The sequence below is a fragment of the Silene latifolia genome, chromosome Y (genome assembly GCF_048544455.1).
Source record: "Silene latifolia isolate original U9 population chromosome Y, ASM4854445v1, whole genome shotgun sequence".
Taxonomy (NCBI): domain Eukaryota; kingdom Viridiplantae; phylum Streptophyta; class Magnoliopsida; order Caryophyllales; family Caryophyllaceae; genus Silene; species Silene latifolia.
Window position 1 is genome coordinate 117,394,870 of NC_133538.1, and position 63,785 is coordinate 117,458,654.

Consider the following 63,785-nt stretch of genomic DNA (forward strand, 5'->3'; position numbering starts at 1 on the left):
GAAACCGTTCGAATATCTCGTGTCATGTCAAGACACAAAGTAGAGACATGAACACTAAGCAATCGTTACCCTTAGCATTATATGTCTAGAATGACTCTCGTGGATGCCAATGAACACGGATGTTCACAGAGATCTGGAGTAAGGGGTGAGGGTACGTATTAGGAAGCTCTTTTGATCGAACACCTAATCCCGCCCGCCTCGATAGCGGCCTCTACTAATGATTAGGTAAAATCGTCTATACTTGATATATTGTCGATTTATATGCATGCAATGCAACATCCAATAGATTAATCCTAGCATGTGAAGATTAGACTAAGTCAGTTAACAATTAATTTAGCATACAATAAATGTCAAAGTTGGGATTTAGGGTCAATTACGTGTGAAGGCATACAAACAATGTGATAAAAGAAATACAATGATACAATAATGAAGATTTATGTCGAAAATACTTTTAAAACGGATAATTTGAGAAAGAATAAATAAACATATTAACGAACAGGAATTAAGGTGATAATACGGATAATAGTTAATATTAATACGTAATTAATAAACTAGGTCAAAGCAACAACGGAGTTCAGAGGCAGAAATCAACCAGGAACAGACGCAGCAGAGCTGCGTCCCTTGGAAGAGGCGCAGCAGTTGATGCGTTTGTTCGTTGGCTCAGTTCTGGCTGTGAAGCCGGAATTGCAAGTTGTTAATATTCGTTGGCTCAGTTCTGGCTGTGAAGCCGGAATTAACCTTTTTAGAGCGTTGGAGTAAGTGTCCCCAAGATTTGTGAATTTCCTTGGTGGGGTACTTTTCTTGGATGGCTCGAGAAGGTTAACTTCATCGGTCTTGCTAGTAGAGCCGTATGAACGACTTGTGGACCCTTGATATCCTCGACCTACCGTTTTGGACAAGAGTCCTTTACGGATGTCATCTTCAATCCTTGTCCCTAGTACGGTTAAGTCCTTGAAAGTTTTGATGTTTTGGTATCTCAAATGATTGGCATAGATGGGTTTGAGATTGTCCACAAACTTTTCCACAAGGGTAGCCTCATCCGGGCGTTCAACTAGTTGGGTGCTAGTCTTCCTCCACCTACTTAGGAAGTCGGTGAATCCTTCTTTGTCATTTTGGGTAAGAACCTCTAGAGTACGCATGTTGACTTGGATCTCGGCATTATCCGCATATTGTTTAGAGAACTCGATTGCGACGTCTTCCCAAGTAGCGACCTTCTTGTGATCTAAGGAGTAAAACCATTGCTTTGGGATAGTGTCAAGAGATGAAGGAAAGATCCTTAAGAACATCTCGGGTTTGATGCCTTTGATAGACATGTAATCCTTGAAGGCACGGATGTGGTTCAAAGGGTTCTCGTGTCCCTTGAACTTAGGGATATCCGTCATATTGAAGTTAGTTGGCAATTTGGAATTGACGGCCTCATACTTGCGATTGTTCTCCCTATAAATGTCATCCCCCTTAAGGTACATCAATTGCTCCTCTAAGTATTGGAGTCTTTTCTCAGCTACAGTCATCCCCATGAGAGGATTTTCATCCTTGGATTCATTGTCAGTGATGCGTGTCATTTATATGATGTTTTACATCCCATTTTACACGCATTTCAGAGCTCATTCTTGTAGTTTATGCTACATTTCTCCCTATTTCCGTCTACTTCCGTATTTTGTACTTTATTGCGGAAATGTGAAGAATTCAACGGGAAATCAAGCCAAATCCGCCCCCGAGTAATCTGCATTTCAAATGACGTAAAGGAATCGCTTAAGAAACGAGCTTGGTGCGCAATCCAAGGCCCAAAAGACAAGTCCACGAGTTAAAAGAAGTCAAGTAGCAGCTCAAGTAGTCGATCGACCATCACCCTCAGTCGATCGACCAACTATCGGGATCCAGAAGCTATTGTTTGCTGAGGAGAAGTCGATCGACCAGCCTTATCAGTCGATCGACCAGATTTCTATTCCAGACGTGAATTGAAAGACCGTGAATCTTGAAGCCCGTGAAGTTTAGGTTTAGGAAATAAGGTGTTACGTTGATTGCTATATAACGTAACATAACCATCAAGTTAGATATCGTCAGTTTTCTATCTAAGTTCCTATCACAATTTCATATAGTTACTTTCAGTTTTATTCATTCGAGTAGTTAGGGTTTGGAACATCGTTTAGCATTGGAATTCGGTGCTTATTCTTAATCTTCCTCTGAAATCTCGGTATTCCTTCCGCCCTAATTCCTGTTTATTGTTTTGCTTTCTTTGTTAGTATAGAATTGCTACTTAACATCCCTTAAGCCAATTATCGTTTTATTGTTATTCGTTATCTATTTTAATCATGAATTCAGTACCCTATTGTCTTAGTTTTATTGTTGTTTTTACCTTTAGCATGAGTAGCTAATTCTTTAGTGCTAGGATGTAGGCGATTTATGGCATAGGCGGCATTAGATTAGGAAGGGTCATTTCGCGTGTTGGTCGATCGATTGATATTGCCGATCGATCGACCTCGTAGGTTTTCCTCGTTTTAATTGAATTTAATCTTATATTTAACGAATCGAATGCATGCGACCGATTAGATACCTATTTCGTGGTGACCCATTAGATCGAAAGGTAGGGGAGGTTATTAGACCATCAATTAAATCGACTAGACCGTGCTAAGATCGAAAGATAGGTATAGTTTAGACCGTTAGTCACTTTTCAGGACGAGAGTCAGTATTAGTGACATTAGGGACCTATAGCGAGATCGAGAGATGCTATTTGTTAAGAGTGGACCGAGAGGACCTCTTTATTTCCCGCCTTACCTGTGTTTGATTGGACCGACTTAGTTTCTTTGCCGCCAAAAAGCTATAATGAACCGACCATCCTAGTACCCTTCTTTTATCTGTTTAAATCATTTATTTAGTTTACTGTCTTTATTTACTATTAGCTGTAGACCAATTCAAACCAACCCCCACATTTGTTACCTTAGACTAAATATAGAACAACTAGAATTTACAACTGCCTCCTTGTGGTTCGACCCTGTTACCACTAGCCTAGGTTAGTCTTAATAGGAGATTATAAATATTATTTGTGGTACTCACAACGACGGGTATCAAATTTTGGCGCCGTTGCCGGGGAGGCAATAGTCCTAATTTTAGTTGTTTTTATTTTTAGTCTTTCTTAGTTTAAGGGACATCCGTTCCTTAAACTTTCTTATATTCTTTTTGTAGTTTCTTCTTATGCGCAGGTCACAGGGTGGAGAATTAGTACCGTTGAACCCTGAGCTTGAAAGATCCTTGCGCGAGTTGAGACGAACACAAAGGGTATTACCGAAGAGGAAGAGCCGAGTACTCTGTCAAGCTATTACGAAACGATCTGTTCAAGAAGACCCACAGCCTTCACCCGTTTCCACTTCTTCACCGAGACGATTACTTCTAAATTCCGGTCATGGCCGAGGAAGCAAGTATAGCTAGTTATTCCGAGCCGACAAACCGATAATAACTTATACAAGGGGTTCGAATTAGGAGATGCCGGAAGTTCGAACCAAAGCCTTTCCTACATTACTATGGTCGAGAGAAATCGGTTTGGGAACTCGCAAATGAAGATGCAAAGCAAGGCACATGGAGACCTTTATTGACTCTCGCTGCTCCATTCCCCCACCACCGGGCGTGACCCGGGATCAAATCAAGGAGACCATGTTCATCTTCTCCCTCCGTGATGCTGCAAGGGAGTGGTATAGAGATTTGGACCGGACCGCTCAGGGGATCACTGATTGGAATACATTGGCATTAGCGTTCTACAAGAAGTACTTCTCTGCTTCAAGGACGATCGCTATTAGAGCTCAAATCACGGGCTTTAAACAAGGGCCAGATGAGAATTTCCATGAAGCATGGGTCCGATTCAAAAAGTTGGTGCGAACCATACCGCACCATGGGTTCGAAAAGTGGAGTTTGTGCAATCATTTCTACAATGGGTTGTACGACGATCAGAGGGCCATTTTGGATGCTGCAGCCAATGGAAGATTCGCTGAAAATTTGGGAGCAACCAAGGGGTGGAAGATCATTGACGATCTAGCTACCCACAAGGCCGAGTATGGGAATTCGAGAGGGAACCGGAGGAGAGTGCACGAATCTTCCTCTGTTGTTGCACTTGAGGCTCTCACCGCGAGATTTGACAAGTATGAGCTAGGAGGAGATTCTAAAGGTGGGATATACCAAGTCAATGCTTTGTGTCGGACGGTCCCTTCGTCTCGTGAAAGGTGTGGAGTTGAGGGCCATGTCTCGAAAAACGCCTAGTCCCTTTGAATCTTGTCTTTGCCTTTCAACACTATAGGCAGACAAACACCTACTACGAGCCACCGCATCCAAACTTGAGTTGGAGAAGCCGAATGTTTTGAATCCAACCCAACCTCCGCCACAAAGAATGACCATATGTGCCTCCTCATCAAAAGCAACAAGATATCAAAAGCCTCCTTATGTGCCGCAAGAAGAACAATCACAAAATTCTGAATTTTCCGAGCTAAAGAATTTATTCTTTGAAGGAGTCCCAAGCAAGAGAGGCCGGGATGAAGTTACTAGAGAGTCAAATTGCTCAATCGGCTAGTAAAAGTAACACTCGAGCTCCCGGACACTTACCCACTCAACCCGAACAAAAGGAGACCCTAAATGCCATCACTTTGAGGAGCGGGTCCACCCTTGATGGTCCTGCCATGGTTGAGGATGCTGTTGGAAAAGATGAGCCAGAAACAAGTCCAGAGAAAGCTTCAACGAACAAATCAAAGAAAAAGACGCATGCCAGGTATTCCAGTTCGATCGATCGATATACCCGATCGATCGACCAAGCACGGGTTCTGAGGAGCTTCGAATCGTACATCTCGGTCGATCGACGAGGAGAGTGGTCGATCGATGAGATCGCCGTTGATGTTGAAGAATTTCGTCCTTTAATGCCAAATAACCTACGAGACCACTTGTTTCGGGGAACCACCGTCCCGAAAATTTTGGGGGCAGACCCGAGTGCTGATGGGTCAGTCCCGGCTCCGAAGTTCGATCCAATGACGGTCAATGGTTCTCATTTGAGACGGTCTGAGGAAGGGTCCAGCTTCAACAAAGAGAAGGTGATGGACATTCAGCCTAAGTCCAAGGATGCCGGTGCGCGTGAATTGGAGGAGAGAGTCAAGGTACTCCTTACAGCCCCATATCCGGAGAGACTCGTGCCGACGAAGGAACAGGTATCTTTTAGTAAATTTGAGAAAGTTATTCGTAGCTTAAATGTTCAGGTACCCTTCCTTGAGTTAGTTAACCAAGTGCTAGCATACACTAAATTTATGAAACAGTTGTTGTCAAAGAAAAAATCGCTTGAACATGTTCACACTGTTGCGTTAACTAAAGAGTCTTGCTCCTACTTGTCTCACACTGCGCCCCATAAGTTAGAAGGCCCGGCGGTTTTTCAGTTCCTTGCGAAGATAGGTACCTTTTCTATCGAAAAGGCATTATGTGACTTAGGAGCTAGCATAAGTGTCATGCCCTTGAGTCTAGCTAGGAAGCTTAAGTTGACCAGGTTTGCAATAACTGAGATGACAGTTCAGATGGCCGACCGATCTGCGGTCGAGCCTATAGGAGTCCTAGAGGACATACCCGTCCAGATAGGGAAGTTTTTCTTCCCTGTTGACTTTGTTGTCCTTGACATGCCTGAGGATGACCATATTCCCATTATTTTGGGTAGGCCATTTCGCACACTGCCCGGTGCGATTATAGATGTCGGTCTAGGAACCTTGACTTTCAAAGTGGGAAAGCACTCTATTGTCTTTGCCCAAATAAGCTACGAAAAAGGATCCCATGTGGCCCGTAACTTGTAATACGGTTTCTGAAAAGAAATCGTACTTTGTACTTCCCGATATGCCTATTTCTATTCCTGTTGTAACCCCTCCGCCCCAGACCGGGAGCAAACTGGAGGAAGATTTGTCTGTTTCTAATAATGCAGGAGCTGGTTTGGGGAAGAGCAAGCTGCAAGTTATTCCAGCCGCGAGAGAGCAAATCATTTCAAGAGGCGGCCTTGGATGCCTAAGCTATGGGACTGATGAGGAAGTGGAAGATGGGCCAGTCAAGGTGAGATGGTCTAATTTGGAGTCTGACGATCCCAAGGAAGTCCTTGATTGGGGAGGTGACGGAGTTGATCAGCTGAGCTCTCCGACCGTCGAAGCTAAGAAGGGTGCAACTGATGGCATGAGCACCATTGAGGCTACCTCTAGTAGCCAGAAGCCGACGAAGTGGGCCATACCGTGGTCCTTCTTGATCAACTATTAGTTGATCGAGCTCGTTATAAACTTCATTTTATTTGTTTTGTTAAGACAATTTTATTGCTTTTTGTGTGCGCGAAAACTTCGCTTTTATTTTATTTGCTTAGGATTTTTAAGTACTTTAGGCTTTATTCTGGGTTTTGCGCAATTTTGGGCGCGTATTATTGTGCATTTGCAGGTATTTGGAGTTTGTTAGCTCAAATCATTGAGCAATTACGAAGAAATAAGACGCCGCAAAGAAGTGTTTTTTTGATCGATCGACCGGCACCATTGGTCGATCGATCGAATTGCGGGTTTACTGAGCTACTTATCGTTCACGCCCACCTGGTCGATCGATCGATCTTCTTGGTCGATCGACCACTCGCCTTCGCTATATTCGTTCACGACCTCTCCCCTGCTGTGTTTGGTCGATATGCGGACCTAAGGGAGTCTTCTACTCCACTTTATTTTCCGTTGAATTATCTATTTCTTCTATTGTCTCATTTATGCACACTTTTTACGCTTCAAATTTGTTTTCTCAGTCTTATGCGTGGTATTTTAAATCTGTCTTTCGTGCACTCTTAATGGTAGCATTTGCTAGCTCTGAAACCTCCTAGCTCACGCCGGTTTGGGGAGGTTTCCTTTTACGCTTAGAATCTTGTGAGTTCCATATCTTTCCTTTGTGTCTTGCTTATTTATTTTCACGCAAAGTCCCATTTCTCTTTTCTTCACTATATGATTTTGCACAATGGGGACATTGTGCGATTTGGTTTGGGGAAGGGTTTCGCGTCGCATTTCATTTGCTTGCATTCACGTTTAATTTTGTTTTGCATTGTTTATTTCATTTCGTTTATATATACAGAAAAATTCAAAAAATTGAAAATTTTCAAAAAAATTCCATAAAATGCACGTTTAATTTTAGCATATAGGTCGAGTCGGAACGGTAGTATTTCTATGATGACATTGCATTTGCACCTATTTCGCCTGAGCCTTGCTAGATTGACATGTTATTAGTAGAATCGTAAATGCATATCTACGAGTTTTCGTTAATTATTTGCTGAACTTGAGACTTGACTTTAATAATTGGCAACCTACATCATATTTCTGAGATTTAGAGCCTATAACTGGTGACATTCATGACCAGTTTACCTAGGAATGTGAGTAGTACTCCTTATGAGACATGTTTCCTTAATTTGCATGAATATGAATTTGATCTACTTAATACCTGTATGCATTCGGTTTGTGGTTCGTTGACACATGTGGTAGAGGTTTCCTTTTCTCATTATACCCATAAGCTTCACACTGCCAAAAATAGCCTTTTTGTCTCATTACTACATCCTACATTTAGCCTGTCCCTTGTCAAGCTAGTAGTCTGTGTTTCTGGGGTTGTTCTTCGTTTTTGGTGGCATATGCTCTGTTGAGATGTTGTTGGGAAAATGAAAAGGAGGAAAGAAAGAAATAGAAACAAAAGGAAAAAGAAAAAAAATTCGAAAAAATGATTCGAAAAAGAAAAAAAAAGAGAGGTTCTGTACTGTTCAAAGCAGTCGATCGACTGATCCTTATGGTCGATCGACTGAGATTCGAAAAAAAAAAGTCAATTCGCATAATTTAATCCTTATCTTTTGGCGATTTTTGCTCCCATGTTTCATTTATATCCTATGGGGAGTTTATTAATTTGATAGTTTGGAGATTGTGAGTTTTGTGCTTGCTTTAGCACTGCTTCGTTTGATTATGAGCAAGAAGTTGGATGTTGCCACTTGGTTCCATTTTGGTACTAGCTTGATCACCTGTACCTCCACTTTACCATAAAATGTTTTGCCTCTTCTTACCCATACCTCACATATCCCATATATACCTCGGCATGTGTCATTGGTCATCTGTTCGGTTGGAATGCGTATGTACGGTCGTAGAGGTCATTTTCATATTTTATTGCTGGCATGTCGTCATAGGTCGTAGTTAGGTGAGAGTCACTACAGAATTAATTCTTTCTATCTTACAAATATATCACCTGTGCTTAATTGAGTGATTTGAGCGACCCGCGAGAGTCCAATTTGATAAGTCTCTATAGTCAATCGGTTCAAATGATTTTTAACGACTTTATAATTCGTTTGCATGATTCACATTACTAATTGATTGTTGGTTGTGCATTAAATTGGTTTAAGCCTTACAAGTTTGCATTTCGCTCTGAGATTGAACTCGTTCCATTAGGTCGTTAGATCGAGTCTAGTTCTTGCTTGGGGACAAGCAAGGGTTTGGTTTGGGGAAGTTTGATGCGTGTCATTTATATGATGTTTTACATCCCATTTTACACGCATTTCAGAGCTCATTCTTGTAGTTTATGCTACATTTCTCCCTATTTCCGTCTACTTCCGTATTTTGTACTTTATTGCAGAAATGTGAAGAATTCAACGGGAAATCAAGCCAAATCCGCCCCCGAGTAATCTGCATTGCAAATGACGTAAAGGAATCGCTTAAGGAACGAGCTTGGTGCGCAATCCAAGGCCCAAAAGACAAGTCCACGAGTTAAAAGAAGTCAAGTAGCAACTCAAGTAGTCGATCGACCATCACCCTCAGTCGATCGACCAACTATCGGGATCCAGAAGCTACTGTTTGCTGAGGAGAAGTCGATCGACCAGCCTTATCAGTCGATCGACCAGATTTCTATTCCAGACGTGAATTGAAAGACCGTGAATCTTGAAGCCCGTGAAGTTTAGGTTTAGGAAATAAGGTGTTACGTTGATTGCTATATAACGTAACATAACCAGTCAAGTTAGATATCAGTTTTCTATCTAAGTTCCTATCACAATTTCATATAGTTACTTTCAGTTTTATTCATTCGAGTAGTTAGGGTTTGGAACATCGTTTAGCATTGGAATTCGGTGCTTATTCTTAATCTTCCTCTGAAATCTCGGTATTCCTTCCGCCCTAATTCCTGTTTATTGTTTTGCTTTCTTTGTTAGTATAGAATTGCTAGTTAACATCCCTTAAGCCAATTATCGTTTTATTGTTATTCGTTATCTATTTTAATCATGAATTCAGTACCCTATTGTCTTAGTTTTATTGTTGTTTTTACCTTTAGCATGAGTAGCTAATTCTTTAGTGCTAGGATGTAGGCGATTTATGGCATAGGCGGCATTAGATTAGGAAGGGCTGTTTCGCGTGTTGGTCGATCGACTGATATTGCCAGTCGATCGACTGTCCTCGTAGGGTTTTCCCTCGTTTTAATTGAATTTAATCTTATATTTAACGAATCGAATGCATGCGACCAGTTAGATACCTATTTCGTGACTGACCCATTAGATCGAAAGGTAGGGGAGGTTATTAGACCATCAATTAAATCGACTAGACTGTGCTAAGATCGAAAGATAGGTATAGTTTAGACCGTTAGTCACTTTTCAGGACGAGAGTCAGTATTAGTGACATTAGGGACCTATAGCGAGATCGAGAGATGCTATTTGTTAAGAGTGGACCGAGAGGACCTCTTTATTTCCCGCCTTACCTGTGTTTGATTCAGACCGACTTAGTTTGCTGCCGCCAAAGCTATAATGAACCGACCATCCTAGTACCCTTCTTTTATCTGTTTAAATCATTTATTTAGTTTACTGTCTTTATTTACTATTAGCTGTAGACCAATTCAAACCAACCCCCACATTTGTTACCTTAGACTAAATATAGAACAACTAGAATTTACAACTGCCTCCTTGTGGTTCGACCCTGTTACCACTAGCCTAGGTTAGTCTTAATAGGAGATTATAAATATTATTTTTGGTACTCACAACGACGGGTATCAGTCAGAGTCACGTAGTACTTCAATTTCATGAGGAGGCAACCTTCCCTCTACGGCATAGATACGGCACTCAATGAGTTCAAGGCGGTCATAGACTTGGTCTTGGGTGACTTGCATTTGGGCTAGCGCGGCTAGGATTCGATCATTACCATCTTGAAGTTGGTGGAGGTTTGTTTCATCACTTGATCCGGGCATCTTGAAAACTGGATAAGAGATCGGCGACGAATCAAAACACGATCGACCATTCTAACACACTTGCTAAAAGAAGAAATGTTTTGACTCGTGAAGTGGGTGTATGCCACTTGTGTTGAATGATCTTTAAAGAAAGACAAAGGTTTTTTGAAAATGTGTGTCCTAGCCAATTGTAGTGTAGTTGTAGGAGTGGACTCGAAGTGAGGTTTTGAAATGGGCTTGTGGCCCGATTTTTGACACGACAAACGGACAGAGTTTTGACCGGATTTTGCGCTAATTGAAAGCCTATTTCGAAATTTTTGTTTGAAAACGGGTTTTGATTTTTGAAAAATCGTCATGGTTTTGTTTAGAAGTGGTGATCACGTAAGGTACAAACATTTATACAAGCATTATAACGGGATGCTGAGTGCATTTAAAAGGGTTTTGGTTTAAAGGGTGGGTTGCCATACCGAACCATCAAACCCGAAGTCTGTGGAGAGGCTCGTACCAAACAAGAGTAAGGCCGATTCCTAGTCCATTTCCTCAAGTAGTGAAGGCCCTTGATACAAACAAGAGTAAGCATCATGGTATGGATGACGTCAATCGCTATCCATCCTTAGGCCCAAATAAGAATTAGGACCGTTTAGACGGGACGATTGGTCGAATGGGTTGGGTTGGGCCTAGGAAGGCCGAATAAAAAGGTCTAGGAAGACCGAGTTATGAAAACCGACAATTGTCTTGTACAAACTATTCCCTAACCTTGTTCAAGTTTCACCTTTGCTACACGTAAGTGTATTATCCCCAGCGGAGTCGCCAAACTGTGGACAATGGGCCACGGGGGCGCTTGGGAAACAAGCGTTTGCATTTTGTGGAGTCGCCACCAATTTATTGTGGAAAATTGGAAACCGTTCGAATACCTCGTGTCATGTCAAGACACAAAGTAGAGACATGAACACTAAGCAATCGTTACCCTTAGCATTCTATGTCTAGAATGACTCTCGTGGATGCCAATGAACACGGATGTTCACAGAGATCTGGAGTAAGGGGTGAGGGTACGTATTAGGAAGCTCTTTTGATCGAACACCTAATCCCGCCCGCCTCGATAGCGGCCTCTACTAATGATTAGGGAAAATCGTCTATACTTGATATATTGTCGATTTATATGCATGCAATGCAACATCCAATAGATTAATCCTAGCATGTGAAGATTAGACTAAGTCAGTTAACAATTAATTTAGCATACAATAAATGTCAAAGTTGGGATTTAGGGTCAATTACGTGTGAAGGCATACAAACAATGTGATAAAAGAAATACAATGATACAATAATGAAGATTTATGTCGAAAATACTTTTAAAACGGATAATTTGAGAAAGAATAAATAAACATATTAACGAACAGGAATTAGGGTGATAATACGGATAATAGTTAATATTAATACGTAATTAATAAACTAGGTCAAAGCAACAACGGAGTTCAGAGGCAGAAATCAACCAGGAACAGGCGCAGCAGAGCTGCGTCCCTTGGAAAAGGCGCAGCAGTTGCTGCGTTTGTTCCTTGGCTCAGTTCTGGCTGTGAAGCCGGAATTGCAAGTTGTTAATATTCGTTGGTTAATTTAATGATCGATTAATATTATTTGACTCGGATGAAAGTGATTAGCAGATTATTTACATGTGATTAATGGTCATAAAACAACAAAACATGGATGAAACGGAATTAAGATGGATTAATTACAGGAGTGAACGATATTAACAAACTAAAAAAATTAAATCAATTGTTTAGGTTAAACACGATGGATTAATGACGAATATGTGATAATTACGACAAAAGACAGATGAAAACTATATCAAAGACGAATTCCAGAAACTCAATATTGATGAATTGAATCTCTATAACCCGGAATTGAATTTAATGACGAAAACCCGCAAATATTGAATTATTTGGGATTTGAGTCGGATTTGTGATGATTAAAACATATTAATGATGATGAATAATATACATGTGAGATGATAAACTATTATGTCAAAGAATTAACAGGAAACAAACGAAACAAGTAAAAGAATTTTGACGAATAACAGAGGACGAACGAAGAAGAAAGGAAGCAGGAACTGCGGCAGCCTCACGAAGAGGCGCAAAGAATGTATGCGCTCCTTCGAATAGGCGCGCGATTCTTTGCGTCCTTTCTCGACGGTTATCTACTGGAAATCCGTAAAAAGAGGTTTTAAAGAATGGTTTTAGAAATCGGTTTTAATGATATTTTCGACATAAACCTTACAATTGATGATACAAAAATTAAAATACAATAAATAAAAGAGAGATTATACACCCTCAGACTTACATGTTGACGAAACGAGAAGGACTAAGATATCGATTAGTGATGCTCGACGCGAATGCAAAGAAAGTGCCCTCGTAAGAGGAAAACGATTAGATTAATTAACTTGATTGATGTGTAGTTGGTCAAATTGGTCGGTCATGCAAACGAGGCTGGTACTCAGAAGGATCCGAGCTTACGTGGTTGAAAGATCAAGCACGTAGACGCCAAAAAGTAAGAACAAAAGTCTAGAATGCAAAGGGAGAAAAGAAGGGCGGACACTCGCGTGAGAAATATGAGGAACGAAGGCTCCTATTTATACTAATCACGTGGAGGAATTAGGGTTTCGGAGACTCTTTGGAAGTGAATCTCGGAAAGATATAAAAAAGATACGAAAAATACGCGAAAGGGCACGGGAAGAGGCGCAGCGACCCATCGCGTCTCTTGGAAGAGGCGCAGCACCTGCTGCGTCTGTTCCCAAGGGGTTTCCTCCTGCGGAAGAAAGATTTCCGTGTTTGAGTTATGGTAGGACGGAAATAATTCGGTTTTCCTTAATATCATATGTGAATATTACGGGAAATTGTTTACCAAAAGATAAAATTTATGAAATATGGAATAGAAATATCCGGAACATTCCAGAACATTCTGATTCGGGATTTAACGGTTATCAGAAAATGGAGACGGTTTTAGGCCCGGACTCCGAATGTACTCTAATTATTGTCAAAACGACCGTATCGAGACTTAGATGACAACTAAGAGGTAGATATTAATATTTGAGCAATCACTTGACGATAATCTTACGAACTGTCACAAATCGTTCCGCGTACCAAACATGCGGCCCAATCATCACCGGGTGGTTTGCGAGAGGTGCAGAAATGAGGTATCTACAACAACCACGTAAGAGTCCGATTTTGTTGGTCTTGCAAGATCGATAGGTCAGCTTTATTTATGGACATCTTATAATTCGTTTTGGTGTAGCTATAACTGTTGATTTCTATTGCATTAAATTGGTTCAAGTAGACAAGTTATAGCTAGCTCTGAGTTTTCATTTCCGTTTCATTAGTTTGCATTTAGTTTACTCGAGGACGAGTAAAGGTTCGGTTTGGGGAGATTTGATACGTGCATTTTATACAGCCTTTTTAGTCTTATTTTGCACGTATTTCTATGCCTTTTTATACCGTTTTGTATTGCAAAATGCCCCGAATTGGCTACTTTGGTTTCTTTTGTCTGAATTGCAGAAATGAACCTGAAAGTGGTGAAACCGTACTCTTTTCGTCCTATTTTGCATGCATTTTGAGGAGACGGGAATGTTAGAGCGAGATTATGCCTTGATTTGCATGAAAAGGTGGTTAATGGAGCAGTCAAAGACGATTTAGAAGCTGACTTGGAGGAAGAACACTCGATCGATGGGTTTATTTGTTCGATCGAGTGGTTTGGGAAGCTGAAGAGTTCGATCGAGTGGTTTGGCAAGTTGAAGAGTTCGATCGAGTGGTTTGTTGTGCTCGATCGAAATGCTGTTTAGTGGGTTTCCTCGATCGAGAGATATTATTGTTCGATCGAGAGGATTATCTCCTAAAGACCTCGATCGAGTGGTTTTATATCACTCGATCGAGAGGTTTTGGATTTTAGACGGGCTTAATTAACCCGTGTTATGTTATTTCGTGATGGACTTAGTTTTCCTATTTAAGCATTGAATAATTAAGTTATTAAGTACGTTGTTTTCGACGCTACTTACGCTGGATTCATCTCTGAAAACTCTTAATCTCTATTTTACACTTTCTACCGTAAACTCTCTTCTCCCTAATCTTTTGCTTAGTGGATTTGATCTTTATGCCGGAATCGCTTGAGATTGTAATCTCTCTTCTCCTTTTAATCTTAATCTCATTATTTCCTAGCTTTAATCCTTGTTTTATTATCTTAATTATTCTGCCCTAATTTAGTTTATGCATTATTATTGTTATTTCATCATGCCTTCAATTAGTTTATTCAATATTATTATTATTGACAACATTAGTAATATGAGTAGCTATCCTTTCACGTTGGGATTAGGGAATCCATGGTAGAATTGTGACGATGTAGCGAATAGACTAGATTATTTACTTGTGAGAATCTGTACCCATGGCAATTTAATTATAATATCGATTTAGTTGAGTGCACGCTTCTAAGTTACTTTTAATCTGGTTAAATTTACTCCTGGATCGGAAGATTGGATTAAATAGACCTACTATGAACAGTAGACTACCCTGACGAGGACGGAAGTTAAGTTAGTGGAAATATAGGATAGAAAGTGGACCGGAAGGACCTTTCCTGTATCCGTCTCACAGTAGATTATCTAGGCTATTTGCAGTTGAATCGCTAGACTACCATGGTGAACCGAAATTCTAACATGTTCTCTCTCATTTGATCATATCTATTATATTTTCTATCTTTTATTGCTCTTTCTTTACTGCTCTTTCCTTTAAGCCTTTATTAGTTTAGAAATCAAATTCAAACCCCCGTTTAGTGACCTAAATAGACGGACCTTTAACAGATATCTTGCCTCCTTGTGAAGATCGACCCGATTTCCCTAGCTATATTAGTTAGTGTCAGTTGGTTATTTTTGCTAGGTACACGACTAGCCTGTCAAAACATATACACAACTATATACTTTGTTGCTTATGAAGAAACAAAGAGTACATTTGATTTAAGAATCAAACGTGTGCTATTGATTTTACTTTATTCAGATAAGGTAAATTAAACATATGTAAGATAGTAATTGATGCAATGGTTGCATGTTCCATAGAAAATATCTTTCGCAATTATAATATGAAAATTCATAGCACTGCGATTTGTATAAGACGCATTAGCGAGTGGTCTTGATACTACCAAGAGGTCTTTATTTTAGTGGGAGGTTATATTCGATATGATTGATACGTTTGTATGACATGTTCTTTTATATGATAAAAAGTTGATTTTGCATTTAATTATCGTATAATTGAATGTTTGCCCTAAAATAGTATACATTGTTTAAACAGATCACCAAGTGCGTGACTTGGTTATGGAACTCTGTTTTGTAAGATAATGTAGTTATATAAGTCTCTAATCAGGGCATAGTGAAAGGGACACTTATGCCTCATAATGATTAGTTGTGAGTTGGTTGATGACTATGTTCCGTAAGTCATGATATTGAGATATCAAACCAGCCACATGGATACATGTTTGGAATGTGTATTAGACTGGCCCGTTAAAGAACTTTTTTAAGGTTTCGCTTAGTGTCAACAAAGTTTCTTTCACCGTTTGGTAGTCTTTAGACCTGAGTCTTTGACTATTTTGTACATGTGAAGTGCTAGTTTTGACATCATCAAACGTCAACCATGGCTGGTGGCTATAAAGGTGATGGTTGAACTTGTCATGGAATTTGTGACAGAATGTGGTTAGACAAAATGGGATTTGCTCCTTCTTTGAGAAAGGAGTTTATCATCTTTGGCCTCTCGAAGAGTGGGAATTGTATAAGTGCATGGTCATGCCCAGAGGAGGTGAAAGTCAGTCGTCTGTTGTAACAATTCAACTCAGAGATTCGAGAAAAGAGATAGAGATTTATAGGGATAACACTTCTCCTACCCTATTCTCATCTGAAGAGATAGAAGCAAAGAGATTATGGTGCCTTATAGGACATAAGTGCAAGTGGGAGACTAAAAGAGTTAGTGTGCTCATATGTGCGGAATATTGTATAACCGATTAATTCTATGTGGCTACAATGTTCTGCTAGGAGCCCCTTGTAGTCTGAGTCCTAAATGAGTTAGGATTCGGGTAGTATTAATCGGTCCTATAGGGTCATACACTAGATGAGTTTTGGGCAATTATAATTAATATAGATTAATTATTATATAGGTAATAAGAATAATAAAAGATTGTTCAATTAGACTTTCCATATCCTAGATAGTCTAGAATTCTCTTTGAGAGATATAAGGGGAGATGTTTAGAAATCAGTTTTTCTGAAAGACAAAACCGAGAAAGAAGAAAGAAATTTGCCCTTAAATTTGTACTAGCATACATACTCATATTGTGTGGATACCGGTAGAGGCGCAACACTTGGGGGCGTTATTGTGAAACGGTCTCACAGATTATATTACTATTCAAGGATCTGCGATTTGGATTTTATTATAATTCTTATTATTAGCATATTATTGAAAATCGTTACAAATACTTCACAATATGCATTATTTAGATTCCGAGTGTGTAAAATCAAATAATGCGCTTTTGTTATATAATAATATAATGTCTAATGATTGTCTATCTTTTATGAGTCTAAACTAGTTGTCCAGAATGCCCAAGTGCAAGACTCGAAACAGTTAAATACAATGCTCGAAATCTTACAAGACTGCAACATTCATACCACTCTCTAGTAATAATACTTGGATCAAATTTACATGTAGTTAAAAAAAACTTGTATCTCTTGAATATAAAATGACATGTATATGAAGGTAACTCCTTATTGCCATCCTCTTGTAGAATCTTTAAGCTTGTAGATGAAAAATAAGGTCATAACCACCTAAAAGTTAACTCTGATCTTGGTCTTTTGCCCGTTCAAGTATGAAGATGTTGCCTTTGTCATCCCTTCCTATCCTCATTTCTTCATCCACATATCTTGGATCATTCTATCAAGGACCCACCCATTCATTTCTTTCATCGTCTCAAAGGACCTCTTACAACGGGATAAGGGAGCCGACTGCCCCTATTCTTAAATAAAAAGATTGAAATGATATAGAAAGTTTACAGATGACCCATGATGAAATCAATTAATAACAAGTCATCTACATTCCATAGTAATAGAGTCCGGATTTGTAGTTTTGAGGGCTTTAAAATTTTGGATGGGGCGAATTAGAAATGCAATAGAGCAACCCAGAAAACTCGAAAATTATAACTATTAAACCCCATCTCTGCACTGATTATCCGTCAACAATCAGAATGAAAAGACAAAAGGATACGTGATATCCAACCAGCCATCCGGGTTGAAAATGCCAAGTAAAAGCTCATAGTTCTTCTCGAACAAATTCATCAACTTGAAAGTCGGACAGTCATCATGAAGCAACTAAACAAGGTCAGTCTCCTACATTCAGGCTCATCGCTATAATGCAGATTGGTACTTGGCGTCTTGGCGAGTTGATCATACCTGGTTTGGTGCGATCTTCGAGCTGTCATACTTAATGTTTACTCTCTGCACAAATTAGATTACAACAATCAACAATAATCCAATTCATATTTTGCCACCTCAGTTTATTTAGGATAATTCAGAGGAATGAGAGAAAGATAAAGAGATTTACTGATGGCGAGGAGACACTGAAAGAAGCTTGGATTGTCAGCTGACCATTTAGCAAACTCATTCCCCTTGCATTGAACTTGATTACATTAACTGCTTTGCCCTCCATTTTTACCAATATTGAAGAAAATTAAATAGATCACTTAGGACAACATATAGTCACAACTTCATAAATAACAACATTGCATCAGTGTTATAGAAACTGTGGGTCAATATCCGTATACTACCCTTCGAATTAAGGATTATAACGCAAAATATATATGTAGTTTATAGTCATAAAACGAAAAGCATGATGAAAACGACAAAGATATAGAATTAACCTTCGGTCCTAGTGCAAAAGGCAATGAGAGATCAAGTTAGATCTCCTCCTAATCGTTGCACCCAAGATGTCCGAGTAATGCCCTTGTGCTAGAGATAATCCCCTAATTGCCTTGCAATATCGAGGGGATTGTTTTGTGAGTTTGTGTTGGATGAGAGATCCGGAATTTCGGGAGGCACAATTCCCAAAACCCTAAATGTTTTTGTCAAATGAATTAGGTTAGACAAGAGGAGAGAACTCCCCTTTTGTCTATGTGTGTCTCGGCCAAACCGAGTGAGAGGAGCCCATTTGGGCTTTTCATTTTCTCTTCACTTAAACTTGCGGTCCGGTCCATAGCTTACTAAATGTATACGACGCGGTTTCATTATAAATCATTATCGGTTATCGGAAATTAAGGCATCAACTAATAATACGGGTTAGTTGAATTATTAATACATGTCCGACAAAACAAAAGATTGTATAATTATATTCAATACACATTTAATTAAATATAAAACGTTTATATTCAATTTTACGAATTAACGATTAATTCGCTTTAGCCCATGATATTTAATCCGTATTAAATATAAGATCTCAACATCATATTTTGACTAATTTATTAGTCAAATAACTCAGACTAACTGGTTAGTCAAATTTGGCATCTACATGACTGTATTTTCATACCGTCACATCACTCAAGACGTATCCTATAGGTGTGACTTTTAGGGACCAGTTGATCACCGCCATCTGTATGACAATAACGTCAAACTTATCTAGCAAGCCAACCGTTATTGATAAACGTGGATCAACTGATTATGATACAACGTATACCCTTTGATCCTTTTAGAGGTTTATAAGTCCTTGCACTAACTGTTAAGGACACCAACCCCAACAAGCTCCCACTTGTCCGTACAAGTGTATGTGCAATGACGTTATCCGCACTAACTGGAGGACACAAGCTCCAACAAACTCCCACTTGTCCGTACAAGTGTATGTGCGATAACCGATTCTCATATTCATTTAAAATTTCTCCCACTCAATGTAAAACAATTTGCAGATCCGGATCCGCAAAGGTCGTATTTTACAATCGATCTGTATCTAGAGTGGTTTCCCCGACTAGAGAGTAACTTAACTGATAAAACGAATCCGTATCCGAGCATGGCCATGCATTTCAGTTACAGCTCCTCGAGTGGCCCTGAGAAATATCGAGTACCTGATAAAGGCTGAATATTTCCTTCAACTCGAACTCCTTCCGATCTAAGCACAGTATGAAATGACCCAGAAAAAATCTACTTGGCCCCCTGTTACGGATGACCGTGAGAAAGAAACCAAAGTCACCCAAAATCCGCCTTAGTCTCAAGAGACAGTCGATAGTCAAAAGAATCGACTCTTAGGATCACCATGGAGGTCCTATCCACGACCGGGCACCGAATGTTATAAAACATTTAGGACTCCACGTCGATGTCACAATTGTGTCCTACGAGATATCCGTATAAATCGCCTCTGTGATTGGTCAGTCAACCTGTTGACTTATGGCTCGTTGAACCCACCATCAACCAACGTCACAAAATAATTGCCGAGTTATCACTCATGTGGGCAATTAAGGACTGAATAATATAATGTTTGTTCAGTTCACTTTGTGGTGTTCAAAATTGTCGTACAATTCCACATGAAAAACAAAATATATAAATATCAAAACGATGATGTCGTATAGAGTACACAAGAAAATGAATCTAATCCATAAAAGAGTACTACAACTCAGGAACACGTTTAATTCCCATGGAATTAACTTGCCCTTCATGCTTATCTTGTCGTAATGGTTTAGTGAGAGAATCTGCTAATTTAACATGTGTAGCGCCTTTTCTATCACTACTTTCTTTTGCTCCACGTAATCTCGGATTAGATGAGCTTTCCGTTGTACATGTCTAGACGCGACATAGTACTCGGACTCGATCGTAGAATCTCTTTGTAACACTTTGTTTGGAACTCTTCCACCGATCGTAGCGCCATTAAGAGTAAAAACGAATCCAGACTGAGATTTCGAGTCATCTCGATCCATAAGTTAATGCCCAATCTTTAGTCCTCCGTAGGTACTTAAGATTGTTCTTGACAGCCATCCAATGTGATTCACCTGGATGCTGTTGGAATCGACTTGTCATACTCAATGCATATGTCACGTTCGGACGTGTGCATATCATGGCATACATGATTGACCCTATAGCCGAAGCATAAGGAATCCGTGTCATGCGCTCTTTCTCTTCCAGTGTCTCTGGTGCCTGAGACTTGCTCAAATGCACCCCTGGAGCCATAGGAAGGAACCCCTTCTTGGAGTTAGTCATGCTTGAATCTCTCTAGGACCGTGTCTATGTAAGACTCCCGATCGAGAGATAACATCCGTGATCTATCTCGATAGATACGGATGCCTAGAATTCTTTGTGCCTCTCCCAGATCTTTCATCTGGAAGTGGTTTTTCAACCATACTTTCACCGAAGTTAAGAGAGGTATGTCATTCCCAATCAGGAGTATGTCGTCAACATACAATATTAAGAAGACAATCTTGCTCCCACTCGACTTGATATATAGACATGGTTCCTCGACCGATCGAGTAAATCCATTTTCTTTTATCACTTGGTCGAAGCGATGATTCCAACTCCTTGATGCTTGCTTAAGTCCATAAATGGAACGCTTAAGTTTGCATACTTTCTTAGGATGTACTGGATTGATTGAAACCTTCGGGTTGTACCATGTACAACTCTTCCTCCAAAAAAAAAAAAAAAAAAAAAAAAACGTTTAAGAAGGCGGTTTTCACGTCCATTTGCCAAATTTCATAGTCATGAAAAACGACAATCGCTAAGATAATCCGAATGGAACGCAGCATGACTACGGGTGCAAAAATCTCATCGTAGTGCAAACCTGGCACTTGGGTGAAACCTTTAGCAACTAGTCGTGCTTTGTAGATATCTTGTTGACCTTCCACAGAATGCTTTATCTTGTAAAGCCATTTGCATTGAAGGGGACGAACCTTAGCAGGTAAGTCAACAAGATCCCACACGTTGTTCTCATACATGGAGTCCATCTCGGATTGCATGGCATCAAGCCATAGCTTTGAGTCAGAACTAGTCATGACACCTTTATAGGTTGCGGGTTCACTACTCGTTAAGAGTAGAACGTCATCTATGTCATGTTCCTCGACCATACCGATGTATCTGTCCGGAGGAATAGAGACTCTTCCCGACCTCCTAGGTTCCTCTGGAATGTTAACCGCAGCTGGGATTGAAGGAATAGGTTCCTCCAATAGTTGCTCGGTACTTGGTTCTGGAACCTCCGACAGGTCGAAGGTTCTATCACTCTTTGCATTCTCGAGAAATTCCTTCTCCAAGAATGTCGCACTAGCCGCAACAAAAACACGTTGTTCGGTTGGCGAATAGAAGTAATGACCAAGGGTTCCTTTAGGATAACCTATAAAGAATGTCTTGACCGATCGCGGGCCGAGCTTATCCTCGTGTCTCCACTTGACATAAGCCTCGCAGCCCCAAACCCGTATAAAGGACAAGTTAGGGACCGTTCCCTTCCATAGTTCATATGGAGTCTTGTCAACAGCTTTAGACGGACTTCGGTTAAGTATTAGAGCGGCTGACAAAAGAGCATAACCCCATAATGAATCAGGTAAAACCGTGTGACTCATCATGGATCGAACCATATCAAGTAAGGTTCGATTTCTCCGTTCGGACACTCCATTCAATTGAGGTGTTCCAGGGTGGAGTTAACTGTAGGGCAATCCCACAGTCCTTAAGGTGTTGATCAAACTCGTGAGAAAGATACTCGCCACCACGATCTGAACGTAGTGTTTTAATCTTTCTACCTAATAGGTTCTGTACCCTATTTTGGTATTCCTTGAATTTCTCAAAGGATTCACTTTTGTGCTTCATTAAGTAAACATAGCCATATCTACTTAAATCGTCCGTGAAAGTGATGAAATACCTATAGCCTTCTCGTGCGGTGATTGACATAGGACCACATACATCCGTGTGTATGAGTCCTAATAGGTCAGCAGCGTGCATTCCAACACCTTTGAAGGAAATCCGAGTCATTTTACCGATGAGACATGATTCACACGTGCCAAATGATTGAAAATCAAAGGCCGAGATAGCTCCATGCTTGATGAGCCGTTTTTTACGCGTTTCTCATTAATGTGTCCCATACGGCAGTGCCATAGATACGTTTGATCTTTGTCACCAACCTTTAACCTTTTATTCATTACGTGTAATATATCTGTGATCTGATCTAAAACATAAATTCCATTCATGGAGACTGCCTTGCCAAAAATCATATCGTGTAATGAGAAAATGCAATTATTATTCTCTATTACAAATGAAAATTCAAGCTTGTAAAGTGCAGAAAACTGAAATAATGTTTTGGAAAGACCGGGTACATAATAGTAGTTATATTAAAATAACTCAAATCCGCTTGGTAGCTGGATCACATATGTTCCCTTTGAGATGGCAGCTACTCTTGCTCCATTCCCAACACGCAGGTCCACCTCACCCTTTACGTGGGGTTCGATGTTCCGGAGCCCCTGCACATGATTACACAGATGAGAACCACAACCAGTATCAAGTACCCAAGTTCCGTAACTTGCGTGGTTAATCTCAATCATATGAATAAAAGTAGTAGAGGAAGAAGACATACCAACAGGTTTAACACGACCTGCCTTTAAGTCCTCATGGTATAATGGACATGTACGCCTCCAATGCCCAGTCTTGTGGCAATGGTGACACTCCATGTTACCATCCTTGCTCTTTGTCGCGCCTGATGAGTTGCTCGACTCACCAGGACCACTCTTACCTGAACCTGACTTCTTGAACTTCGGTTTACCTACTGCTAGGTTTGCCTGAGCTTTGCCCTTACCCTTCCCTTTGTTGGACACAACGAGAACATCCTGTTTCAAGCTCCCACTGAACTTCATGTCCTTCTCGGTCTGTACGAGAAGGGAGTGCAGTTCATGGGGAGTCTTCTTCAAATCATTCATATAGTAATTCGCTCTAAAGAGCGCAAAACCATCGTGGAGTGAATGAAGCATGCGGTCGATCATAATGTTCTCACTGATCTTACAATCAAAGGTCTCCAGCTTCTCGACATTCTCAATCATGCTGAGAATGTGTGGGCTAACTGGTTGGCCCTTCTGGAGTCTCGCATCAAAGAAGCGAGTGGTATGCTCATAGGTCACGATTCTCGGTGCTTTCGAGAATTCCTTAGTGAGCGTGGTGAAAATCTTGTTCGCACCATGGGCTATGAAGCGTTTCTGCAAATTGGATTCCATTGCAAAAATGAGTACGTTTTTAATCGCACCCGCTTCCATACGAAATCATTAAACTTGGTGATTTCAAAGACTCTAGCCGTGGGACCTGGGTTTGCGGGAGGGGCTCTAATAAATATTTGAGCTTCCCATCGCGGCGGCGGCATTCCGTAATGCCGCCTCCCGGTCCGCGAAGTTTGATCCATCATTCTTCGATCGAGTAGACCGATTCATCCGATTCATGAAGATCCGAAGCCGGGACTCACGGTCCAATGTGGCACTTGGCATTGGGTTATCGAGAACCACCATTTGTTATTAGCGATTTTAAAATTTCGTGATCTACACTGAAAAAGAAAGAAAAACAAAAACGAAATAAGCAACTCATCGAGGTGATTTAAGTCTATTAAAATACATTTTAATCGTGTAGACTCATTGCACTTGCATAATTGATCTCCCTCAAGAATGATACAAGTGATCCCAAGACTCAATTTCTGTAAATTGATAAGCTAACTGTTTAGCTAATTCTTCCGGAAGAACTCTTGGTCGATAGATTTCCGTAAATCCTATCTATAGTCCACCATAGTCACAGGATCGTACGAGTGACCATAGTGTTGAGATAAAATAGGTCAATCAGTTCCAACTTACCCGACGTAGAAGGGGTCATAGTATGCCTACCGACGAAGAAGGGACTCATTGGAGTTTGACCTATAAAGACCGTTCTCAATTTTTATTTATACGAGGAAGATCCCATCAACTTAATTATAATTCATTTTTAGTGAACGAATAACTAGCGTCTGCGTGAATGAATCAATTTAGGTGATGGCTTAAAATCGTGTGACATGAGAATGTCAATGAAAACTAACTCGTGACCTCTATATGTGTCAGTTTTCATGCAATAATTAGGTGGTTTGGTTTTAGGCGGAATATGATGCATGTTATCGTTACGAAAAATAAATAAATGAATGCGATACGTAAATAAAATTCCTAGTGTGGCCTATCCTAGTAAAGAAAAACATAAAACAACTTTGGAATCCACTGTTGGACCCGAGAAGCTTGTCTTGATGTTCCATCTTGATCCATGTAGCGGGAGTGAGCATCCGGTCTCCAACTTTAGTCTTCTCAAAAATTACAATTTAAAATTTACAAATATAAACCTATTTACATTCTAAATAAAAACTGTAATTAAAAGAAATAAAATGGAGATACGAGATCTCAAAATACAACCAAGACCGTGTTCCATCATTACGGTAACACGTTCTACTAAGGCCACACTAAGTTACAACCGTTTGCAAAATAATTAAATACGTAATTAAAAGGCATTCAAAAACATCCAAAATTAACAATAACGATAAATAAAATGCATCAACTAAAAAAAATTATTCGTGACATAATTCCGTAATTATGTTTAATTTTTATCCAAACCACCAAAGATAATTAAAATTACATGACAAAACCGCTTCAGTCAAGTTAATTTTAATCCGAGATAATCCGTTACAATAAATCATGTTAATGTAACTTTATTTTACGTGGGTGAACCGTTTCACTAATCAAGCGAGAGCATAAAAAAAACGTTTTATGCATTAGAAAGGCCGAAAAAAAAACAAAGAAATTTTTTTTTTTTTTTTTTTCTGTACTGTACGTGAACAGTACCAGGGGCTAAAAAAAATTTTTTTTTTTTTTTTTTTTAGCGAAAATGCCGAGAGCCTTTAAGGCCAAAAACAAAATTTACACGGCTCAAAACGTGAGCAACTAAAGATCAAAACAAAACGGTTTGATTAAAACACAATTGCAATTTACTCTAATCCGGATTAAAATAAAAAAAAACAATTGACATGTTCTTCACATTTTGTTGTAATTATCGATTAAAACAACAAATCGCTAAGAACAACACGAAAACAAGAGATGAATTCGTCACAAAACAACCGTGTAAACTGGACACGGTTCCCAATGCACAAAACAGGCCGTGACATATAGAAATGTCGAGACCAACATGCCACACGGTTTTATCAAAGTTTTATACAAAAATTATCGATTTGATAAATACCAATTGCGATATCACCTAATCCGTATAGAAATGAAATAGCAATTGATAGATCTTTAACACATTATATTGAATATCGATTACAAAATAATATGCAAAGATCAAATCGACAACAAGAACATAACATGGCACGAAAAACAAACAGCCGTGCAAAAAAAATTGGAAAAACCGTGAAGAAAAAAAAAGGTTCCAGCCGTGTGGAAATTGCTCCAAAAAAAAATTATCGATCCATGTAAACAAGACACGGATCCCAAGACACAAAACCAACAAAAAAAACGCAGCAAAAAAAATTTTTTGCCGAGCCAAAAAACAGTTTGTGCCGAGACAAAATTTAACCAAAATTCATCGTTTCAACAATCGTTTGATGAAAAACACATATAAAAAATTGCGTGGCCTCGCTCTGATACCACTTGTGGGTCAATATCCGTATACTACCCTTCGAATTAAGGATTATAACGCAAAATATATATGTAGTTTATAGTCATAAAACGAAAAGCATGATGAAAACGACAAAGATATAGAATTAACCTTCGGTCCTAGTGCAAAAGGCAATGAGAGATCAAGTTAGATCTCCTCCTAATCGTTGCACCCAAGATGTCCGAGTAATGCCCTTGTGCTAGAGATAATCCCCTAATTGCCTTGCAATATCGAGGGGATTGTTTTGTGAGTTTGTGTTGGATGAGAGATCCGGAATTTCGGGAGGCACAATTCCCAAAACCCTAAATGTTTTTGTCAAATGAATTAGGTTAGACAAGAGGAGAGAACTCCCCTTTTGTCTATGTGTGTCTCGGCCAAACCGAGTGAGAGGAGCCCATTTGGGCTTTTCATTTTCTCTTCACTTAAACTTGCGGTCCGGTCCATAGCTTACTAAATGTATACGACGCGGTTTCATTATAAATCATTATCGGTTATCGGAAATTAAGGCATCAACTAATAATACGGGTTAGTTGAATTATTAATACATGTCCGACAAAACAGTATTGTATAATTATATTCAATACACATTTAATTAAATATAAAACGTTTATATTCAATTTTACGAATTAACTGATTAATTCGCCTTTAGCCCATGATATTTAATCCGTATTAAATATAAGATCTCAACATCATATTTTGACTAATTTATTAGTCAAATAACTCAGACTAACTGGTTAGTCAAATTTGGCATCTACATGATTTGTATTTTCATACCGTCACATTACTCAAGACGTATCCTATAGGTGTGACTTTTAGGGGCCAGGTTGATCACCGCCATCAGTATGACAATAACGTCAAACTTATCTAGCAAGCCAACCGTTATTGATAAACGTGGATCAACTGATTATGATACAACGTATACCCTTTGATCCTTTTAGAGGTTTATAAGTCCTTGCACTAACTGTTAAGGACACCAACCCCAACAGAAACAACATATAGTCACAACTTAGAAGATTTAAGCAGTAATGGGGATATGCTAAGCGAATGATATACTAAACTCTAAGCGCTTTCTATATTATGAAGTAGCAATACGCCGATATCATGAGCCCCTTAATCTAAATGACTGGGGATAAATGGTAAGCTCGTTTTTTCTTAGGAAAGTAGTAATGTACAATGATGGACCCGTAAACTTTATTCGAAGTGTTTTAACAATTTTTTAAAGAGTAATTCTTGCAAAAGACTGATATATTGTGTACAACTCACAAGTACTGTATATGTTAAACACCTCATCTAATAATGGTAATAAATGACGTGTTTAGCATATAAAAGGATGGTTGTACACGGTACCTAAAAATGTAGGGATATTCTCTCGTATATCCCTTCATTTTCTAAACTGTATCCTTCATTTTTCAAAAAAAAAAATTGACCGACAATAATTCTCTGTTACGAGTTTAGAAAACGGTAATTTTCTTTTTCAAACCAATTATCTCGTCAAGGCCTTGAATTTAAAAATAAAAAATTCACCGCTTTTTGAACTCGGAGCCGGTACTTAGGTTGGTCAAAGCGTTTTTAACGAATAAACTTTGACCGTCCATAATTCCAGACTACAAGTTGAGACGTCGGTGAATTTTTTTTTCAAACTGAAGACCTCTTCAAGACGGTCAATTTGAAAGAAAAAAAAAGTTAATCGTATTCTGAACTTGTAGCCAAGAGTTATTGACGGTCAAAGTTTTTTTTGCAAGAAAAAAAGGGTACATCATAGAAAATGAAAAAGTTAAGGGACACACGAGAGAATATCCAAAAATGTACACTACATTGACGAAAGATTGGCATAATTATATGCTAAAAATTTGAACTTGTCAATGTCACGACTCACGAGACCCGTGCCATGTAATGTGCTTCGGCGATGGCAATGTAGTATGGAGTATGATATATCATGATGAGACTCTAAAACAAGAAGCGAGCCATACCTCAGAAGCATCAATGATCTGTAAAAAGTCCCCTAAATTGATAAAATCTCTCAATCCAAGCTTAGTTCTCTTTGAACCCAATATAGTAATTGTACTGTATATAAGTTTCCAGCATCCACTGACCTTCCAATATAGACAAAAGTAAACAAAACGGTAAAAAAGACAACTAATAACTCAAATTACCAAAAATAATTAGTTACCGTTGGTCTCCCTTAAACGTTCATATTTAGGGCTTGCTTGAAATGAGAGTAATTATTAAGGGAGTGATGAGAGTTAAAATAAGAAGAAATAGGAGGAGATTGGTGCTTTGTGGTGGTTGTAGAGGGTGGAAAGAGGAGGTGAGGGAGTACCTACATATAGAGGTAATTCATTACTTGAGGGGTGAGGGGAGAAGTAGGGAACAATTACTCCCTTAATAGAGGGAATATTACACTATATTTCCCTATTTCTATCTACAACCCTCATCCCTTCCCTCCATTTTTTAGTTCATTTGAGCTCTATTATTCCCTTAATTCTAAATTAGGGTTGTCATTTTCACATACGTATTTTACTCTTTCACATACGTTTTTTACGATTTTACCCTTATCATTTTTTCACATTTTCCTCACCCAAAACCAAAAATTTCTCACCCACTGGCCAACCCTCCCTCTGGCGTATTTTCGTATTGTAAACGTAAAGTGAAGCATTATGTTCCTCCGTTTGCAACCGGATGAATCAATCACACGAATCATGAGAAACTTCAACTAAAGCATTATTACCTGCCTTCTTAGGTTAGGGCCTACTGCATTGGCATTGGTCCTACATTTCTTCTTCATTCAATGCTCGAGAACAACGAGAGAAAAGTCACCGTTGGTTAAAGTAGAAAAAATCTCTCATCTCAGTGTATCAGTAGCTGACAAGGGCAGGAATGCTGCGGTAGCGCTGACTCGACCTATGTACTCCCGATCCTTTCCTTCCTAACCCAACCCAAGGAACAAGTGGAGTCTACGAGAAGCTACTTAAGATGTTAGCAAAGATACTTACTAGAATAGTTACGGCAGAGAAGAACTCACAGACATAACATACATAAAGGAAGCAGCTTAAGCTGGTGAGCATGAGAAAGATTAGGGTTCGAAGCGGAAACAGTCTCTCTGTTGACTTACTTTTATTGACTTGCTTTTATTACAGTCTAAAACTAAAAGGATAAGAATTAAATCTTATTTAATTCATATTATAAGAATAATTGAAAGAATTAAATGTTATTTAATATATTTATTTATTTCTTATTGTATATTAAATTTTGCGATCGAGGACGACTGACTGGGGTCTGCATCCGAGTCTGAGGCTTCCTTTCTTTCTTTCTTGAGAGAGCGATTCCCACCTTTTTGGCTTCGATTAATTAAAAGGAGCTGGCTGTTCATGTCACATTGTATGATCGGGGTGAAGCACGCGAAACCAAGCGTACTTCTCGAGCTTCAGCGCTAGCTAAAGTCTAAGGAAAGGGTGCTCATAAGCCTAACTCAAAGGCAAAGGAAGAGCTCGTTGCCTTAAGGATTTCTTTCATGTATGATCAAACCCCGCTTTTGAGGCCAACCTTTCTTCTTTAAGCGCAAGAATTTCTGTTCCAGTTCCTGATTAATTGGTAACCTGGTGTAATACCCCGTATTTTATATAATATAATTAATTAAACGGATATTATTATATATAATTATTATATATATTATTTTACTAATTATGTCGGGATAATAGTTGAGTCGAGTTAATTGTTTAGTCGTGTTGATATCGTAAAAGCGAGTTGTTGCATAAGTTATTTGAGACGGGTTTATATGGTATTCGAGACGTGAGCTAAACCAGTTACCCTCGACCCATTTGGGTTTACCCAATATCATGTTTAACCCAATTAACCCAACACCCAACATCATGTTCTAACCTAAGTTTTAACCTAATGTTTTTACCCTAGCAATACACGACACACACCTCACCCGCCTCCCTCCTTCATCAGCTTCGACCTCAACCTGCACGCAAAACGAGAGGGAGAGAGAGAGAGAGTGGGTGTCGACGGCGCAGCAAGGAAGACCTTAGGGTGGTTGTCATCGACCATAGACGACCCTGGTGGTCATTGTGGCGGCGGGAAAAAGGTAAGAGACAACCTTCTCCATTGTTTCATATTTACGTCGGGTTTTGGATGCGGTTGTGTGTCTTAGACAGGCGTTGGTGGTGGTGGTTGACGGGATATAGGAGTAGTGTGGTGAGTGGCGAGTAGCTTGGTGGTTGTTGGGGTGGTTGTAGGTGATTAGGGTGGCGAAACAAAGGGCGGTATCGATGGAGGGGGCAAAACGGGTTTTGGTTACGGTTTCAGGCGGGTTTTAGACGGCTAGGTTTGGGGTGGCACCACCGTGGACTCGGGGGAGGTCGAAATGGTGGTGCCACGGTGTTTAGGTTCGTGGGCTGACGGCGAGTTGGATGGTGGTTATGTGGCAGGGGGTGGTTCTTTGGTTGCGGTGGTGGTAGGAGATAAACAGGGGTGTTTGGTGGGGCTTGGCGGTGAACCGGGCGGATGCCGGCCCTGTTCGACTCGCCGGCGACGATCCCAGCCGTGGTGGTTGTTGGTGGTGGGGTCGAAGTGGGGAGCAGTGTCCGTGGTTGTCGCGGTGGGATAGGTGGCGCGTGAGGAGTGTGGGTGCGTGTGAAGGGGTAGGGTTGATGACGGGTCGTTTTGTTTTCGAAACGGGTTTTTCCATGAGTTTGATCGTTATAATTCGTTATTTGGTCTTATTCATAATTTATTTAAATTAGTTCCCGAGTTATTTAAAATAATTAGAGGCGGGTTTTGAGTCGGGTTTGTTAAAAGAGAAAAGTTACTATTTCGGGAAAGTTTCTATTTTGGGAAATTATATATTTAGTAATTAATAATAATAAATATTATAATGGTTTTAGGTGACGGACTCGTGAAGGGTCGATAATCAAATTCATTGCCTTATTTACCGCTTAATCGCTTAGTTGGATTCGCTGGCACTTTGAGGTAGGGGAAACACACTTGACTCCTTACCGTATTATTGAATTGAGTTGACTTGTTTGTGTTGCATATGACCAAGCTGAGATCGTTGACTTGTTCGTGGTTGTGATTGATGTTATATTTCATGTAATGAGGTGGGGTTGATCGAATCTGTTAGTGTTGAGTATGTTATTCCAATCTTTTGATAGCTGGCATGATTTCATTCATTAATATACACATTGTGTTGCATTATTATTGTTGAGCATTTCATATGCATTGGAGTTGGAGGATGGTGTAGGAGTGACGATGTTGAGTTACGATGTGGATTGTGATAAGGCCCAGGCGGGTTCTCGCAGACTTGCCCTGGTGTCCTCAACGAAATGCGATCGGCTACGGTCGATATATATATAGTCTACCGGGGATCGGTATGGTTGGGTTGTCCGGGTTATGAGATATGAGAAATGAGATATGAGATATGAGTTGAGATGGAGATGGAGGTGACGGAGGATCATGCATATCATATTTTGTTGTTCAATTGTTTTCCCTACTCGGTTTTGGTGACCCCGTATTCGTGTACGCGCTGTGATGATCCAATTATTGGGGAGCGATTGATTTCGTATTTCGAGACCGATGGGAGCCGGCCGAAGAGAGTTTGGATGACGGACTTAGTGCCTAGCCCACCTTAGTCTTATTAGTAGCTTTATCAGACTGTATCTTTTGGTCATATTTTTGGAGACTTTGTTTTATTCCAGTTGTAATCTCACTATAAACATTTTTTAATAAAGTACTGTGTTTCTTTCCTTTGTATCTACTACCTCGGGTTTCCGAGATGGTAACACCGTCATTTATCTGAGGAGTCCTAGTTCAGGCCCTTAAATAAATGGGGGTGTTACAAAGTGGTATCAGAGCGAACGATCCTCAGGCCTAAACCAATGAACCCAATGAACGTAGGATGTGTCCAAGTAAAATGAACCCCTGGGAATAAACTGATAGGAGCTCACAGTGCGGTTAAGAAGGCGCCCTTAATACGTGCTCTTTTGCCCTCTCGCCAAACCGTGCAACCCAAGAGAAAATGAGTGAATGGGGTAGTTAGAAGGAAAACCTTGGATATAAGCGAGTTGATGTATACCTTGAGACCCATATGTTCTACCCATTCGGCCGGACAACGTTACAGTAAGTGTTTTGTATAAATGATGACGTGACCATATGATGTCGTGGAGATGAGAATAAATTTTCGTGTCAGTTTAATAATCAATGAAGTGTTGGATTGTGGTAATCGTGAGCGTGAAAATAATTGCGAATTGATAATATTTATCTGGATGGATGTGAATGACGTGTTGATAGTGCTATTATGTCTAGTGATATACGGTTATGTGATCCCGAAGCCATGCTAGTATAGTATTGTGATAGTAATTAGAAACTCTATTGACTTACTTGTTTCTAGTCGTAACAATCGTGATTAGATGTAAGGGGTAGGTCGGGATGCGAAGGGACTTCTATGGGATAGATGTTTATGTAAATACAAAAGTGTGAGATTTAAGTTAGGATGAGTTAGTATCGATAGTATGGTGGTAAGAGCTTGGAACATGGAAAATGAATGATTTAGTGTTGAAATCCGTTTTGTTTGATTCTTACTCTGTAATTGATCTTGCTGTCATTTCTTTTCTGTTAATTTCCTATGGATGAAAATTTTATGAGAGATAGCCTCGTGAGTTAGTGTTCATTTGGTGTTGGTTTCATGCTTATAGGATATACGGATTAGGAGTAATAAATGTTTTAGTGGGCTGTGGTCGGAAAGTTCCTGTGCAGTGATGTTTTGACCAACGATTTTGTAAAAATCCCCATTTAATTTGTGTAAATGATTTTTGCATAATTCCAACTCCATCGACTAGAGGTTTCGCATATGTTTTCAAATTGATAAGCCACGAAAATTCTTGATGTCTCTATATTAAATGGTAAGCTTTGCAAACTGACCCAAGTTTCGGACCAATTGCTGTCACATACTTGTTTGGACCAACTGAGTTGTAAAATTCTTTAAAAATAGAATTCTTGAACTTTCGACCTCTTTCTTTTATCACGAACTATTAACTCTCTGTATGTTATGAAAAGTAATGTAACTCAAGTTCTCGTTGAACGGCTGTTTATTCGTGATTTTTGAAAGTTACAACGTGAATCATGACTTGTAAAATGTGCGTTCTATATTAAGTTTTCATATAGTTGATTGATTAATTCATGAGTCTTAGTAATGTGAAATTATAATGTTTTATATGATGATAGTAGCACGCATGTTCAGTAGTTATATACCTTAACAAGTGATAAAATTTAAAACTTAGTGATAACATTGTTGGCACGATTGCATGAATAAAATTTGGATAGCTTAATTGATTCCTAATCGAGGGTGGAATGTTTATACGAGCCCAATTGTTTGCATACTTTGTATACATTTGGCATGGTGTAATGTCTCCGGGTGTGCATCTTATTTGCATAGTGGTCGGGTATATATATAAATATAGAACTATATTGTCATATCTTGGTAAGTTGATGGTGTTAAAAGTTAATTGATCGTTCTAATATACACGCATGAATAATTATAATAATTGTGTCTAAATGTTCACACGTGTAGGGTGTCATCTGAGTTTCAATGTCTTCTATGCGAATTTGTGTGCCTCTAGTTATACTTAGTACTTTCATTGCAATAAAGTATTTCATTGAACCTAAACCTATAACATGATAATAAACAAAGTTGTCATTTCTTATTGAATATGTTCGTTATTACAATGTCGAATATGCTAAAGTGATTCTTGCAATTGTATGGGTGTGATATAAAGGAAACTGTTTGATATAACACGACAATTGGCATATTTATATTCTCGAGTCGTTACTACCAATTATATTAAAATAAAGATTGTGATGATAACTATGTTGACAATTATAATAGGATAACCCTATATGCATTGGTTTTAATGATAGTCGTTATAGTTGCATTTAATTGAGCCTACGAGTTGCCTAATTATTTAAGTCGTGCAAATCAGAGAAGTTGTCCAAGTTGCTAATCTTTTATCATAGCTAGAATTCTACAAAGTATATGATGGCAAATGTATGTTTAAACCCTTTATGCGATATCGTTTGTTTTACTTCGAAATGAGTTGTACTAAGTTCTTTGGACACAAATTGAACGATATGGTTGCTAAAATGTCAAACACATGTGTGATATGGAATCAATGTTGTTGTTGTCGTCAGGGATCATATGTTGTTACTTTTATTAGCGAGTATGTTTCAGAATTTATATCAAACAAATTGGCTAATTCGTGTTGTATGTCTGATGAGTCAAAAGATTTTGATTACGTGTTAGGTTTTCTATGGTTTCAAGGTGTTAAGTAGTGCTTATGTACCGTATGTTTTAATACTCCTGGTGATTTATTAGTGGAAGGGCGGGTCAATTGTCCGTAATTGGTAATGGTTTTGACTTGGGAGAGGAATTTGGTGGAGTCAATGTTAGATTGTATCTTTGGTTTACGTGTATTCTTGCGGTTGATATTCCTAAAGTGGTTGTTCCCTGGTAGATAATGCGAACTATGATGATCTTGAGTTGACCAAAACCCCGGTATTACAACATTACCCCGAAAACTTGTTATATAGCTTTCGCACACTTAAACCTCGAGGATGAATCCTTTGTCTTAACACCCTTGTGTCTTAATTTGTTAACTTTCCATTTTGTAGGATGGATCCCTACAATGTACACCCGCAAGACTGTTACATGTCACTTGACGATGACTTTAATGAGCATTGTGAGAAACTTTGTCTTTGTCATGGACAAGTATGGCCATAATGGGCACCCCAGTACTTAACTAATACTCAGTTAAGAGCGTATACCCTTATCGATTCTATCCCTGACTCTGGCATACTAAAGGACAGCAAACGCTTTTATATGAGGGAGTTGACCACCCATTGCATGAGGCTATTCCGTGACCCCACCATCATCGGCGGGGGCCGATACCCGCCCGAGCATACCCTTGACTTTATAGCGGTGACCCGAGATATGAATTTTACGCTAATGTATCCGATGCCGAAAGCACGACGGAACCACCCATGCCGGACTTCGGGAAGAGGTGAACCAGAAAAGGGAATGACATAGAAGTCACCAGAAACAGAGGAAGCGCGACCTAAGGACCGTTAGGTTAGGGCTAGTAACACCATGATCGGTCTGTTGTGAAACCGTGTAAACCTTTGGTTCCTTCTTGTTGTTCTTTTAGTTCGATGTTGTGTTTTAAGTCAAGCATGAACTAAGTAATAAGTGATACTTGTTGACAATCAGTTAATTTCATAATAAAACCTTGTTTTCAACTTTAATGTTACTGCGCAATCTTTTGGTCATGTGTTCTTTTCTGATTACATGTTGTTGACAGTGTTTTGTTACATTGGAATATGAAAGTTGAGAAGAGGTTACGAGGACGTAACCATGTTTTTAGTTGGGTAGGATTGTAAAATCTTAAGGTTTATGTTCCACTTGTGTATAGATTGTGGTGTTGATCAAGTTGTAGATCGTAGTTTGTTCAAGCTGATGTTTCGCTGATGTTTCGTTGCGTGGTACCCATACAAATGAGTTCTCTATGTTGTGTAATTAAACTGCTGCTGTTATGGCGCTCCGATAGTTGCACGAGTTCATGAGTGGTGATAGATTTGCATGAAGTAAGTTCTGGGACGTAACTTTCTTTTTAGGAGGGTAGAATGTAACATACCGTTTCACCCGCTTAAGTTCATGAGTTCTGGTACTAGGAAATCTGTTTTGGTAACCACGGTGGTACTTGGAGGTTTGGTAGATGAGCGAACTTCGGGACGAAGTTCATTTTAAGGGGGGAAGACTGTAATACCCCGTATTTTATATAATATAATTAATTAAACGGATATTATTATATATAATTATTATATATATTATTTTACTAATTATGTCGGGATAATAGTTGAGTCGAGTTAATTGTTTAGTCGTGTTGATATCGTAAAAGCGAGTTGTTGCATAAGTTATTTGAGACGGGTTTATATGGTATTCGAGACGTGAGCTAAACCAGTTACCCTCGACCCATTTGGGTATACCCAATATCATGTTTAACCCAATTAACCCAACACCCAACATCATGTTCTAACCTAAGTTTTAACCTAATGTTTTTACCCTAGCAATACACAACACACACCTCACCCGCCTCCCTCCTTCATCAGCTTCGACCTCAACCTGCACGCAAAACGAGAGGGAGAGAGAGAGAGAGTGGGTGTCGACGGCGCAGCAAGGAAAACCTTAGGGTGGTTGTCATCGACCATAGACGACCCTGGTGGCTGTTGTGGCGGCAGGAAAAAGGTAAGAGACAACCTTCTCCATTGTTTCATATTTACGTCGGGTTTTGGATGCGGTTGTGTGTCTTAGACAGGCGTTGGTGGTGGTGGTTGACGGGATATAGGAGTAGTGTGGTGAGTGGCGAGTAGCTTGGTGGTTGTTGGGGTGGTTGTAGGTGATTAGGGTGGCGAAAACAAAGCGATATCGATGGAGGGGGCAAAACGGGTTTGGTTACGGTTTCAAAGGGTTTTAGACGGCTAGGTTTGGGGTGGCACCACCGTGGACTCGGGGGAGGTCGAAATGGTGGTGCCACGGTGTTTAGGTTCGTGGGCTGACGGCGAGTTGGATGGTGGTTATGTGGCAGGGGGTGGTTGCTGGTTGCGGTGGTGGTAGGAGATAAACAGGGGGTGTTTGGTGGGGCTTGGCGGTGAACCAGGCCAGATGCCAGCCCTGGTTCGACTCGCCGGCGGCAGTCGACCAGGCTGGTGGTGGTTGTTGGTGGTGGGGTCGAAGTGGGGAGCAGGTCTGGTGGTTGTCGCGGTGGGATAGGTGGCGCGTGAGGAGTGTGGGTGCGTGTGAAGGGGGTAGGGTTGATGACGGGTCGTTTTGTTTTCAAACGGGTTTTTCCATGAGTTTGATCGTTATAATTCGTTATTTGGTCTTATTCATAATTTATTTAAATTATTTCCCGAGTTATTTAAAATAATTAGAGGCGGGTTTTGAGTCGGGTTTGTTAAAAGAGAAAAGTTACTATTTCAGGAAAGTTTCTATTTTGGGAAATTCTATATTTAGTAGTTAATAATAATAAATATTATAATGGTTTTAGGTGACGGACTCGTGAAGGGTCGATAATCAAATTCATTGCCTTATTTCTCGACCGCTTAATCGCTTAGTTGGATTCGCGGGCACTTTGAGGTAGGGGAAACACACTTGACTCCTTACCGTATTATTGAATTGAGTTGACTTGTTTGTGTTGCATATGACCAAGCTGAGATCGTTGACTTGTTCGTGGTTGTGATTGATGTTATGTTTCATGTAATGAGGTGGGGTTGACTGAACTGTTAGTGTTGAGTATGTTATTCCAATCTTTTGATAGGCGGCATGATTTCATTCATTAATATACACATTGTGTTGCATTATTATTGTTGAGCATTTCATATGCATTGGAGTTGGAGGATGGTGTAGGAGTGACGATGTTGAGTTACGATGTGGATTGTGATAAGGCCCAGGCGGGTTCTGCAGACTTGCCCTGGTGTCCTGCTCAACCGCGAGCCGCGGATCGGCTACGGTCGATATATATAGTCTACCGGGGATCGGTATGGCTGGGTTGTCCGGGTTATATGAGATATGAGAAATGAGATATGAGATATGAGTTGAGATGGAGATGGAGGTGACGGAGGATCATGCATATCATATTTTGTTGTTCAATTGTTTTCCCTACTCGCCTTCGCGGTGACCACCCTGTGTATTCGTGTACGCCCGTGATGATCCAATTATTGGGAGCGATTGACGGTATTTCGAGACCGATGGGAGCTGGCTGGGAAGAGAGTTTGGATGACGGACTTAGTGCCTAGCCCACCTTAGTCTTATTAGTAGCTTTATCGATCGTGTATCTTTTGGTCATATTTTTGGAGACTTTGTTTTATTCCAGTTGTAATCTCACTATAAACATTTTTTAATAAAGTACTGTGTTTCTTTCCTTTGTATCTACTACCTCGGGTTTCCCGAGATGGTAACACCGTCATTTATCTGAGGAGTCCTAGTTCAGGCCCTTAAATAAATGGGGGTGTTACACCTGGTCCCACTTCTACTTCTACCTAAGGAAGAAAGGGAATCGCGCATAAGAGTTATCTTAGTCTAACAAAAGACCTCTTCCGCCTAAAATCCTATATAAGACAATTTAGGGAATCAAGAAAAAGAACAAAATACGCCGCTGAGTTAGATTCATTGGGCTATGGGGACTCTTTCCCAACATGCCGTCCAAACACAGGCTAAACTCCTTCCCGATATAAGGCTTGACGCATTCGCATTAAAGTCAAACGACGTCACAGCTCCTGTATTCTGTATTCAAAGCTTCAAAGACCTGGACCTGGGTCCTTTCTAGTTTATTTCATTTGAACACGAGACTTCCCATTTGAAAGAATTCTTCCAACTGCCTGTTCACCCCTTCTTTCTGGTACAGGAAAGATTATCCCCAAAAGTAGTCCAGTCCCCAGCATCGTTCATTTTAATTTGAAAGAAAGAGAAATCTCCTCCCGCTCCGATCCTACGAAAGAATGCCTTTGACATGAAGCAAGCTCCCCTATAACAACATGATGAAGTGGCTTGACCAGGCTCATCTTCAGCCGGGTCTCAATTTGAAGCTCTTCGGAGAGTCGTGGGAAAGCCTGACTCTATAGTATAGGGACGCGCCTCAGAAGGTCTTTCTATTAGAGAGAAGAAGTTGTCTTTCTATTAGAGAGAAGAAGTTGTCAAGTCAACAACTAGTGAGACAGACTCAGACGTAGAGTTTGGTGAATTAAAATGTTAAAGATGGGCTTCCAATTGATTATTCTTTTCCCGATGATCACTTACTAGCGGTGACTAAAGGAGAGGCACCTTGGTATGCCGATCATGTCAACTATTTGGTTTCCGGTATCATTTTATTAGCCTTATCTTATTAGGGGTACAACTCTCACCAAAACAAAATGACATGACATTAGACAAGACTTTTGAGAGGACCATTGCCTATACAAGTCTTGTGGTGATGGGGTGATAAGGAGATGCATATCCAATGAAGAAATGAATCCTATAATATCTCATTGCCATGATATGCCGATTGCCGAATTCGCTCAAAGAAAACCGCCGCAAGGGTGCTTCAATGCGGGTTCTATTGGCCCACCTTATTTCGTGATGTTGCTCTTTATGTGAAGGGATGTGATAAGTGCCAACGAAGTGGCAACATCTCTAGGAAGCATGAGATGCCGATGAATTATATACTTGAGGTGGAGGTCTTTGACGTGAAAAGACCCGAGCATTTTTCTGAAGGCCGGACAATGCTGTTTTTTCCTAAAGTTCTGGAGCGAGTGGAGTTCCGGAACGAAGCACTTGGCATTGGTTTCCCGCCTCACTCTACTTTCAGAGAGAAAAATCATTTCACGAGGTAAAAAAGTCTTCCTCGGGAACAGAATGAGGTTGAGGATGAGTTCTTTTATTCCAGAACGTGGAATAGGATGTTACCACTGTATGAGAAACTTCTTACCTCTGCGATTATAGTACCCTCATTTTATGAGGTAAACTCCTAGTCCTTTTATGGCAGCATGCGCATCAAGATCTTCGTCCCCCGTGTAACCACCAGCATGCGTGTGTGCCACTCTCCCTCGATCGGGCCTATGATTCCCTGCTTTAGGATCAGCACGTAACAAAAGGTATGGGTTTCCTGTCTCACTCTACCGTTGGATAGACCAATCATTTCATGAGGTAAACTGGTACTCCTTTTATTCCAGAGTGTTTGTCAGGGTGGGTTCTGTTCGAACGAAAGAAAAGGAAGAAAATCCTCCTGCACAACTGCTCAAGAAAGAAAGAAAGACTATGAATGGCCCTATGATTCCCTGCCCTAAGATCGACACGTAACGAATGGCAGGAGCCCCACCTGTCTCACTGCCTGAGAAAGGAAGAAAAGCACAGAAAGAACAAGCGGATCGTATTTCCCTCGTTTGGGGCGATACTTACCTCCTTTCACTCGCTGCACCTGTTTCAACCAATGCCGAATATTTCAAACTAGTTTTACATAATTTGTGAAAAATTCAATCGACGATCTTTCTCACGAAAAAAGAGATAAAAGCCGTGATTTTCCGTGTCTTTCACATGGGAGTGCTCTGTCCCAAAAGTTGGTACAAATCCACACAAAAATGAAACTCCGTATCTTACGTAATTAATTAAAAAATGTGAAAAAATCGCTTTTATACCGAAAATCGCGGGTTTATTAAAAATTTTTAATTTTTAATCTCATTTTATTAAAGAAAATCAGGTTATGTCCGAAAATCACCGGTTTGATTTAAAAATTATTTTTTATTTTAATTTTCTTAGTGAAAATCGTCGAATGACGCAAATTCACGGGTTTATTAAAAAATTTCGTGGGAAATTGAATTAATTCAATTTTATGCCTAGAGTTTTCATTTTTTAAGTATAAAGTTTTAACTGTAAATATTATTAACATGATTTAGCCTCTGTTTGGTAATCAGCAGATTGATATTAGCAGAAACAGATTGGTCAAGCAGATTATAAATGACAGATTGGATTAACAAGTTTGACTAGTATATTTCAATTAGTAGATTTAGTAGCACAGTGTTTGGTAATTAGCAGGTTTTGGTTAATAGATTGTTGTATCTATGTGTAGATTGTTGACGGATTCATATTTCCTAACCTACTAATGTGAATATGCTGGGTAGAGCAGCATATTGAAAAACAGTAGATTGAGCTTCAATCTACTCTTTCAATATGTCATTTATCAAACACTCAAAATAGTAGATTGGTGAGTCAAACATGCCAAAAGCCTTGAATATGCTGAAAATTTCTCGATCCGCCATTTACCAAACACCCCCTTAGTACTGGCAACAATGAACACTGCTCTAAGATCTCATTTTTATCAATGCTGAAGTGTCATAGGCCAAAGTTGATTGATTTGTTTTCTTTGTTAGCCGGTGAATTAGGGTGAGTTGCTTTATTTTAAACACAAATTCTCATTTGTGACGGTCACTATCCGTCACAAGGGAGAGACGGGTCAAATAGTACCACTTTTTAAGCAAATGGGTCGGATATAAATGCAAGTGGCTTGTTTGTTTATTGTTTATAGGGTGTATAGGGTTTGTAGGGAGTACATGTCGTCAGTCCTCTTTCCTCCTTTTTAATTTTTTTTAATTTTTTGTAAACCTCTATCTTCTTCTACTCAGTTTCATTTTACTTTTAAAAAACAAACAATTTCCTCTCTCTAAAAACCCTAAAACTCACAATCTTTATCTCCCTCTTCCAACACCAACTTCATTCCAAATCTTCATCTCAAATACTCATCTAAAATTTTCACAAATACATCTACCAAAAAAAATAATCAAAAATGGCATATGAGGCAGCTACTTTGGCGTTTTTAGAAGAGCAAATTGATGACGACGTGAACGAGAATGTTGTATTTCTTGACGGTAATTGATTACTTTATTGTTTTTTTGTTTGATTTATGTTAAAAAGTTTGAATCTTTTGTATTTTTTGTTACTTTAAGTTGAACACTGCGTTTTTTTTATTTATGTAAAAGTTTCGATTTTTATGTCATTTTTTACCCAAAGTTGATAATTTTATTGGGTTTTTGTTTAATTTATGTTAAAAAGTTTGAATCTTTTGTTTTTTAATGAGTAGATCTGTGGTTGTTATGGCAAAAAGTGACGTTTTTTATACAAATTAGAAAGGTTGGGAGATGTTGTTTTGTTGATATTTAAGATAATATATTTCGGGTGTTGTTTGGGTTGAAAATTTTAGATGGAAATTTTGAATTTGGAAGATTTTAAATGAAAATTTGGACGATTGTTGGTCTTGTTGTTTTTGTTGTTGTTGATGAGATTTTAAGATGTTTTTGTTGATTAGATTTTAAGATTTTGTTGATGAGACTTTAAGATGTTGTTTTTATTGGTGTTGATTCAATTTTAGATGAAGATTTTAGTTGATTATGAAGATTAACATAAAATAGCGAGCACAAATACGTCTATAAAACTGACTTCTACGCTAATTTAACGTTGCATAAAATGCGTTTTGAAAAGTTTAAACAGTCAGTCATGTATGTTACCATTTTAGTGTACAGTGTGACCACCTTTATGAGTACAGGGTTACCATTTTAACCAAAGTTTTAAATTTGATTGCTCTTGTCATAGGTACTAATCTTTCGGTGTTCGTGCTAAGATGATATCATTTCTTAACAAAACACCCTTGTTCAGTTGTGAGACTTGTGACCATCTGATTATACAATTATCACCATATCAACTTAGTCTAAACATGGTGACATATAATTGATTGTTGAAAATGTGACCACCTTAGCTGAGTAATGTACCAATGTTATGTTTTAAATTATTCTTAACATGTTAACATAATAAACTAAACATGGTGACATATATGTGATTGTTCAAAATGTGACCACCTTATCAAAGATATGTATGTACCAATAATATTATGTTTTTGGTGTTACAAATTATCCTTAGGATGTTAACATAATATAATGAACATGGTGACTTATATGTGATTGATGAAAATGTGAGCATGTTCTTGCAAATATGTGACCATGTTTGAGGAAGGTACCAATATTATTAACTTGTTAACATAATTGACTAAACATGGTGACAGATATGTGAATGTGACCACTACCTTATCATAGATATGTACCTATCTTAGTCTGATTATACAATTGTCACCATATTAACATATTTAATAAAAATGGTGAATTATATGTAATTGTTGAAAATGTGACCACCTTATCAAGATATGTACTTATATTTCAGAACGAACAAATATTATTAACTTATTAACATAATTGATTGAATATGGTGACATGTATGTGAATGTGACCACCTTATCAGAAATATGTATCTATCTTTGTCTACTATACAATTGTCACCATAATGACATATATGTGAATGTGACCAACTTCGCACATCTTTTGATTGTGTTAAAAATGTTATTACCTGAATATGCATACAAAGGAGAATGTGTCACAATATTATCATTTTAGTGTGTAAGAACATAAGCTAACATGGTTACATTTTGACATATTGTCTTATATCACTACATTCCTGCATAAATGTTGCCACTAATTTGTTGACATTTTTAAGACCAATTAAGCATTGTTATTATGGTTACATTTCAGTCTAAGATGATATCATTTTACTAAGGTGGTAACATTTATGGCACACATTCTCAAAGTGGCAACACATACTTCTAAGATGATAACAATTTTAACACAAACTCACATGTCACCATGTTCATTCATATATGTTATCATTATAAGATTCATTTAAATCAAAGAAACTTATTGTAGATGGTTACATTTATTGACTTAGATTATAACATTTTACACACACTTTCATGTCACCATCTCAATGCATATATGTGTTCATTATAAGTCTCTATTCAAATTCAATCACATCTTCTTTGTACAGTTAGATTTTAATGGTATAACTAAGATGGTAACATTCTACCTATTAACTGGTTACATTAAATGTTAATGTGTAAACATCTAAAGTTTATATGCTGATAATGTGTTCATATTTACCAGCAACGAGACATCGGATATGTTAGTGGCACATATGTGTCCCTTAATATGGACGAAGATCAACCAACTATAGAGTTGCGGGCGCCTGCTATTATTGACCCTATACGTTGTACGACAACGGGCGTAATCAACGTAAAAAAAAAAACAAGAACTTGGGAAAGAAGAAGGCTAGGAAAGGGACCGAGATGCGGGCAACTAACAGTTGGTTGATATAAAAGGCGCAGAAGGGCATTAGGGTATATGATAACAATCCGACCACATTTTGGGGAAAATGTTTTAGGTAGTACATATTGTATACTGATGTAAGGTTGTTATAACATTGTCAGCGTACGTTTTGTAAGCACAAGTGCTCAAATTGTTACCATTTCATTCTAGTATATCACTATGTTTAACTAAATATGTTACAATTTCACTCCAGTATGTCACCAGTTTAGCTAAGTATGCTATCATTTCGAAAACCATTGCAGACTACCAATATAATTTAATTGGTAACACTATACTCTCCATGGTAACATTAGAAATTAAAAGAACGAAGTATGTAGTATTTTACTACTGATGTGGTCACGTATTAGTATCTTATATTAACATTATGTTATGTTACCATTTAAAATAAATCTGTTACCAACTAATTGCAATTTTATATACATTCTCAAATGGTAACAATGTACTCTCTTATGGTAACATTAGAAATTAAACGAACAATTTTTTGTAGTATTTTAGAACTGAAGATAATATACTACTATTAGTACTATAGTCTCGTAAATGATAACATTGAACTCTCTTATGGTCACATACTACTCTTTGAAGTATTTTATAATTTAAGTGGTCATATATTCGACAAAAATTAAGACTTTTTTAGATGTTTATGATAACATAGTTACAATTGTTAAGAAAAAAATGCGCACATTTAAATAGATAATGATGACATTTTATAATTATTAAGGTGGACACAAAAAAAACATTTTCTTAGATGTCTGACATCAAGAGGGACTAAAATTCTGTTCCAAAATAACATATCCCCAAACAAACCACCAAGTACTAAACATAAGTTTTATTACAAACTGACAGTTAAACAGATAAAAGTCCATGAATGGCCTATGCCCCCTTCATTTTTTTTCTTGGCAACAACCTTTGGAGGACCTCCAATTTCTTTGTTGTTTGCACCTCCAACTGCTTCGAGGTTTGTCTAACGTCGGACTTTATTTTGTCCACTTTTAAATGCTGCGGTTGCATACGAATTTCTGCGAAATGAGTATGAAACTTTACCATTACTTTACATTAAAAGTGCCCTTCACACAAAATATATGGTAACACATTCTGACTAATATATGGTAACATTTAAAATATGATTATATTTCGAGACTTAGGTGGTATCGTTTTCATTTGTCGCCATGTTTATTCATATCCATTCACACATTGTAACTAATACAACAACATTTCATACAAGGTTACATTTCGAGACAAAGATGGTAACATTTTCATATGTCACCATTTTATTCATAAATGTTGTCATTATAATATTCGTTCACACATTCTAACTAACATGACAACATTCCAAACAGGGTTACATTTCGATATTAAGGTGGTAATATTTTTAACACAAATCATATGTCACCATGTTTATTCGTAGATGTTGTCGTTATAACATTTATTCACATTCTAACTAATGTGACAACAATTAAAAACATGGATACATTTCGAGACTAAGGTGGTAACATTTTTAACACAATTCATATATCACCATGTTTATACATAAATGTTATCATTATTATATTCATTCACACATTCTAACTAATACGACAATATTTAAAACATGGTTACATTTCGAGACTAAGATGGTCACATTTTTAACACAATCTATATGTCACGATGTTTATTCTTAGATGTTATCACTATAATATTCATTCAAATCTAAACAAACATATAGTGTAATGGTTACATGTGTTATCACTAGGTACATTTTTTCACTAAGGTGGTCACATGTCCAATACTAACGTACATGTCACTATGTTTACTCATTTATGTTATCATGTTAAGATTCATTTTAAACTGAAACAAACATTTATATAATGAGTAAGACACTCAAACATAGATACATTTATCAACTAAGGCGGTCACATTTTCAAAACTAACACATCTGTCACCATCTTGAGTCATTTATGTTAACATGTTAAGATTCATTTTAAATCCAAATAAACATACACATAAATAACAACACACTCAAACATAGGTACATTTCTCAACTAAGTTGGTCACATATTCAACACTAACACATATGTCACCATGTTTACTCATTTATGTTGTCTTGTTAAGATTCGTTTTAAACCCTAATAAATATTTATATAATGAGCAACATACTTAAACATAAGTACATTTTTCAGCTAAGGTGGTCACATTTTCAACACAAACACATATGTCACCAAATTTAGTCATTTATGTTAACATGTTAAGATTCATTTTAAACCCAAATAAACATAAATATAAATTACAACACACTCAAACATAGGTATATTTCTCAACTAAGGTTGTCACATATTCAACACTAACACATATGTCACCATGTTTACTCATTTATGTTATCATGTTATGATTCATTTTAAACCCAAATAAACATTTATATAATGAGCAATATACTTAAACATAGGTACATTTTTCAGCTAAGTTGGTCACATTTTCAACACACGCATATGTCACCATGTTTAGTCATTTATGTTAACGTGTTAAGATTCATTTTAAACTTGACAACATATGTGACCATGTTAAGCTTAGATGTTACCCTGTTCAGTTCACGTTAAATCACACAAACAGAGGTAAAAAAAACGCTGATAAGAAGGTTACATTTTTAACTTAACCTATGAACATTTCTCAGATTACATGGTCACATTTCTGCTTACCATCTACTGTGCTTGTCTGTTCCTTGCTCTTCTTTTTTCCACCCATTACAGCTGCCATTTTCACAACTTTTTCAAACGCACTTGCATGCCAGCATAAACTATTACTAGTACACAAAAAACATAACAAATCTAATATCAATCAAACAACAAATTTCTTAAGCCCGCACCTTGCAAATCAGCATCTATTTATGCATGAATAGTGTAAATAATCAATTTTATGAACAAAAAACAGCATAAATTCAACACAATACATCAATTAAACAACACCATTGAAGCATGCAATGTAACCATTGTCACCACAGTCACCATCACATTTAAATACGACAAAAATCACAAAAATCAATTATACGAATGTCATCATTTTCTAGTATTAATTACTAAACAAAAATTACCACTATCAAATCAACAACTACAACAATATCACAATACCTTCCATTTTTTTTATTCGGGGGGTGTCCTTTTAGCCATTTGTTTTCTTCCCATCCTCTTCACGAAGCTTTCAATTGGTCACAGTAATTTTTCTGGGCAATTTTGAGAATGAAAATGGTGATCGGCGGTAGATGAAGAACATGCGGCTATTTTTTGGTAAAGAACAACTAGGTTAAGAGAGAAGAGGGAGGTAAGGTTATGAGAGAGGTTAGGTTAATTGTTTAATGAATGAGTGAAGAGAGAGGTTAGGTTGAGTGAAAAGTAAAAAAAAAAATCTGAAAAGTTATCGCCTAACATTGGGAGTTCCCCTTTTTTTATTTTTTATTTTTGCAATTGTCAAATCATAAATATCATATAATATTATCTATCACCTACCCCACTAGTATCCATATTAGGCTAAATGATACCGATTCGCCCCGTCTTCACCTTGTGACGGATAGCGTCCGTCACAAGGGAGACTAATTGTTAAACACAAATTCTCATTTGTGACGGTCACTATCCGGGTTTTGGTTACGGTTTCAGGCGGGTTTTAGACGGCTAGGTTTGGGGTGGCACCACCGTGGACTCGGGGGAGGTCGAAATGGTGGTGCCACGGTGTTTAGGTTCGTGGGCTGACGGCGAGTTGGATGGTGGTTATGTGGCAGGGGGTGGTTGCTGGTTGCGGTGGTGGTAGGAGATAAACAGGGGGTGTTTGGTGGGGCTTGGCGGTGAACCAGGCCAGATGCCAGCCCTGGTTCGACTCGCGGGCGGGCAATCGACCAGCCGGGTGGTGGTTGTTGGTGGTGGGGTCGAAGTGGGGAGCAGTCCGGTGGTTGTCGCGGTGGGATAGGTGGCGCGTGAGGAGTGTGGGTGCGTGTGAAGGGGGTAGGGTTGATGACGGGTCGTTTTGTTTTCAAACGGGTTTTTCCATGAGTTTGATCGTTATAATTCGTTATTTGGTCTTATTCATAATTTATTTAAATTAGTTCCCGAGTTATTTAAAATAATTAGAGGCGGGTTTTGAGTCGGGTTTGTTAAAAGAGAAAAGTTACTATTTCGGGAAAGTTTCTATTTTGGGAAATTATATATTTAGTAATTAATAATAATAAATATTATAATGGTTTTAGGTGACGGACTCGTGAAGGGTCGATAATCAAATTCATTGCCTTATTTCTGGACTGCTTAACTGCTTAGTTGGATTCGCTGGCACTTTGAGGTAGGGGAAACACACTTGACTCCTTACCGTATTATTGAATTGAGTTGACTTGTTTGTGTTGCATATGACCAAGCTGAGATCGTTGACTTGTTCGTGGTTGTGATTGATGTTATATTTCATGTAATGAGGTGGGGTTGACTGAACTGTTAGTGTTGAGTATGTTATTCCAATCTTTTGATAGCTGGCATGATTTCATTCATTAATATACACATTGTGTTGCATTATTACTGTTGAGCATTTCATATGCATTGGAGTTGGAGGATGGTGTAGGAGTGACGATGTTGAGTTACGATGTGGATTGTGATAAGGCCCAGGCGGGTTCTGCAGGACTTGCCCTGGTGTCCTCACCAAGCGAGTGCGATCGGCTACGGTCTATATATATAGTCTACCGGGGATCGGTATGGCTGGGTTGTCCGGGTTATGAGATATGAGAAATGAGATATGAGATATGAGTTGAGATGGAGATGGAGGTGACGGAGGATCATGCATATCATATTTTGTTGTTCAATTGTTTTCCCTACTCAGTTTCGCGGCTGACCCTGTGTATTCGTGTACGCCTGTGATGATCCAATTATTGGGGAGCAGATTGACAGGTATTTCAGAGACTGATGGGAGCTGGCTGGGAAGAGAGTTTGGATGACGGACTTAGTGCCTAGCCCACCTTAGTCTTATTAGTAGCTTTATCGATCGTATCTTTTGGTCATATTTTTGGAGACTTTGTTTTATTCCAGTTGTAATCTCACTATAAACATTTTAATAAAGTATTGTGTTTCTTTCCTTTGTTATCTACTGCCTCGGGTTTCCGAGATGGTAACACCGTCATTTATCCGAGGAGTCCTAGTTCGTGCCCTTAAATAAATGGGGTGTTACAAAGTGGTATCGAGCGAACGATCCTCGTGCCTAAACCAATGAACCCAATGAACGTAGGATGTGTCCAAGTAAAATGAACCCCCGGGAATAAACGATAGGAGCTCACAGTGCGGTTAAGAAGGCGCCCTTAATACGTGCTCTTTTGCCCTCTCAGTTTTGAACCAGGCAACCCAAGAGAAAATGAGTGAATGGGGTAGTTAGAAGGAAAACCTTGGATATAAGCGAGTTGATGTATACCTTGAGACCCATATGTTCTACCCATTCGGCCGGACAACGTTACAGTAAGTGTTTTGTATAAATGATGACGTGACCATATGATGTCGTGGAGATGAGAATAAATTTTCGTGTCAGTTTAATAATCAATGAAGTGTTGGATTGTGGTAATCGTGAGCGTGAAAATAATTGCGAATTGATAATATTTATCTGGATGGATGTGAATGACGTGTTGATAGTGCTATTATGTCTAGTGATATACGGTTATGTGATCCCGAAGCCATGCTAGTATAGTATTGTGATAGTAATTAGAAACTCTATTGACTTACTTGTTTCTAGTCGTAACAATCGTGATTAGATGTAAGGGGTAGGTCGGGATGCGAAGGGACTTCTATGGGATAGATGTTTATGTAAATACAAAAGTGTGAGATTTAAGTTAGGATGAGTTAGTATCGATAGTATGGTGGTAAGAGCTTGGAACATGGAAAATGAATGATTTAGTGTTGAAATCCGTTTTGTTTGATTCTTACTCTGTAATTGATCTTGCTGTCATTTCTTTTCTGTTAATTTCCTATGGATGAAAATTTTATGAGAGATAGCCTCGTGAGTTAGTGTTCATTTGGTGTTGGTTTCATGCTTATAGGATATACGGATTAGGAGTAATAAATGTTTTAGTGGGCTGTGGTCGGAAAGTTCCTGTGCAGTGATGTTTTGACCAACGATTTTGTAAAAATCCCCATTTAATTTGTGTAAATGATTTTTGCATAATTCCAACTCCATCGACTAGAGGTTTCGCATATGTTTTCAAATTGATAAGCCACGAAAATTCTTGATGTCTCTATATTAAATGGTAAGCTTTGCAAACTGACCCAAGTTTCGGACCAATTGCTGTCACATACTTGTTTGGACCAACTGAGTTGTAAAATTCTTTAAAAATTGAATTCTTGAACTTTCGACCTCCTTCTTTTTATCACGAACTATTAACTCTCTGTATGTTATGAAAAGTAATGTAACTCAAGTTCTCGTTGAACGGCTGTTTATTCGTGATTTTTGAAAGTTACAACGTGAATCATGACCTGTAAAATGTGCGTTCTATATTAAGTTTTCATATAGTTGATTGATTAATTCATGAGTCTTAGTAATGTGAAATTATAATGTTTTATATGATGATAGTAGCACGCATGTTCAGTAGTTATATACCTTAACAAGTGATAAAATTTAAAACTTAGTGATAACATTGTTGGCACGATTGCATGAATAAAATTTGGATAGCTTAATTGATTCCTAATCGAGGGTGGAATGTTTATACGAGCCCAATTGTTTGCATACTTTGTATACATTTGGCATGGTGTAATGTCTCCGGGTGTGCATCTTATTTGCATAGTGGTCGGGTATATATATAAATATAGAACTATATTGTCATATCTTGGTAAGTTGATGGTGTTAAAAGTTAATTGATCGTTCTAATATACACGCATGAATAATTATAATAATTGTGTCTAAATGTTCACACGTGTAGGGTGTCATCTGAGTTTCAATGTCTTCTATGCGAATTTGTGTGCCTCTAGTTATACTTAGTACTTTCATTGCAATAAAGTATTTCAGTTGAACCTAAACCTATAACATGATAATAAACAGTGTTGTCATTTCTTATTGAATATGTTCGTTATTACAATGTCGAATATGCTAAAGTGATTCTTGCAATTGTATGGGTGTGATATAAAGGAAACTGTTTGATATAACACGACAATTGGCATATTTATATTCTCGAGTCGTTACTACCAATTATATTAAAATAAAGATTGTGATGATAACTATGTTGACAATTATAATAGGATAACCCTATATGCATTGGTTTTAATGATAGTCGTTATAGTTGCATTTAATTGAGCCTACGAGTTGCCTAATTATTTAAGTCGTGCAAATCAGAGAAGTTGTCCAAGTTGCTAATCTTTTACCATAGCTAGAATTCTACAAAGTATATGATGGCAAATGTATGTTTAAACCCTTTATGCGATATCGTTTGTTTTACTGGAAATGAGTTGTACTAAGTTGCTGGACACAGTTGAACGATATGGTTGCTAAAATGTCAAACACATGTGTGATATGGAATCAATGTTGTTGTTGTCAGGGATCATATGTTGTTACTTTTATTAGCGAGTATGTTTCAGAATTTATATCAAACAAATTGGCTAATTCGTGTTGTATGTCTGATGAGTCAAAAGATTTTGATTACGTGTTAGGTTTTCTATGGTTTCAAGGTGTTAAGTAGTGCTTATGTACCGTATGTTTTAATACTCCTGGTGATTTATTAGTGGAAGGGCGGGTCAATTGTCCGTAATTGGTAATGGTTTTGACTTGGGAGAGGAATTTGGTGGAGTCAATGTTAGATTGTATGCTGGTTTACGTGTATTCTTGCGGTTGATATTCCTAAAGTGGTTGTTCCCTGGTAGATAATGCGAACTATGATGATCTTGAGTTGACCAAAACCCTGGTATTACAACAGTTACCCCGAAAACTTGTTATATAGCTTTCGCACACTTAAACCTCGAGGATGAATCCTTTGTCTTAACACCCTTGTGTCTTAATTTGTTAACTTTCCATTTTGTAGGATGGATCCCTACAATGTACACCCGCAAGACTGTTACATGTCACTTGACGATGACTTTAATGAGCATTGTGAGAAACTTTGTGCTGTCATGGACAAGTATGGCCATAATGGGCACCCCCGAGTACTTAACTAATACTCGCTTAAGAGCGTATACCCTTATCGATTCTATCCCCGACTGCATACTAAAGGACAAAGAACGCTTTTATATGAGGGAGTTGACCACCCATTGCATGAGGCTATTCCGTGACCCCAATTATCGCGGCGGGGGCGATACCCGCCCGAGCATACCCTTGACTTTATAGCAGGTGACCTGAGATATGAATTTTACGCTAATGTATCTGATGCCGAAAGTACGACGGAACCACCCATGCCAGACTTCGGGGAAGAGGTGAACCAGAAAGGGAATGACATAGAAGTCACCAGAAACAGAGGAAGCGCGACCTAAGGACCGTTAGGTTAGGGCTAGTAACACCATGATCGGTCTGTTGTGAAACCGTGTAAACCTTTGGTTCCTTCTTGTTGTTCTTTTAGTTCGATGTTGTGTTTTAAGTCAAGCATGAACTAAGTAATAAGTGATACTTGTTGACAATCGCTTAATTTCATAATAAAACCTTGTTTTCAACTTTAATGTTATCACGCAATCTTTTGGTCATGTGTTCTTTTCTCGATTACATGTTGTTGATGTTTTTGTTACATTGGAATATGAAAGTTGAGAAGAGGTTACGAGGACGTAACCATGTTTTTAGTTGGGTAGGATTGTAAAATCTTAAGGTTTATGTTCCACTTGTGTATAGATTGTGGTGTTGATCAAGTTGTAGATCGTAGTTTGTTCAAGCCGATGTTTCGCCGATGTTTCGTTGCGTGGTACCCATACAAATGAGTTCTCTATGTTGTGTAATTAAACTATTTCTTTGTTATGGCGCTCCGATAGTTGCACGAGTTCATGAGTGGTGATAGATTTGCATGAAGTAAGTTCTGGGACGTAACTTTCTTTTTAGGAGGGTAGAATGTAACATACCGTTTCACCCGCTTAAGTTCATGAGTTCTGGTACTAGGAAATCTGTTTTGGTAACCACGGTGGTACTTGGAGGTTTGGTAGATGAGCGAACTTCGGGACGAAGTTCATTTTAAGGGGGGAAGACTGTAATACCCCGTATTTTATATAATATAATTAATTAAACGGATATTATTATATATAATTATTATATATATTATTTTACTAATTATGTCGGGATAATAGTTGAGTCGAGTTAATTGTTTAGTCGTGTTGATATCGTAAAAGCGAGTTGTTGCATAAGTTATTTGAGACGGGTTTATATGGTATTCGAGACGTGAGCTAAACCAGTTACCCTCGACCCATTTGGGTATACCCAATATCATGTTTAACCCAATTAACCCAACACCCAACATCATGTTCTAACCTAAGTTTTAACCTAATGTTTTTACCCTAGCAATACACAACACACACCTCACCCGCCTCCCTCCTTCATCAGCTTCGACCTCAACCTGCACGCAAAACGAGAGGGAGAGAGAGAGAGAGTGGGTGTCGACGGCGCAGCAAGGAAAACCTTAGGGTGGTTGTCATCGACCATAGACGACCCTGGTGGCTGTTGTGGCGGCAGGAAAAAGGTAAGAGACAACCTTCTCCGCTGTTTCATATTTCTGTCGGGTTTTTGGATGCGGTTGTGTGTCTTAGACAGGCGTTGGTGGTGGTGGTTGACGGGATATAGGAGTAGTGTGGTGAGTGGCGAGTAGCTTGGTGGTTGTTGGGGTGGTTGTAGGTGATTAGGGTGGCGAAACAAAGATATCGATGGAGGGGGCAAAACGGGTTTTGGTTACGGTTTCAAAGCGGGTTTTAGACGGCTAGGTTTGGGGTGGCACCACCGTGGACTCGGGGAGGTCGAAATGGTGGTGCCACGGTGTTTAGGTTCGTGGGCGACGGCGAGTTGGATGGTGGTTATGTGGCAGGGGGTGGTTGCTGGTTGCGGTGGTGGTAGGAGATAAACAGGGGGTGTTTGGTGGGGCTTGGCGGTGAACCAGGCCAGATGCCAGCCCTGGTTCGACTCGCCGGCGGCGATCGACCAGTGCCGTGGTGGTTGTTGGTGGTGGGGTCGAAGTGGGAGCAGGTCCGGTGGTTGTCGCGGTGGGATAGGTGGCGCGTGAGGAGTGTGGGTGCGTGTGAAGGGGGTAGGGTTGATGACGGGTCGTTTTGTTTTCGAAACGGGTTTTTCCATGAGTTTGATCGTTATAATTCGTTATTTGGTCTTATTCATAATTTATTTAAATTATTTCCCGAGTTATTTAAAATAATTAGAGGCGGGTTTTGAGTCGGGTTTGTTAAAAGAGAAAAGTTACTATTTCAGGAAAGTTTCTATTTTGGGAAATTCTATATTTAGTAGTTAATAATAATAAATATTATAATGGTTTTAGGTGACGGACTCGTGAAGGGTCGATAATCAAATTCATTGCCTTATTTCGGACCGCTTAATCGCTTAGTTGGATTCGCGGGCACTTTGAGGTAGGGGAAACACACTTGACTCCTTACTGTATTATTGAATTGAGTTGACTTGTTTGTGTTTCGTATGACCAAGCTGAGATCGTTGACTTGTTCGTGGTTATGATTGATGTTATGTTTCATGTAATGAGGTGGGGTTGACCGAACTGTTAGTGTTGAGTATGTTATTCCAATCTTTTGATAGCTGGCATGATTTCATTCATTAATATACACATTGTGTTGCATTATTACTGTTGAGCATTTCATATGCATTGGAGTTGGAGGATGGTGTAGGAGTGACGATGTTGAGTTACGATGTGGATTGTGATAAGGCCCAGGCGGGTTCTGCAGGACTTGCCCTGGTGTCCTCAACAAGGAAATGGCGGATCGGCTACGGTCGATATATATAGTCTACCGGGGATCGGTATGGTCAAGTTGTCCGGGTTATATGAGATATGAGAAATGAGATATGAGATATGAGTTGAGATGGAGATGGAGGTGACGGAGGATCATGCATATCATATTTTGTTGTTCAATTGTTTTCCCTACTCAGCTTCGCGGCTGACCCTGTGTATTCGTGTACGCCTGTGATGATCCAATTATTGGGGAGCAGATTGACAGTATTTCGAGACCGATGGGAGCTGGTCGGGAAGAGAGTTTGGATGACGGACTTAGTGCCTAGCCCACCTTAGTCTTATTAGTAGCTTTATCAGACTGTATCTTTTGGTCATATTTTTGGAGACTTTGTTTTATTCCAGTTGTAATCTCACTATAAACATTTTTTAATAAAGTACTGTGTTTCTTTCCTTTGTATCTACTACCTCGGGTTTCCGAGATGGTAACACCGTCATTTATCTGAGGAGTCCTAGTTCAGGCCCTTAAATAAATGGGGGTGTTACACCTGGTCCCACTTCTACTTCTACCTAAGGAAGAAAGGGAATCGCGCATAAGAGTTATCTTAGTCTAACAAAAGACCTCTTCCGCCTAAAATCCTATATAAGACAATTTAGGGAATCAAGAAAAAGAACAAAATACGCCGCTGAGTTAGATTCATTGGGCTATGGGGACTCTTTCCCAACATGCCGTCCAAACACAGGCTAAACTCCTTCCCGATATAAGGCTTGACGCATTCGCATTAAAGTCAAACGACGTCACAGCTCCTGTATTCTGTATTCAAAGCTTCAAAGACCTGGACCTGGGTCCTTTCTAGTTTATTTCATTTGAACACGAGACTTCCCATTTGAAAGAATTCTTCCAACTGCCTGTTCACCCCTTCTTTCTGGTACAGGAAAGATTATCCCCAAAAGTAGTCCAGTCCCCAGCATCGTTCATTTTAATTTGAAAGAAAGAGAAATCTCCTCCCGCTCCGATCCTACGAAAGAATGCCTTTGACATGAAGCAAGCTCCCCTATAACAACATGATGAAGTGGCTTGACCAGGCTCATCTTCAGCCGGGTCTCAATTTGAAGCTCTTCGGAGAGTCGTGGGAAAGCCTGACTCTATAGTATAGGGACGCGCCTCAGAAGGTCTTTCTATTAGAGAGAAGAAGTTGTCTTTCTATTAGAGAGAAGAAGTTGTCAAGTCAACAACTAGTGAGACAGACTCAGACGTAGAGTTTGGTGAATTAAAATGTTAAAGATGGGCTTCCAATTGATTATTCTTTTCCCGATGATCACTTACTAGCGGTGACTAAAGGAGAGGCACCTTGGTATGCCGATCATGTCAACTATTTGGTTTCCGGTATCATTTTATTAGCCTTATCTTATTAGGGGTACAACTCTCACCAAAACAAAATGACATGACATTAGACAAGACTTTTGAGAGGACCATTGCCTATACAAGTCTTGTGGTGATGGGGTGATAAGGAGATGCATATCCAATGAAGAAATGAATCCTATAATATCTCATTGCCATGATATGCCGATTGCCGAATTCGCTCAAAGAAAACCGCCGCAAGGGTGCTTCAATGCGGGTTCTATTGGCCCACCTTATTTCGTGATGTTGCTCTTTATGTGAAGGGATGTGATAAGTGCCAACGAAGTGGCAACATCTCTAGGAAGCATGAGATGCCGATGAATTATATACTTGAGGTGGAGGTCTTTGACGTGAAAAGACCCGAGCATTTTTCTGAAGGCCGGACAATGCTGTTTTTTCCTAAAGTTCTGGAGCGAGTGGAGTTCCGGAACGAAGCACTTGGCATTGGTTTCCCGCCTCACTCTACTTTCAGAGAGAAAAATCATTTCACGAGGTAAAAAAGTCTTCCTCGGGAACAGAATGAGGTTGAGGATGAGTTCTTTTATTCCAGAACGTGGAATAGGATGTTACCACTGTATGAGAAACTTCTTACCTCTGCGATTATAGTACCCTCATTTTATGAGGTAAACTCCTAGTCCTTTTATGGCAGCATGCGCATCAAGATCTTCGTCCCCCGTGTAACCACCAGCATGCGTGTGTGCCACTCTCCCTCGATCGGGCCTATGATTCCCTGCTTTAGGATCAGCACGTAACAAAAGGTATGGGTTTCCTGTCTCACTCTACCGTTGGATAGACCAATCATTTCATGAGGTAAACGGTACTCCTTTTATTCCGAGTGTTTGTCAGGGTGGGTTCTGTCGAACGAAAGAAAAGGAAGAAAATCCTCCTGCACAACTTTCAAGAAAGAAAGAAAGACTATGAATGGCCCTATGATTCCCTGCCCTAAGATCGACACGTAACGAATGGCAGGAGCCCCACCTGTCTCACTGCCTGAGAAAGGAAGAAAAGCACAGAAAGAACAAGCGGATCGTATTTCCCTCGTTTGGGGCGATACTTACCTCCTTTCACTCGCTGCACCTGTTTCAACCAATGCCGAATATTTCAAACTAGTTTTACATAATTTGTGAAAAATTCAATCGACGATCTTTCTCACGAAAAAAGAGATAAAAGCCGTGATTTTCCGTGTCTTTCACATGGGAGTGCTCTGTCCCAAAAGTTGGTACAAATCCACACAAAAATGAAACTCCGTATCTTACGTAATTAATTAAAAAATGTGAAAAAATCGCTTTTATACCGAAAATCGCGGGTTTATTAAAAATTTTTAATTTTTAATCTCATTTTATTAAAGAAAATCAGGTTATGTCCGAAAATCACCGGTTTGATTTAAAAATTATTTTTTATTTTAATTTTCTTAGTGAAAATCGTCGAATGACGCAAATTCACGGGTTTATTAAAAAATTTCGTGGGAAATTGAATTAATTCAATTTTATGCCTAGAGTTTTCATTTTTTAAGTATAAAGTTTTAACTGTAAATATTATTAACATGATTTAGCCTCTGTTTGGTAATCAGCAGATTGATATTAGCAGAAACAGATTGGTCAAGCAGATTATAAATGACAGATTGGATTAACAAGTTTGACTAGTATATTTCAATTAGTAGATTTAGTAGCACAGTGTTTGGTAATTAGCAGGTTTTGGTTAATAGATTGTTGTATCTATGTGTAGATTGTTGACGGATTCATATTTCCTAACCTACTAATGTGAATATGCTGGGTAGAGCAGCATATTGAAAAACAGTAGATTGAGCTTCAATCTACTCTTTCAATATGTCATTTATCAAACACTCAAAATAGTAGATTGGTGAGTCAAACATGCCAAAAGCCTTGAATATGCTGAAAATTTCTCGATCCGCCATTTACCAAACACCCCCTTAGTACTGGCAACAATGAACACTGCTCTAAGATCTCATTTTTATCAATGCTGAAGTGTCATAGGCCAAAGTTGATTGATTTGTTTTCTTTGTTAGCCGGTGAATTAGGGTGAGTTGCTTTATTTTAAACACAAATTCTCATTTGTGACGGTCACTATCCGTCACAAGGGAGAGACGGGTCAAATAGTACCACTTTTTAAGCAAATGGGTCGGATATAAATGCAAGTGGCTTGTTTGTTTATTGTTTATAGGGTGTATAGGGTTTGTAGGGAGTACATGTCGTCAGTCCTCTTTCCTCCTTTTTAATTTTTTTTAATTTTTTGTAAACCTCTATCTTCTTCTACTCGCTTCATTTTACTTTTAAAAAACAAACAATTTCCTCTCTCTAAAAACCCTAAAACTCACAATCTTTATCTCCCTCTTCCAACACCAACTTCATTCCAAATCTTCATCTCAAATACTCATCTAAAATTTTCACAAATACATCTACCAAAAAAAATAATCAAAAATGGCATATGAGGCAGCTACTTTGGCGTTTTTAGAAGAGCAAATTGATGACGACGTGAACGAGAATGTTGTATTTCTTGACGGTAATTGATTACTTTATTGTTTTTTTGTTTGATTTATGTTAAAAAGTTTGAATCTTTTGTATTTTTTGTTACTTTAAGTTGAACACTGCGTTTTTTTTATTTATGTAAAAGTTTCGATTTTTATGTCATTTTTTACCCAAAGTTGATAATTTTATTGGGTTTTTGTTTAATTTATGTTAAAAAGTTTGAATCTTTTGTTTTTTAATGAGTAGATCTGTGGTTGTTATGGCAAAAAGTGACGTTTTTTATACAAATTAGAAAGGTTGGGAGATGTTGTTTTGTTGATATTTAAGATAATATATTTCGGGTGTTGTTTGGGTTGAAAATTTTAGATGGAAATTTTGAATTTGGAAGATTTTAAATGAAAATTTGGACGATTGTTGGTCTTGTTGTTTTTGTTGTTGTTGATGAGATTTTAAGATGTTTTTGTTGATTAGATTTTAAGATTTTGTTGATGAGACTTTAAGATGTTGTTTTTATTGGTGTTGATTCAATTTTAGATGAAGATTTTAGTTGATTATGAAGATTAACATAAAATAGCGAGCACAAATACGTCTATAAAACTGACTTCTACGCTAATTTAACGTTGCATAAAATGCGTTTTGAAAAGTTTAAACAGTCAGTCATGTATGTTACCATTTTAGTGTACAGTGTGACCACCTTTATGAGTACAGGGTTACCATTTTAACCAAAGTTTTAAATTTGATTGCTCTTGTCATAGGTACTAATCTTTCGGGGTGTTCAGGCTAAGATGATATCATTTCTTAACAAAACACCCTTGTTCAGTTGTGAGACTTGTGACCATCTGATTATACAATTATCACCATATCAACTTAGTCTAAACATGGTGACATATAATTGATTGTTGAAAATGTGACCACCTTAGCTGAGTAATGTACCAATGTTATGTTTTAAATTATTCTTAACATGTTAACATAATAAACTAAACATGGTGACATATATGTGATTGTTCAAAATGTGACCACCTTATCAAAGATATGTATGTACCAATAATATTATGTTTTTGGTGTTACAAATTATCCTTAGGATGTTAACATAATATAATGAACATGGTGACTTATATGTGATTGATGAAAATGTGAGCATGTTCTTGCAAATATGTGACCATGTTTGAGGAAGGTACCAATATTATTAACTTGTTAACATAATTGACTAAACATGGTGACAGATATGTGAATGTGACCACTACCTTATCATAGATATGTACCTATCTTAGTCTGATTATACAATTGTCACCATATTAACATATTTAATAAAAATGGTGAATTATATGTAATTGTTGAAAATGTGACCACCTTATCAAGATATGTACTTATATTTCAGGAACGTACAAATATTATTAACTTATTAACATAATTGATTGAATATGGTGACATGTATGTGAATGTGACCACCTTATCAGAAATATGTATCTATCTTTGTCTACTATACAATTGTCACCATAATGACATATATGTGAATGTGACCAACTTCGCACATCTTTTGATTGTGTTAAAAATGTTATTACCTGAATATGCATACAAAGGAGAATGTGTCACAATATTATCATTTTAGTGTGTAAGAACATAAGCTAACATGGTTACATTTTGACATATTGTCTTATATCACTACATTCCTGCATAAATGTTGCCACTAATTTGTTGACATTTTTAAGACCAATTAAGCATTGTTATTATGGTTACATTTCAGTCTAAGATGATATCATTTTACTAAGGTGGTAACATTTATGGCACACATTCTGTAAAGTGGCAACACATACTTCTAAGATGATAACAATTTTAACACAAACTCACATGTCACCATGTTCATTCATATATGTTATCATTATAAGATTCATTTAAATCAAAGAAACTTATTGTAGATGGTTACATTTATTGACTTAGATTATAACATTTTACACAAACTTTCATGTCACCATCTCAATGCATATATGTGTTCATTATAAGTCTCTATTCAAATTCAATCACATCTTCTTTGTACAGTTAGATTTTAATGGTATAACTAAGATGGTAACATTCTACCTATTAACTGGTTACATTAAATGTTAATGTGTAAACATCTAAAGTTTATATGCTGATAATGTGTTCATATTTACCAGCAACGAGACATCGGATATGTTAGTGGCACATATGTGTCCCTTAATATGGACGAAGATCAACCAACTATAGAGTTGCGGGCGCCTGCTATTATTGACCCTATACGTTGTACGACAACGGGCGTAATCAACGTAAAAAAAAAAACAAGAACTTGGGAAAGAAGAAGGCTAGGAAAGGGACCGAGATGCGGGCAACTAACAGTTGGTTGATATAAAAGGCGCAGAAGGGCATTAGGGTATATGATAACAATCCGACCACATTTTGGGGAAAATGTTTTAGGTAGTACATATTGTATACTGATGTAAGGTTGTTATAACATTGTCAGCGTACGTTTTGTAAGCACAAGTGCTCAAATTGTTACCATTTCATTCTAGTATATCACTATGTTTAACTAAATATGTTACAATTTCACTCCAGTATGTCACCAGTTTAGCTAAGTATGCTATCATTTCGAAAACCATTGCAGACTACCAATATAATTTAATTGGTAACACTATACTCTCCATGGTAACATTAGAAATTAAAAGAACGAAGTATGTAGTATTTTACTACTGATGTGGTCACGTATTAGTATCTTATATTAACATTATGTTATGTTACCATTTAAAATAAATCTGTTACCAACTAATTGCAATTTTATATACATTCTCAAATGGTAACAATGTACTCTCTTATGGTAACATTAGAAATTAAACGAACAATTTTTTGTAGTATTTTAGAATCAAGATAATATACTACTATTAGTACTATAGTCTCGTAAATGATAACATTGAACTCTCTTATGGTCACATACTACTCTTTGAAGTATTTTATAATTTAAGTGGTCATATATTCGACAAAAATTAAGACTTTTTTAGATGTTTATGATGACATAGTTACAATTGTTAAGAAAAAAATGCGCACATTTAAATAGATAATGATGACATTTTATAATTATTAAGGTGGACACAAAAAAAACATTTTCTTAGATGTCTGACATCAAGAGGGACTAAAATTCTGTTCCAAAATAACATATCCCCAAACAAACCACCAAGTACTAAACATAAGTTTTATTACAAACCGACATTAAACAGATAAAAGTCCATGAATGGCCTATGCCCCCTTCATTTTTTTTCTTGGCAACAACCTTTGGAGGACCTCCAATTTCTTTGTTGTTTGCACCTCCAACTGCTTCGAGGTTTGTCTAACGTCGGACTTTATTTTGTCCACTTTTAAATGCTGCGGTTGCATACGAATTTCTGCGAAATGAGTATGAAACTTTACCATTACTTTACATTAAAAGTGCCCTTCACACAAAATATATGGTAACACATTCTGACTAATATATGGTAACATTTAAAATATGATTATATTTCGAGACTTAGGTGGTATCGTTTTCATTTGTCGCCATGTTTATTCATATCCATTCACACATTGTAACTAATACAACAACATTTCATACAAGGTTACATTTCGAGACAAAGATGGTAACATTTTCATATGTCACCATTTTATTCATAAATGTTGTCATTATAATATTCGTTCACACATTCTAACTAACATGACAACATTCCAAACAGGGTTACATTTCGATATTAAGGTGGTAATATTTTTAACACAAATCATATGTCACCATGTTTATTCGTAGATGTTGTCGTTATAACATTTATTCACATTCTAACTAATGTGACAACAATTAAAAACATGGATACATTTCGAGACTAAGGTGGTAACATTTTTAACACAATTCATATATCACCATGTTTATACATAAATGTTATCATTATTATATTCATTCACACATTCTAACTAATACGACAATATTTAAAACATGGTTACATTTCGAGACTAAGATGGTCACATTTTTAACACAATCTATATGTCACGATGTTTATTCTTAGATGTTATCACTATAATATTCATTCAAATCTAAACAAACATATAGTGTAATGGTTACATGTGTTATCACTAGGTACATTTTTTCACTAAGGTGGTCACATGTCCAATACTAACGTACATGTCACTATGTTTACTCATTTATGTTATCATGTTAAGATTCATTTTAAACTGAAACAAACATTTATATAATGAGTAAGACACTCAAACATAGATACATTTATCAACTAAGGCGGTCACATTTTCAAAACTAACACATCTGTCACCATCTTGAGTCATTTATGTTAACATGTTAAGATTCATTTTAAATCCAAATAAACATACACATAAATAACAACACACTCAAACATAGGTACATTTCTCAACTAAGTTGGTCACATATTCAACACTAACACATATGTCACCATGTTTACTCATTTATGTTGTCTTGTTAAGATTCGTTTTAAACCCTAATAAATATTTATATAATGAGCAACATACTTAAACATAAGTACATTTTTCAGCTAAGGTGGTCACATTTTCAACACAAACACATATGTCACCAAATTTAGTCATTTATGTTAACATGTTAAGATTCATTTTAAACCCAAATAAACATAAATATAAATTACAACACACTCAAACATAGGTATATTTCTCAACTAAGGTTGTCACATATTCAACACTAACACATATGTCACCATGTTTACTCATTTATGTTATCATGTTATGATTCATTTTAAACCCAAATAAACATTTATATAATGAGCAATATACTTAAACATAGGTACATTTTTCACTAAGTTGGTCACATTTTCAACACACGCATATGTCACCATGTTTAGTCATTTATGTTAACGTGTTAAGATTCATTTTAAACTTGACAACATATGTGACCATGTTAAGCTTAGATGTTACCCCTGTTCATTCACGTTAAATCACACAAACAGAGGTAAAAAAAACCGCTGATAAGAAGGTTACATTTTTAACTTAACCTATGAACATTTCTCGATTACATGGTCACATTTCGCTTTACCATCTATCTTGTGCTTGTCTGCTTTCCTTGCTCTTCTTTTTTCCACCCATTACAAATTTGCCATTTTCACAACTTTTTCAAACGCACTTGCATGCCAGCATAAACTATTACTAGTACACAAAAAACATAACAAATCTAATATCAATCAAACAACAAATTTCTTAAGCCCGCACCTTGCAAATCAGCATCTATTTATGCATGAATAGTGTAAATAATCAATTTTATGAACAAAAAACAGCATAAATTCAACACAATACATCAATTAAACAACACCATTGAAGCATGCAATGTAACCATTGTCACCACAGTCACCATCACATTTAAATACGACAAAAATCACAAAAATCAATTATACGAATGTCATCATTTTCTAGTATTAATTACTAAACAAAAAT

General features: G+C 38.0%; 1 protein-coding gene across 1 annotated transcript; it reads right to left on the reverse strand.

The window, feature by feature from the left end:
* Window positions 1-16,809: 16,809 nt before the first annotated feature.
* Window positions 16,810-28,631, reverse strand: LOC141628783 (fibrillin protein 5 homolog). Its single transcript, XM_074441878.1, has 6 exons — window positions 28,575-28,631; window positions 27,817-27,939; window positions 17,799-17,897; window positions 17,648-17,692; window positions 17,463-17,536; window positions 16,810-17,121 (listed from the first exon to the last, which is right to left on the reverse strand). Exons 1-6 carry the CDS (start codon window positions 28,629-28,631, stop codon window positions 17,034-17,036), a joined length of 486 nt encoding a protein of 161 aa, XP_074297979.1. The 3' UTR covers window positions 16,810-17,033.
* Window positions 28,632-63,785: the final 35,154 nt, after the last annotated feature.

What these genes read in the sequence shown, in the direction of transcription:
- LOC141628783 (XM_074441878.1), bottom strand. Translation starts at nt 28,631, where the DNA reads ATGAAGAAGAAATGTAGGACCAATGCCAATGCAGTAGGCCCTAACCTA. An exon ending in GCCCTAACCTAAGAAGGCAG is followed by an intron (nt 27,940 to 28,574) that starts GTAATAATGCTT and finishes CTATATTGGAAG; the next exon opens with GTCAGTGGATGCTGGAAACT. An exon ending in GATGGCTGGTTGGATATCAC is followed by an intron (nt 17,122 to 17,462) that starts GTATCCTTTTGT and finishes GAATGATCCAAG; the next exon opens with ATATGTGGATGAAGAAATGA.